The sequence below is a fragment of the Galeopterus variegatus genome, unplaced genomic scaffold (assembly GCF_000696425.1).
Source record: "Galeopterus variegatus unplaced genomic scaffold, G_variegatus-3.0.2 Scaffold4699, whole genome shotgun sequence".
Lineage (NCBI taxonomy): Eukaryota > Metazoa > Chordata > Mammalia > Dermoptera > Cynocephalidae > Galeopterus > Galeopterus variegatus.
The window spans coordinates 127,114-180,031 of record NW_007730810.1 but is presented as its reverse complement, the minus strand read 5'-3'; the positions used below and the strand labels follow the sequence as shown (position 1 = coordinate 180,031).

General features: G+C 39.3%; 1 protein-coding gene across 1 annotated transcript; it reads right to left on the bottom strand.

Moving 5' to 3' along the window:
- Positions 1-14,067: 14,067 nt before the first annotated feature.
- Positions 14,068-19,393, bottom strand: SERPINA7 (serpin peptidase inhibitor, clade A (alpha-1 antiproteinase, antitrypsin), member 7). The gene is made up of 5 exons (XM_008588167.1): positions 19,370-19,393; positions 17,262-17,909; positions 15,931-16,204; positions 15,073-15,220; positions 14,068-14,544 (listed from the first exon to the last, which is right to left on the bottom strand). The coding sequence occupies exons 1-5, from the start codon at positions 19,374-19,376 to the stop codon at positions 14,341-14,343; spliced, it is 1,281 nt and encodes a 426-aa protein (XP_008586389.1). The 5' UTR covers positions 19,377-19,393; the 3' UTR covers positions 14,068-14,340.
- Between the last annotated feature and the right edge of the window lie 33,525 nt (positions 19,394-52,918).

Sequence of the window (52,918 nt, the reverse complement as noted above, 5' to 3'; positions counted from 1 at the left end):
GGCCATAATAATCATATACATTGTATATTGACAAAATAAAAATTTAATGAAAAAAAAAACTGTGATAAAATAAATTTCTGTTGTTTAAGCCACCCAGTGTATGGTATTCTATTATGGCAGCCTGAGCAGACTAGGAAAACAACCAATTTCTGGACAAAATTGCTTTCTATCTTTAATATCAAACTAGGCAATTCTTGCCTGTGTACACCCCTTTCTTGATACACCTTGATAAATGCAGCAAATAACAACCAATGCACACTACCAACATTCTGTTATCCAATCCCTCCTCCTAGAAATGTACGCTTAGTAGGTCTTTGATCTGACTTCCAAGTTATCATTGATGATAAATTCACCCAATATTTGCTACAGAACAACTGTACTATCCATATCTCCAGTTTCCAATGTCAGCTTCTTCACTTCATACCAATTGACCGCTAAGGCAAAGCCACACAGTGCAGGTTTTTATTATGGGTGAATTTCACTTAAAAGCAATTTCTATATTTCTTAGTGCAGTGTTAGCTGCTGTTACAAATACATTTCAACATTTCTGTGATTTAAAACAAAACAAAGCAAAGAGTTAGTTTTTTAATCACGGAGTTATTCCCAGATAAAGATAACTTTCCTCCATATGGTGACTCAGAGAAAACAAAATCCCTTTGTTGTGTAAGTTTTTTGGATCTGAGAGACCTCTATTAAGGAAGAGAAAGTGGAAAAGTGCACTGCTCTGTAATCTGTGTTGTTCAGAAGTGACATACAGCACTAACTTATCCATCAGGCACAGTAGCCACAGGGCATAGGGCTCATGATATTTTTAAGGGCCCATAAAAAAAGCTCTTAGTTTTAATTTATTTTAAAAACAAAAGAAAAATGAACATAACAATAATGAACTTACAATAGTGAATTAAGCCTGGATTATATTCATCTTCATACCAATGCAGTGATAAAATATATTTTCATGGAGGAAGGGAAAGATGAAATCAAAATACCTAGGGCCCTTGCAAATTGCAGTGTGGTCCTAGTGATATTTCTGACAAGATTTTTTTGGTGGAAACTGTATTAGTTTCCTATGGCTTCTGTAACAAATTACCACAAATTTAGTGCCTTGAAACAATAGAAATTTATTTTTCTACAGTTCTGAAGAACAAACATCCAAAGTAAATGTATTAGGATGAAACTCAGATGTCAGCAGGGCTGTGCTCTATTTGGAGGCTCTAGGGGAAGATCTATTTCCTTCCCGTTTCCAGCTTCTAGTGCTACATGTCTTGTATTCCTTGGCTTATAGCCCCTTTCTTCATTTTCAAAGCTAGCAACATAGCATCCTCAAATGTCTTTTTGCTTCCATCATCATGTCACCTTCTCCTATGGTCAAATCTTCTTCTGCCTCTCTCTTAAAGGGACACTTGTGATTGCATTAAGACCCACTTGAATAATCCAGGATAATCTCACCATCTCATTATCTTTATCTTTCTTCATCTGAAGGGTCCTTTTTGCCATGGATTCCATAGATTAGGATGTGAGTGAATTTGGGGGCCATTATTTAGTCTATCACAGAAACTAATCCCATTACTCCATTTAACTGCACAGGGTGGATGGAAAATGTAGCCCTTCATTGGGCAGCCACTTCCTAGAAATAACCCCTCACTGCAGAAGACAGCTAGCTGACTCTGTCACACTCCTCCATAGGGTTGTCATAAAAATTAATTGAGATCAAATATGCAAAATGCTTAGCATAGTGACTAGCACATACTAAACTCTTCATATAGCATAAAATCTATTACTATGATCACTTTTTTATTTTTTTATTATTAGATTCATCATTGCAAGTCGTAATCTTTCCCCATGCTCTCTACCCAACCTATCACTCCCCAGACCCCCTCTCTCCTCCCCCCCGTCACTAGTATCCTCAGGTTTGATCTCTCCTTCTGAAAGTACTATGATCACTCTTGTCATTCATTTTCACTACTCCTTTCTCATTACCTCTTATTTGCTTTCTCCTTTAATGCTTTGCTCTTGATTTTGCAGGGTAAGGGTTTATATTGGGAAATATTTTCCAAAACAAACTTATTTCACCCAAATTGGGGGTTCTTGCCTCCTCGTGGTAGAAAGCTTTCTCAGACAGCTAAATTAATCCTGCATGTCAAGAAATTTGAAATCATTTTCTGAGGACCAGAACAAGATTCAAAAGCTTTGTGAGGAGACCATACAAAGTCAAGTCAAGTTGACTCCCCAGAATGGGGATCATTTACCCTATTTATTACTTAATGTGAGTTTTCTGCATGCCAAGAGGCCTTAACCCAGAACAAGGAAAACCTTTGTGTTCTTTCTTTGAGGGACTTAGTCCTCATGACCCAAGACCTGATCATCAGTTCCAAAGTCACCTTCAACATATTGCCCCAAGAAGCCTTGGATACCTTACACAAATACCCTCTTGGTGGCTGCTCTGATAGCTCAGTGTCCCTGTAGCACGGGTATACAGTAGTACTGGCCATGACCTACAATGCATGCCTCATCAAGGCAGGCCTATTTTCTTTGAAAAGCCTTTGTCCTTGTCTAAGAACCCTCTCCTTGGCTGAGCCCCTGGTATAAAGGACAAAAGAAACTCCAGATAAATTTAGGGACATCATCCTGGAAATCTGGAACCTGTGTGGATAAGCCACACATCCCACACTGTATTTCAGAAGAGTAGCCACGGCTGAGAGAAGTGTTGATGTACATGTGCATAAGGACAGCCTCATAGAGATCCTGGCATCCTGGCAGCCCTGTGTTGTGTGGGGAGAGCAGCTCTTAGTTTTTATGCCCCAAGGGTGGTGCCTAAAATGTTGAAGGAGAGCCAGAGGATTAAAATGGAACTTGAGATTGGCATCAGGACAATGCAATAAGGGGGCCCCAATGAATTGAAGGTAATGGCAGGTTAAGAAGCAACTGAGCCAATGCCAGTAGGGATGAGTAGCAGCCAGTTTGGAAAGGAAATATCAACAGAAGTCAATGTGGGCAGATACTATCCACCTTGGACAAGATGCCTCTCCCCTGATATCAAGGTAATGCATAAGCAAGTTTCTTACTTCTTTTTATTTTTTATTTTTTTGTGCTCGCCCTCTTATCCTCCTTCTTTAGTACTCAGAGTAACATTTGTTGGTTTGTTTCTTTCTTTAAAAATTATTTATTAATGTTATTATATTTTTACATTCTAAGATGTTACAGAGCAGTTAGAGGGAGGAGGAGAGGGGAGAGGGAGGGAAATAGGGTGGGAGGAGGAAGGAGGTGGGACATAGTTGAGGCCCATGGCACTCCCCTCATTCTGGCAGGGGAGGCCAGGGGGCTTTGAGCAGAAGCTCAGTTATTGCTGGGCTGGATGCAGATATCAGAGGGGTGTGGCTGAAGATGTCAGCCCCCCCCCCCCCGGCTTGGGAGCCCAGGGTGTTTCTGGTGGGGGATCAGTGGTTGTCACTGGGCTGGTTGCAATTTCGGGGCTGTGTGGCTGAAGCCCTCAGCCCCAAATGCCCCAGCTCAGGAACCCAGGGTGCTTCCTGTGGTGATTAGGTGGTCATCGTTGGGCTGGTTGCAGATGTTGGGGGGATGTGGCAGAGGCCCTTGGACCCCCATCACCTCTGCTCAGGAGCCTGGAGGGTTTCCTGCAGTGTCTTGGTGGTCATTGCTGGGCTTGTTGCAGATGTCAGGAGGGCATGGATGATGCCCTCTGGCCCCCACTTCCCTGGTTCAGGAGCCAGGGGGACTTCTGGCAGCAGCCTGGTGGTTGTCACTAGGCTGGATGTGGTCATCGTGGGGCATGGCTGAGGCCCATGGCCATCCTCCCTCCCTGGCTTGGGAGCATGGGGGGCTTCTGGTCCTTCTAGGTTTTATAGATGTTCTTTGGTGGTGTTAGACCTCTACTAGTTAATAACAAAATTTGTCTCTGATCTGTGGGTATTTTGTATTTTCTTTTAGTTCTGTGTTGGATTATTTGCTGTTCCCACCACTTAAACTCTGCACTGGAACTAATTTACTGTCTTTTGCTTACTTCTATAATGGGGGAACTTCCTGTGAGGACCAGCAGTTGAGCCTTGTGGTTGAGCTAAATTGGAGATTTGCTGCTGATTCCCAGGGGAAGGCTTTCTGTGCAGCTCAGGTTTTAATGGTTGACTTTGTATATACTTCTGGGTCTTGTGAGGTCTGGTACACCTGAGTTGAATGAAAACTCTGGTTTGGGCTTGAGACTTTTCAGCAAACTGCACCCCCTTCAGTTCTATATTCCTAACCAGTTTTCACTGAGCAGTCCTGTGCTGACTGGAGGGCAGATCAGCTGTCCATGCTGCACTCCAATGTTCCCACAATGGCCACGTCTCCCCCACCTCCCATACTCCAAACACTTCCTATGGAATGGGCCATGCGCTGGTTCCTTGTGATGACTCACCAGCCTCTAAGTGATTCCTTTTTTCAGTTGTCTGTGGCCCCTCACTCCTATGTGGGTCCATGGGAACACAGTAAGTTATCTTGCTGGCCTGCGGGCCACCAAGGCCCTCTTCTCCCCTGCCACCTCCAAGCAACTTCATATGAAGGACACAGCTGTGGTTTTTGCCAGCTCTTGCTCCATGTGCTCACCATGGCCAGGCTTGAAGCAGCCAGGGCTCAAAATGGTGGGAGTGATCCTTTCTCTCTCACATTGCAGCTTCTCCGGATTTCATGAACTCCATAGGTCTTTCCTTCTTTCCCCATGAGCTCTAGCAGCCACAGCTTGGCTGTCATTGCTTTTTAATAGTTGTAAATTGGTTGATTTGTGGGAGACACTGACGCTGCGGACCAACTATTCCACCATCTTGAAGTTTCCTCCTTCTTTGTTAGATAAATCATTGTGAGGATTGGAAAGTAGGAAACATGTGGGAGAATGGTTTGAATTGAATTTGACCATGTATTCACCCAAAAGAGAGAGGGAAAGTTTGTACGTGACTGAACTTGCCTTGAAGTGACTAAATTGGTGTGCTATTAAAAAGGTTAGATGGTCAAGAGTAAAGTTCAGTGCACTTATAGGAAAATAAAACAATTTGTTTTTTTTTTTTTACTTCTATAAGCTACTTCAGGGAAATGTCCCCAAACTCATTGTATTAGCCAGAGAAGTCCAGAGAAACATTTATATATATAATGAGATTTATATTTACACATATATATAAAATGAGAGAGAGAGACATAAGACAGGAGAAAGAATTTCAAAGAATTATTTGTGAAGAGTATTTAGCCCTAGAAAATATCCCCATGTTTGTTTCGTATGATATAGACCATCACTTTCTCTAAGGTGTATATTATGTGCAAAGCAGTCAGTGATCAGGGAACTTCTCCCTTTATGGAACCAAACCAGACCTTTCAAAGATTGGAAAGAAGAGGAAATCTGTGACTTACATTACTTTCCAGAGGAGCCTGCTGCTGTCACCAGGTCTGTAGTTGCTAATGACTTACTTTTGCTTCTTAATAGTCTTATGAAATGGATGAACACAAGTTAATATTAACAGGAATAGTGCAGGTGATGTTCCAAAATGACACAAGACAACCAACTAGCTTTTTGCCATTCCTTGTGCAAGGTGTTAAACACAAAAGTTGACAGGAGAGACTCGGTGTCTGCTCTTCAGGAATACCTGCTCTCAGGGAGCACAAAGTGAAGGTAATGGTTCTTACTTCTGGCTGCACCTTAGAATTACCTGGGGTGCTTAAAAATATTCATGCCTAGATCCCACCTCCTTACTCTGATTTAGTTAAACTCTTTAATTACTTACCAGCGTGTACGTTGGTTCTTTGTGTATTTTCTCATATAGAGGTAGCAACATTTGAGCAAATATAGGATTAAAATAGGTTGAGATTAGTACTACAACAGTAGATGTCAGAGAGAAGAACCCATGGATATAGGGAGAAGAGATCTACTAAGTCTGTTTGAGGGAGTTAGGGACTGCTTCATCAGAAAGGCTATATTTGAACTGTTTTTGCTTTTTGGTTTTTTAAGGCTTAAAAGTTTCAAGCCTACAGAGAAGTCCTGAGAATAATATTAACAGCACCCTGTTAATGCCAATCACAATGATAAAAAATGTTTATATATTTTCTTTTATTCCTTGAGAAATAAATAAAAGTGCAATAAATAATTGTAGATATGATTAAATTCCTCTTTATTCCCTTACTCAATCTTATCACCACCTTTCCTCCCCCAAAAGTAAGCATTAGCCTGAATTTGATGTATATATTTCCAGTTCAGATCTTTATACTTTTACTTCGTATGTCTGTCCATGCATTGTTTAGGTATTGTTTTTTGAAGGTTTTTATTGAGGTATAATTGACAAATAAAAAGTGTATATATTTATGGTGTACAATGTGATGTTTTGATATATGTATACATTGTAAAATAATTAGCATAATCAAACTAATTAACACATTCACATAGTTATATTTTTATGTGATGCGAACATATTTAATATCTATTCTCTTAGCAATTCTCAAGTATACTATATATAATTCTTAATGATACTGACCATGCTGTACAGTAGATCTCCAGAACTGTTTAGAAATTGATTTGTGTGGTTTTTAAAAGTGATGTAAATAGTGCCATACTTTGTTTGGTTCTTCAACTTGGTTTTTATCAGGTGACATTTTTTGAGATTTTTGAGATATATTCATGTATAGACATGTAACCATAATTCATTAATTTTGTCCCTAAAACAGTATTCCATCCTATGAACATACCAAAATTTAGTCATCCACTCTCATATTGATGGATGTTTTGGTTATCTGCAGATTTTCCTTATGACATGGTTGCTGTGAACTTCCCATCATATGTCTCTAAGCACAAACAGGCAAGTGTTTCTCTAGGACAGTGGTTTTCATCCTGGTTTACACATTCAAATAATCTGGGAAACTTTGAAAGAACACATAAACATTTCTTCTTTCATGTATGTGGAGTAGTTCATTGTAGGCCAATGCTCTTATAGAGAACTAGAAAACCTGGATAAATTACTAAAATATAGTTTTAAAGGCATCTGAAAACTGCAGAAGCAATGGGGACTAAAAGAAAAAATAATTCCAGAGACAATAGATCCCTTCCAAGCTGTATTGAGGATCTGCAATTTCTTTTCTTTCTTTTTTTTTTTTTTTTTCTTTTTCATGTGAAAATTTTACTAATTTTGTCTGAGGGCTGCTTCTGGGAAATCAATAAACCAGGTGAGCTTTTGGTGGTCACAAGAAAGTGGAATAACAAATTCGAAGACCCGGGGGGACTCGAACACACAACCAGAACCTCTCTCAAGATATTTGTTGATTTTCAAATCTGCAAAGGGAGAGAGGCTAAAGAGTTAAGTGGAAATCCCTCTGGAAAAGCAGGATGGAATTCTTCACACTCTCTCAAGGCTTAGGAAGCAAAGACTCCCCAGGAAAAGTGACTAGGAACTTAAATGGCAGGATTTGGAAACCCCAAAGGAAATGAAGAATTTGCAACAGCTTTCCCTGGGGAAACTTGCCAATTAGAATGCTCCTAGATGTTGAGAATCAAGGCCTAGACAGAGGAATATCTATGAAAGTTTATTATATGCATACCCTATGACCTGGCAATTCCACCCCTGGATTTATATCTATCAGGAAGGCATGCATCTATTCACCAAAAAAAAACCGGTGTAAGAATGTTCAGAGAGTCATTGTTAAATTTTTTATTTTTAGTTGAATATATATATGGGTACTATGTGATATTTGGATACATGTATACAATGTGCAATGATCAAATCAAAGTAATTAGCATATCCATCACCTTAAAAATTTGACATTTCTTTGAGGTGGGAATGTTCAACATCCTCTCTTCTACCTATTTGAAATGATACAGTAAATTGTTAACTATAGTCACTCTATAGCTAAAGAACACTAAAATTTCTTCCGACTTTCTACCTGTATTTTTGTATCCATTGACTAACCACTTCCCCTCTTCCCTACCCTTCCCAGCCAGAGAGGTAGTATTTATATGAGTAATGGCCTGAAAACAGGAAACTACCTAAATGTCCATCAACATTAGAATGTATAGACAAAATGTGGCATTTTCATAGAAAAAAATACCATACAACAACGAGAGTGAAAAATCTGTAACTATAAGCAATCAGCTAGTGCAGAGTGGTAAACTGAAAACAAAACAAAACAAAACAGACACCAAAGAGTATTAGCTGTATGATTCCATGTATACAAATATTTTTAAAAAACAGCTAAAAGTAATTAGTGGTGTTAGGAGTCAGAATAGTTGTTACACTTGGGAGTTTAGTAAGTGTAACGTGGCATAAAGGGAACATCTGAGGTACAGATAATATTCTCTTTTTTGATCTGGGTGTGGGTTGCATGGATATGTTTACTTTGTTAAAATGTATCGAGCCCAATACTTATAACTTTTGTATTCTTTTGTATGTGTGTTATATACTGAAAAAACGATAAAACATTAAGATAAAGCAAAGCAAAAAAAAAAAAAAAAAAAAAAAAAAAAAAAAAAAAAAAAAAAAAAAAAAAAAAAAAAAAAAAAAAAAAAAAAAAAACATAAATAAACCCAAGTGCACAGGCCTCACCTCCAAGAATCTGTTTTCACTTAGTCTGTGGTAGGTCTAGTAATGAGCACTTTTCATAGGTTTATTGCACAACCCTTTTTTTTTTTTTCTCTCTCAGCACTGGATTTCGAAGCTTTGTCTATTTTTTCTCTTGGATTGAGTATCATTTTCTTATTGCCTTTTTAGGCATGTCCTATCTTATTCTTGTCTAGGAATATATTTCCACTTTGTTTAAGATGTATTTTGTCAATCAGAAGGTTTTATTCTTGAGGTCAAATTTTTCCTTATTTTTCTGTATGTGTTTTACTTTTTGTTATTATTTCAAAAATCCTTCTCCATTTACCACTTTATAAGATATGCTATACTTTTAATATTTTTAAAGTTTTCTTTTTACATTTATGTCTCTAGTCCATCTGGAATTTATTCTATTATACAGCAAAAGGTAGTGTTCTAGCAATTTTTTTCCATATGGTGAGTCCATTGTCCCACTGCCAGTATAGATCTTATAATCATTTCCCCACAGATTTTTTATTCCATACTCTATCACCAAATTCCTGTTTATGCTTTGTCTGTTTTGAGATGTCTATTCTCTTTCACTGACATATACTTAAATTAATATATTGCTCTTCTAATTCCTATAACTTTATCATAATTTCCTCCAATCTTATTTTTTTCCCAAATTTTCATGGGTATTCATGGATTTTTATTCATTCTATATGCATTTTGGAGTTAATTTTACTAGTCTACAAAAATTACTATTAACTGAAATTGTATGGAGTTTATAGATTGATTTAGAGAGAAATTACACTTTTATAATAAACTTTTAGCCACAAAGTTCAGTATATTTCTCCGCTTATTTTAGTCTTTTAAAAATTATGTCATTTATAAGTTTTCCCCATAAATATGTTCTCATCTGTTTTTTGGTACTTTGTATTTTTGCTACCATATTGTAAGTAATATTTTTTTAAAATTTTGCTTGCTAATATGTTATGTGTGGTATAAGAACACTATTAATTTCTGTATGTTTGTTTTAGATGTAGCAATTTTACTGGTATGGGTTAAATGTATCCCCTTAAAGTTCATGTATTGGAAACTTAATCTCCAATGTAACAGTGTTAAGAGGGTGGAAAATCCTATTATGGTAGTTGAAAGATGAGTCCGGGCCGGCCTGGTGGCGCACTGGAGAGTGCGCCGCTTGGAAGCACAGCGGCGCTCCCGCTGAGGGTTCGGATCCCATGTGGAGACCGGTTCCCGCTCACTGGCTGAGCGCGGTGCAGGTGCAACGCCGAGGGTTGCGATCCTGTTGCCAGTCAGTAAAAAAGACAAAAAGGAAAAAAAAAAAGAAAGACGAGTCCTTTAAGAGGTGACTAGATCATGAGGACTGTACCCTTGTGAATGGACTGATCCATTCATTAAGTAAAGGGTGTAGTTCTGATGGCTTTAAAAGGAGAGCAGGTGAGGAGGTTGGCACTCTCATTCAGCCAATTTTTGCTGTGTGATACCCTGTGTCACTGTAGAGAGATCACCAAGAAGGTCCTCACTATTAGGTTGCATGAGACAGAGAAGAGAGAGAGACCCAAGCCAGGAGCCATTTTACCCCAAAAGCTTTATTCCACTAATGTGGAGGGGAGACTGAGCCAGATCAGTTCCCCCAAATGAAGGAAAGCAGGAGGTTTATAAGACTTTGAGGGTTCTGGCAGAGTAATGGGCAATTTCAAAATCAGTGGTATGCAAGGTGACACAGTCCTTGTGGTCCAATAACATTGGGTTGATTAAGGCATAGGCTCCCAATTAGCTACTACCTCAATACAAAACATTCCAGCCCAAAGCTTGCTAAACACAGCCCACAAGACCTTCCTTTGATGATAATGGTAATGCTTACCCCTTCCCAGGTGAGGAATCTCAGTTTCTGGAGCAGAAAAGGGAGAGGAGAGGGGAAAAAGGGGGAAAGTTGCTTAACCTGGCTGTGCTGATTTTAAGCTAGCCATGAGGCCTCACACTTACCAGATGTATTCCCTAGACTTTGAACGTAAACTGTGAGAAGTAAATTTTATTTCTTTATAAATTTCCAAGTTTCAGGTATACTGTGATAAGCAACAAAAATGGACTAATACATTTACCAAATTCATTTTAGTTTTATTAATGTGGATTTGGTGGATTTTCACTGTAGTCAATCATGCTGACTATAAATGATAAATTTTTCTCTTCCTTGCCAATCTTTACACTTTTTACTTCTCTTTTCTTGTCTTATTGAATTGACTATGACCTTTTATATAACACTGAAGAGTATAATGTTGTGTGGAAAGATAACTGACAAGAGGTTATAGTATATGCAGACTTATACACAGTGGTGAATGGCCTATTAGTCTGGTCAAGAACCTGTTAAAAGAAAGATTAGAAAAATAGGGACAAGTAGGCGTGTTGTAGAAGCAAGTTGGCATACATATGAGAGTAGGCACAAAATGCGAAAATATTTGTACCACATGGGCTATGGTTTGAATGACGGTGTCCTTCCAGTATTTAATTCCCACTGCAACAGCATTAAGTGTGGCCTTTTGGAGATGATTAAGTCATGAGGGCTTTGTGATCATAAATGGGATTAGCATCCTTATAAAAGAGATTAAGGTTGAAGGAAGTGCTCTCTTACCCATTCATCCCATCTGCCATGTGAGGACACCTAGACAACACCATCTGTGAGGAACAGGACTTTACCAGACACCAAACCTGCTGGAGACTTGATTTTGGACTCCCCAGCTTCCAGAGTAGTGAGAAATAAATTTATGTTGTTTGCGCAGTCTCAAATATTTTGTTACAGCAGCACAAACTAAGACAGAAACTTGTACAAAGAAGTGGGGATGTGGTTATAACAAATACCTGAAAATGTGAAAGTGGCTTTAAAACTAGGTAATGGGTTGAGGCTGGAACAGTTATGAAGTGAATGCTGGAAAAATCCTGTATTGCCATGAACACAGCATTAAAAGCTGAAGAAGAGGAGGCCTGTAGAGAAATCCTCAGTATTAGAGATTATCTAAGTGCTTCTGAACAGAATGTTGGTAGAAATATGTACAGTCAAGGCCATTCTGATGAGGTATTAAATGGAAATGAAGAATATCTTATTAAAAACTGGAGGAAGAGCCATCCTTTTTACAAAGTACCCAAGAACTTGGCTGAATTATGTCCCTTTCCTAATGCTCTGTGGAAGGCAGGATTTAAGAGTAATAAATTAGGATATTTGGTGAAAGAAACCTCTAAGCAAAGTGTTCAGGGTACTGCATGGTTTCTCTTGACTGCTTATAGTAAAAGCCAAGAACTAAGAAATGAGTTAAAGATGGAATTTACAATCCAAAGGGAAGCAGAATGTAAAGTTTTAAAAAATTTTCAGCCTAGCCATGTACAAAATAATAAAAAAAAGTACTTTTAGGACAGAAAATCAAGAGTGTGGTCAAGCAGCTGTTTGATAAGGAGATTAGTATGAATAGAAGGATGCCAGATCATATTCATCAAGATAATGGAAGAATGACCCTGAAGGCATTTCGGAGATCTTTGTGGCTTCCATGCCTATCACAGGCCCAGAATGCCAGGGTCTGGCAGAATGGTTTCAAGGAAGGAGTTTGGTGTGCCTGTGATACCGTCGGGCTCACTGCCCAGCACCACCTCAAATCTCTTCTCACCTCATTCTGGTGAAGTACTCCCTGGCTACACTAGCTGTGACTCAAGAAGGAAAAGATGTGGCTCAGGCTGTTCCTCCAGAGGTCACAAGCCCTGAGAATTGGCAAGGATTACATAGTGCTAACTTTGCAGGTACTAACTGTGGTGCTAACTGTGGAGCATGGCTTCCTTCACTTAGACTTCAAAGAATCCGTTAGAGAGTCTTGGGGCCCAAGAAGAGACCTGCCACAGGTGCAGGGCCAGTGCAGAGAGTTCCCACTATGGCAATGCCCAGCATAACTGTGGGCTCAAGGACACCACAGAAAGCCTCCACTAGAGCAATATTTAGTGGATCCATGGGAGCATGTTCACCCCCAAGACCCCAGAACTATAAAGCCAACAGAATGCAATGCCGGCCTAAAAGAGCCTCATGCACCTGACTCCAACCCGCAAGAGCTTCAGAGTAGGCTGTGCCCAGCAAAGCCATGGGGGCAGGGTACCCTGGAGCCTTAGGAACCCAACCCTCACCCTGATATTTCTGGAAGATGGGACATGGAGTCAAAGATGTTTATTCTCAATCCAATGTCTGATGTTGAGCAACATGATTGAAAAAACTAATATTAACAGTGTTTTTTTATCAGGTCTCAGGCTCTGTGATAAGCATATTACATGCTTTGCAATGTTTAATGTTCACATAATCCTGATGATGTTATAATAATTAGTGTTTCCATTTTACAGATGAGAAAAATAAACAGCAGGGGTTTAGTACCTTGCCTAAGATCACAAAACAGTGCAAATAACAGAGCCAAGACTGGAATGTCACTTCAGTGAAACTGAACTCCATGTTAACAATGAAATTTTTGTACCACAAGTCACTATCCCTGTCTGGGCTTCCAATTTCTTATCTGTAAAACCAAAGTGTGTACTATACCAGGAATAAGCAAACCTTGATGCAAATGGTCCTAATAAGAAAAAAAATAGAATGTTCATGGTACATGTACTTTTCTAAACACACATATTTATTTCAACCTGGAAACACAACATCCGTATCAGCAGTTACGCATTTGTTACTATTTTCCTATCATTGAAAGATTTCACCTTAGAGCTAGAATTTCAGATGCTGCATCATTAACACTCTTGGTGCTACTTATATGTGCTGAATTCTAGGGGCTTTGAATACATACAAGGGTACTTGTGGAAAAATTTGATTAAAAGATAACACCAATCTTTCCATGAACTTTTTGAAGATCACTTGTATTGTCTGAGGTGAAATCTAGTTTGGTGAATGGAGGTGAGTTGGAATGCACATGCTGAGGGAAGTTGTTGAAGGATCTGGTGATATAAAAAGTACCAAACTTCAGTGAGGGTAAAGACAAAAAGATTAACCAGGAGATTCCTTACTTGAACAAATGGGACAGGGGTGCAATATTTGGAAAGGAGTCTGGTTAGGCTACAGAAAAAGAGGGGCTATGAGATATAATGTGGATGAATAACTTTTCTTCTCCACATTCAGCTTAAAAATTAGCAAGATGGGAAATTTTGGAGGGAGGAGGTGGACTTGTACCAGGGAGTTCACTTCTCTCTTGCTCTATTGCCACATGCTTATTAGGTCACAAAAGCTAGATCCCTAGTAGTAAGCTCTCAGTCCATGTCTCAGCCCTGTAGTGAGAACACCTTTATTCAATCTACCAATTGAAGTTCTGTCAACACAGAGAAGCATTCTAATGAGGTGGAGGGATGGGTGTTCAGAAATTCACATATAATTCACTACATTTGCATTGTTTTGTGTTCATTGATCTTATTGTTGGAATACTGATACATGAGTACCTGACCTGCATTCCAACTATTCCCCAGAGGGAAGAGGAGGGGGTATTTGTCAGCCCAGTCAAATTTCTTGGAGCTAACTAATTGGAGGGAATTCTAACATAGAGCCTTTCTGTGCTTTGGATAATAATGAGCCACTCATTGACTATTTGAATGTTTGGTCACAGAATTGGCCTCTTCCACAGTCAATACAGTTCTTCCAGGGTCCAATTTCTACTCCTGCACAGAGGAAGGCATATCCAAGGCCACATTAATCATATCAGGATATACTATTTATTTCCCGTTGCAATATGCACATGCAGTTAGCCATTGGCCTCTTTCCCAACTACACTCCCACTGGGTTCACAACTTTCCCTAAAAAGAGAATGCTTCTGGTACTTTTCTCCAAAATCAACAGCATGAAGGATCTATCAAATTGGATAATAGGCTGAAGGAGAGTTATTTCAGGCTGATCCAGGAATCTGACTTCAGGGACAGCTACACCTTCGGTTCCCTTTTCACCAATGTGCAGTACAGCATTGTGGGCAACCTGTGGGGGGACAACAAACACTGATGGTCCCCTGAAGAAATAGGAACAGTCTTTGAGAGGGTTTGGAAGTAAGAAAGGAAAAAGATGGATGGGGCCACTGCTTTGCCACACTGTGTTGATGGAACTTGAATACAAAGGATACTTGACTAAGTGTAGCTAATGAATCTCTGGTGATTTTATGGCTAGCTTTTAGGAAACAATCGCATTTTCCAACGCCCTCTTCTTCCAGGAGTCACCTCTTAAGCACTCCCACTGCCTCCTCCAGAACTATATATCACCATAGTCATTTCTGATCATTAAGTTCTTCTATCAGAGTCATTTTAGGACATAAAAGTCAGAGATGGAAGGAACTGCTACAATTCTTTATTTGGAGTAGTGAAATAACTCTGGAGTGATTCTGGCCTAGGAGGAGTCACACTGAGTCTCTAGACATCAGAGTCCTCATTGGTAAAATGAGATAATTTAATTAGTTGACTCTCAATGGCCCTTCCAGCTCATACATTCAAGAACTCTAAACTACCAACTTACATTGGAAAGTTTTAGACCATTGTCCTTTGTGAGTCCAGGAAAATCAGCATTTTCAGCAAAGGCATCCTGGATGCCCATCTTCAGGAGTATGGCTCCAAGGTCATATGTAGCAGAAATGGAAAACTTTGGAACAAACAAGTCAACCCACCTGTGGAGAAAGAAGACGAGGACACATGGCTATCACCACTCCATGGTCATGACTCCCTTCTTTTTCTCATCATGGTATTATACTGGATTCTGCTACTCCTGTGAGTATTGAAAATCATTGCTACGTAGGTCAACAAGTGGCACCAAAACCACAGACATTATTCTGGAAGGAATGCACTCTGGTCCAGCCAATGTGGGTCTATAAAAATGGGTGTATGGAAATGTAACTCCCTTATAATCAAAAGGAAACATTTCCGGGATATTGGCCAAGGTTGGAGAGCCAGTGATACCAGGAACTTCATGGGTTTTCCATCTTGAATTCCCAGCCTGGAATGGCTGCCTACCCACCTCTTAACATTTAATTCAACCTGTCCCCCAAGCTCTAGTTGGTTTCAAGAAAGGCATCAATTTATTAGCAGGTTAACTTTGGAGAGCTCATTTCTTCTTTCTAGACCTGCCTTCAAAATTTGAAAAATGCCAATGATATTACCTCCTCTGCAGGTTTGTTGTGTGCTTAAATGAAATGAAGTGTGTAAAGTGCCTGGCAAAGAGCCTGGAACATCATATGTTTTCTGCATACTCTAGTGATCATCACCCAGCTGTTAGTGGGTGGTTCAGGGTGAGTCTCCTGCCTCTGGGTTTCTGATGAACTCAGTCTTATCTGCACCATTATGCGCACCCTACACCTCTCACATCCTCTAAGATGTTTACCCTTTTTGCAGTAAGCGGTTCCATTTCTTCAGTGTTTTAGATGACATGGCTGCTTCCACCCACTCCATCTGTCCGTCTTTGGGAAGGACAAAGAGTGCCAGAGCATTCCTGCTGTAGTCCATTTGCAGCACTGTGCAGTTCAGTTCCATATCCACCAGGTGATAGTATTGTTGTATCTGGTGCATCATGGGCACTTGCACTCTGGTACCCTTGTCCACTAAGAAGCTGGAACTGTCTTCTGTCTTAGATGGATCAAAAGGATTTGCCCACTGGGCTTAAAATGCCGAGAGAAAAAAAGCAGTGTTTGTTTTAAATCAGTATTAGTGCCAATGAAAACATTTTCGTTCATCATCTCACCTAGTAATTAAGACCACCACAGAGGTAGGTTCCGGATTTAGTTTTATACGTAAGTAATGGAGAATAAGGGAGAGAAAGTCACTTGACATGGTTTCCCAGTTAGCAGGCGGCAGAGCTAGGAGTCATACTCAGGGATGTTGGACCCCATGGTCTGTGTTCAAAACCACTTTACTTACACTAAACCAATCAGAGTCACAGTTTCCTCTTCTGTAAAAATGTATAAGGACATCCAACACACAGGGTGAAATGAGACAACAGATCTGCTCTGCCATTTTAGACATTTATATGTGTATGATCTGTGGTCAACAACTTCTCACTCCTCCACTAAATATGGCTGACAGGTGCTGTAGAACCAGGAGAAATCATTTGGGTACAACATTTTCAGAAAAGAATCACATGATTCTTGTTGTTACAAGCACCAGCTTTAGAGTCAGACAGAACTGGTTGGGAATACCAGCTATGAAGCTTATTAACTATGTGAACCTAGGCACTTCTGAGGACTAGATAAGACAATGTGTGCAAACCACACATTACATGTAGCACAGTTCTTGATATATAGTGAGTGCACAATATATGATAAAAGTATTTATGTAGCATGCCTAAGTGTGCGCAGCAAGTGAGGGTCATAGTAGGGTTTAAATACAAATCCTTCCACCTGCCAAGTACAGACTTGTCCCACCTCATCAAATCTTTGGGAAACTATGATATTTTAGCTAAATATGAGCAAGCTGTTCATACCGTTGTCACCCACCTCTTTGAAAGTGCTCTCTCCCTAGAAATTTCCTTTGCTCATTCACAGAGCTGTGTGCCCTTCCTTGAAGATCCAATACTATGCATAGCTATGTCCAGTGGAGCAGATCACTGCAGCATGAGGGACACCTACTGATGCCAGTAATATGAGACCATGAACTCATCCCAGTGATCCACCAAAGTCTCTGAACACAAGACTTGAAAATGGCATCTTAGAGCCTTACCTTTAAAGTGAATATAGTTCACCAGGACCATGATGGTGTTCGGTTGGAGGTCTTGGATAAAGCCCACAACTTTCCCTTTGGTTTGCTTCTCCACATGACTGTTGATCTCCTGCTGGGCTGCATAAACATCGGAGAAGTCAGTAGAAAAGACTTCAGTCTCATAGAGAGTCTTGACATCATTCAAGAATTTTGCAAGTGGTTTCAGGTGCTTCCCAATGAAGAGGGCACTTTCCATCTGCAATTCCAATTCCTTCTTTGGAAAATTCAATGAACAGATCAGATGCTGGAAGCCCTGCTGGATCTCTGCTATTGCAGTGTCTGTGAGATTGAACCCCAAGACCTCCAGGATCTGAGTTTGGGTACTGCAGCAGGCCACAAAGGAAAGCATGTCCAAAGCTGCAGAAATGCTCACAGGGGAAAAGAAGATGTTCTGATCTGGAGTCTCCATAGTCAACCTCCGGTACAGATTAAATGCAAAGTCAGCATTGATGGATGACAGCTTATAGAGAGTGGCATTTTGGTGGGTCAAATGGCAGGTGGTTACTTTGCCTTCAGAACTGTTAGGTGTCACACAATACATTGGAGCATGAAGCACAAGTACCAAGAGAACCAGATGGAGGAACAGTGACATTTTGGAAGGAAGGTAACCTATAAGAGATGAGGTAAGATAACAATTAGGAGAGCTTAGCTGGATGAAACACTCTCTGAGCCGGAGACGCATAATAATCGCCCATGTTGGTTAATAAAACAATATCAAAAATTTGATGATATGCTCAGAAGGGGCTGGGTGGAGGTCTCTCTTACCTGAAAAACTGATGACATATCTATTGGGAGCCAGGAGTATGAGAAGTGGCTTGGCAGGGTCACAGAAATAATGCCATTGAACCATTTAGATGTAATAGAAACATTAAGAAATGCTGTGAGTAAAGTAAATTTATGAAAATTGAATCACTTTTTAGGTGAATTAGAAGCAGCCTTTTGAAGAGGGAAGAATGCTTAGGTAAAACTAGCACTCCCTCTGCATACGTTATTCCTCATAGATTCAAGGTTTAGATTTTTTTTTAATTTGGTATTTTCTTAAGATAAAATCTATGAGGTGAAATGAGAGAACACCTTACTTTCTTTGGCTAAAAGAAAAAATGAGAATAATTTGTATAAGATATGATGAGTTGAAATGAAAGGGTGGTGATATATAGAGCCATGTACAAGGTCATAAGCTAAAATTGATGAATTTGTGCAATGCATGGAAACCACAGGAGTATTTTCAAATGGTAAAATAAAAGTATAACTTTCTACATTTTAGATCTCTGTCACCATCAGTATCATCTAAAGAGTCATTTCTAAGTTGTAAGACATCTTAACACTATTGTTCTTATACCCATGCATGTTACTTTGTAATTATTAGGGAGAAAGCCAGAAAGGTATAGTAACACTCTCTGAGCCTGAAAGAGTACAAGCAAACAGAGTAAGGGGGTCAGCTTACTCTGAAAACTTTATATGTTTAGTGCAGATTCATCTCCTGAGCTCCTCGCTATTTATCCAGCTCCCTATTAGATATATCCACCAGAATGGTCCACTCATACCTTGATTTTAAAGTTTCCAAAAGCAAACTAATCATATCCTCAAGGCTGCTCCTTCTCCTTCATTCCACATCTCAGTCTATCACATCACTGTGTACTGAGATGCCCAGGCCGGAACCCTGGGAGTCGTCCTAGGAGCTTCTTCATTCTCATTCCCCACATCTAATAAGTCATGATGACCTACGAACACTACGTTCTAAATACCTCTCAAAATGTCTCACTTTTCTCTGTCCCTACTGCCACTGCTTCAGCTCATGGCCTGAACTACAGCATCACCTCCTAGCAGGTCACACTGCCTTCTACCTTCTCCATCCCAACCTAGCCTCTTCCACCACTGTATTCAATTTCCATATTGTCACCAGAGTCCTCTCTTTTTAGAAGTCACTGAGGCTCGTAGAAGGTCAATTATCAGATGAGCACACTTAGACCTTGGCCCCTGGAGCCAGGAATTTGGAGCTCACAATTATTTGGGACTCTGACTTGCTGATAAAAATGTCCAAAGTTCCCAAAGAGAAAAAAAGTACTTACAGCACATGCCCAAGAAGCCACTTGCATCTCTCAGAAAGCAACACCTTTCCAACTTTATAACATGTCCTGTATTGCAAAACTAGAGCACTGTTAGTTACAAATTAACCCCAGCATTAACTCTGGGATGATATTTTCAAAGCTGGTGCACAAAACCAAGGCCAAGAGGAACAAAGGAAAAAAATGATAAGGTTTGAACTTTGGGTGATAGATTTGGCTGACAGATTGTTCGTCTATAACAAAAGAGAGAGGGGACTGTCAGAGCTTGTGGAAAACTGTCTTTTCAGCAGGCAGCATGAGGGCCATGGGCAAAAATGCCAAGAGACAGCAGGAGAAAGACAGTTCTCACCATCAGGGCCAAGTTGTGCTTGGACTGACAGCCTTTTGAGGAAAAGGTGCACACAGGCAGAGGCTGGTTGACTCTCTGTAATGGGTACTGTAGAAATTATTTATGCATTGGTGAAGGGAATGATGACAAAAGTAGCTTCCAATCCTGGATTTGTGATGCTGCACACGTATATGTATGCTCAGGAAAAAAACCAGTCCTGTCCTTTGGTCACTAAAATATCCTGTACCATCCCCGGGCCACAGGACTCCAAAAGAGAATGCAGAAGGAGTCAGGGAAGGTGGAATCAAAGATTTCACTACTCAGTATTAACTGTGTACTGACGCTGTGCAGGGAAGCAGTGGGTGCAAAGAGCACTGGACTCAGAGGACCTGAGTTCAACCTTGCCTCTGCCAGTTTCTAGTTCTAGTAGGAGCAGTAGTAGTAATAGTAGTAACAGGAACTTCTGCTAATCGACCATGTGCAGCACATGATGTGAAGCATCTGATTCCAGACACTGCCAGCTTCAGAACTACATTAGGATGTGTGTGTTAAGAGTGTGAGGAGTGGGGAAATGGGGGCCAATTTGAGCTAACCCTACACGCAGTCTACAGTGGGACTTGGGAGCCAGAATGGATAGTGCAGACTTTACCCTGAGGGCATTGGGGAACTACTGGGGGACTTTAACAAAGTAGTGACTAGATAGAGAGTGATTCTGTGTGCCATTGTTTCTTCTCAACCAAAGATAAACCGAGCTCCTACTATGTGGAAAGCACCACACCCAGCAATGAAGTTTCAGAGATGATTGCTAAATATCAGTCCTTAGCCTGATGGATCTTTCTAACTACCTGGCACCCACTGCCCAAACTGAGTAAGAGAGGGCACACCTCACATATGGGATGGTCACTGGTGCATGTGTCCCACAGAGGGCAGCGGCAAGCTCAGGTCTCTCAACTGAAAGATCAGTCCATGCTCAATCCTGGTAATATAACACATTTTCTACTCTCAGCTATAGCACGTCCTTGCAGAAGAAACAGGAAATAAACGTCTAAAAAGAAAACTTCCAAACTTGTGCCCTCTGGTGGCATAGACAGACAATGGCACAGGTTGTTTTCTACTGCATCTGATTCAGCTGAGCTTTACTAACAGTAACTGCCGGACTTGCATCTGACATATGAGAAAGGCACTCTTCCTTCTGCAGGCTCCCCTGTCCTGTGCTCTGGAGGCACTAGGCCTGTGCTCTTGTTGTGTATCTGCTATGTAATTTGTATAATTTATGTAAACAATGTAATTTGGGACAAGTTACTCAATATCCCTGAACATCAGTCTCCTCACCTCTAAAGTGGAAATGAGAATGACTACATCATGTGGTTATTTGGAGTATCAAATGAAATTTAGAGGTGGTGTCCAGAAACTCCATCGTGATGCCTGTCACATAGTGGGGATCTGTCAACTCTTAATTCTCCTCCCATTCATCTGCTAGCTTGTTTATTTATTTATTTACTTATTTCGGTGTCTGGCAAGTGTGGGGTTCTGAAGCCTTGACCTTGGTGTTACAACACCACCTGTCCGTTATCTTGCTTCTCTTCTCTCACCTCAAGTCTCTATAGTCCCTGGATTTCAGTCCCAACCCCCACTGCTATTCAATTCTGCTTTCTTCAAATATACTGTCTTTATAATGAAATTGATAACATACAAGATCTTCTTGCAAACTTATATTTAGCACAAAATTTTCAGTCTTGTATGAAGCTGCTAGAGCTAGCCCATTGAATATAGAATCTTTAAGAAATGTTACTGTATCAATAAATTCAATCAGATTTAAAATTATGTATCTCTTTTATTGGATGAACACCATCATAATCCATTTCCACACAAATTCCTCGGAATTTTATCTTAAAAATGTTGAAAATCCCACAGGATTTTTAGTGTGTAAATGCTTTTTTCCTTGCTGTGACTTGCTATTTGATCCTCCATCCCAGCCTGGGAGGAAATAATGGGATCTTACTCTACTTATAGGTCTGGAGACAATGATGGCTGTGGGATGGTAGCATCAGGAAAATTGACTTCTTGCAATTTAAGTCTCACAGGCAAGGAAATGACTGGGTCTTTAAGCAAAGGAGAAACACTCTCATTGGACAAAGACAAGGACTGCTTCAGCTGGCAAGGGAGGTTCAGTGGGCATTTTGGGTTGAGGTTCTTTTAATTCTCTCAATATTCTTATTCTTAAGTCCTCATTGTGTTTATTTCAATGACTAATTTTGACAAAAGTGACCTATCAATGATAGGAAGTCAACAAATTCTATAATTTGGTAATACACAGGATCAAATGCTGACTATAGGATTTGGCTAACTTAGCCTTCCAGCTGCATTTCAAGAAATTTTATTTGCACATGCCTGGCTTCAGTATATTTATTACATGATCACTTGAGCCAAGAATCTAGGGTTTTGAGCATGTCATTCTCTTTTTTTTTTAAAGCTTTTTAGTGCCATCAGAAGCTTCCGTTTCATCCCACATGATCTTTGAACTCCTTACATCCTTCAGACTTTTACAAGTATACGATAGCAATTAAGTCTTCTAAGGCCATGCCTTCCAAAGGCTGTACGTTTTGGAGAATCACTTAATTAACTGCTTTGTCATTTTATTCTATGGGCTGCCACATTCCCTGTCTAGAACATAAATAGGATTCTCAGGTTTTCAAATTCCTTTAGCCCTGCTAAGCTAGAAAATCAACCTTGAAGTTCCACAATTTCCTTAATTTTTGCTGCCTGAAACCTAATTTCTTTTTTTTTTTTTTCCCTTTTTGTCTTTTTTCATGTCTGGCAACGGACCGCAACCCTCAGTGTCGCGCCCGTACCGGGACCGGCAACGGGATTGCAACCCTCGGTGCTGCGCCCGCCCCTCGCTCAGCCAGTGAGCGGGAACTGGTCTGTATGTGGGATCCGAACCCTCAGCGGGAGCGGCGCCACGCTCCCAAGCGGCGCACTGTAGCAGTGCGCCACCGGGCCGGCCCCTGAAACCTAATTTCTGATATCAATGTCTTTATGTGTTACAGTACTTGGTTCCAAACAACAACAGGTATGAATCTAATGTGACTAGAGGACATTGGTTAATGGTTTGGCTGGATGTCCCTTGGAAGAAACGTGATTGTAAAACAGGAGATAAAGAGGTGTGGGGAGCAGGAATTTGTGTAGACCTCTGCAAATCAGCACAGAGTGTGAAGGCATTTGTGTCCCATGTGAATGCTCAACGAGCAACCTCAGAAGAGTAAGAGTTTGATAATCAGGTAGGCACAAAGACCCTGAGGAGCTGAGGGCAGCCCCAGCCCACCAACAGATGGCAGGAGTGTGGGGTGCCATCACATGGATGGCCTGCTGTTGTCACAGAAACCACTGAAGTGTGGGTGGTCTGCCACAGCCACTGCCACAGCCACTACTCCCATGCAGGCAGCCCACTGACCACTCAACTATATTGATACAAGGAGGGTCACCAGTGGAGCCCAGAGAAACAAGTGAGTGAGCACAGACCTGTGACCCAGTAGCCCAACCCACAGGGGAAATTATGCTGTCCTCACAGTAGCACACCTGGGGGTGGGAGGTATGTGCACAGCCCATGTGACTGCCTTGATCCAAGGAAAGACACACACAGAACCCCCAGAGATTGCATAAACCCAAGGATAGCCAAATAGAGTAAGGGAAAAAAATTCCCAACCACCACCAACCCATCCCCCAAACAGAGAAGCAATGACCCATGAGGAGCCTCTGCCTGTAGGAAAGAGGAAAGAGAAACTCGGCCCAAGTTCACCCATTCAAACTGAGAAGCTCCAGTATACTCCAGTGCACCCATCAGGGTCATGGAATGCTAGTCAGGGTGCCAGCAAGCCTGCCCTGGGTCACCCACCCCAGCCAAAGAGCAACAGGCAACCCAGGAAATTCTCCCAAGAATTTGAGAGCTCTCCCACATCCTCAACGACCCAACACAGTGCCACTAACCTCACCAAGGAATTACTAATTGCCCCAGTGCTGAAGCCATGGAAACACTCACACACAAATCTGGCAGTGAATATGGCTGAAGTATATACAAGGAAACTATACTACTGTGTCTGCGTGGAACAAATAATGAAATACTCTACTCAATGGTTAATAAACAAAACACATCTATAGGAGGAAGTCTCTCCTCAAAGCCCACTTCAGAGTAATAAAAGCAGCAACCGCTATGCAAATGACCAGATATAAATGTACAGATATGAGAAATACAAATAAACAAGAAAATAGGACACCACCAAAGCTATACAATAATTCTCAAGTACCATGCCCCATAGAATAGGAAATCCTAGGAATGACTAAAAAAATTCTGAGCAACAATCTTAAGGAAATTCGATGAGATGCAAGAAGACTAAATTAGACTACACAATGAAATGAGAATAACTACCAAGGATACAAAGGAGGAAATTTACAAAAAGATAAATGTCATAAAAAAGAATTCTGCAAAACTCCTGGAACTGCAAGATTCATTCAACAAAATTAAAAAGAAAAAAAAAAATCATACACACACAACTGAGAATTTAAGCAGCAGGCTAGAAGAAGCAAAAGAAAGAATTTGTGATCTTTAAATAATCCAGTGGACCAAAAAAAGAAAGAAAATAAAAGAAAAAAGAATTTTAAAAAATAAAGAAAATCTAAGAAAGCTAACACACAAACTTAAGTGCACAAACATATGTTTCATGTGTGTTCCAGAAAGGGAGGACAAATGAAAAGGCACTGAAAATATGTTAAACAAAATAATAGCAGAAAACTTCCCAGGTATGGGGAGTGACATGGACCTTCAGATCCAGGAGGCTCAAAGATCCCCAAACAGATTCAATTCAAAAAGGACCTTTCTGAGACACATTAAAGTCAAAATGGCAAAAGTCAAAGAGAAAGAGAATCCTACAAACAGCAAGAGAAAAGCATCAAGTCATCTATAAGGGAGTCCCCATCAGACTAACAACAGACTTTTCAGTAGAAACTCTAAAGGCCAGAAGAGAGTGGGATGATATATTCAAACTACTAAAAGAAAAAACTGCCAACCAAGAATACTATACCTAGCAAGGCTATCCTTCAGAAATGAAGAAGAAATAGTATATTTCCCAGACAAACAAAAACTGCAGAAGTTTACCACCACACGACCAACTGTACAAGAAATCCTCAAGGAAGTCCTGCATCTGGAATCCAAAAATGATAATCACTGCCATGAATACAAAAGAAAGAACAAAATCAATTGGTGGAACAAAAATGGAAATGAGAAAGAGAAAGAAACAAAAATCTTACTACCTCAAAAAAACCAACAAACACCAAAGAAAAACAATAAAAGGGAAAGAAAGGGGAAAAAAAGATATTTAAAACTTCCAACCAAAAATCTATAAAATTCCAGGAGTAAGACAATACATTTAAATAACTCCAAATTTAAATGGGTGAATTCCCTACTGAAAAGACACAGACCGACTAATTGGATTAAAAAGCCAGATCTAACTATATGCTGTCTACGAGAAATTCACCTGACATATAAAGACATATACAGACTAACAGTGAATGGATGGAAAAAAGATATATCATGCAAAGGAAACCAAAAACAAGCAGGAGTAGCTATTCTTATATTAGATAAAATAGACTTTAAACCAAGAAAATAAAAAGAAACAAAGAAGGCCTATATATAATGATACTGGGAAATATCAAGCAAGAAGACATAACAATCATAAATATATATGCACCAAACACCAGACTTCCAGATATATAAAGCAAAAACTATCAGACCTATATAAAAAGAGAGACCCCAATACAATAATACTTGGGAACCGGAACACCCCTCTCTCCAAACTGGACAGATCATCTAGACAACAAATCAACAGAGAAACACGGGATTTTTTTTTCAAAAACAAATCATTTATTTTTATTTTTTTGACAGTTTTTTGGTTGAAAGATAATTGATTATATATATTTATGGGGTACAGAAATGAATATGTGTAGAATATGTGATGATCCTGTCAAGATAATTAGTATACTCATGTTTACAAAATGTAATCAATCTTCGTGACCCTTAACTAGTTTCTGGCAAACTTCCCTCCCCTTCCCCCTTTCCCACCTCTAATAATCACAGTTCTGTTCTCTCTTTTTTTGAATGTTTAATGTAATACTGATTCATTCTTTCTCTTTCTTTCTTCCTTCCTTCCCTTTCCTTTCCTTTCCTTTCCTTTCTTTTCCTTTCCTTTCCTTTCATTCTTTATTTTGGCACCCACATATAAGTGAGGATATGTGTTATTTCTCTTTCTGTGCCTGGCTTATTTCACTTAACATAATTTTATCCAAGTTCATCCATGTTGCTGTGAAAGGCAGAGTTTCATTATCTTTTATGGCATAGTAGTATTCCATTCAGTATATATACCCCATTTTCCTTATCCAGTCATCTGTAAATAGATATTTAGGTGGATTCCAACTCTTGGCTATTGTAAATAGGGCTGCAGTAAATATGGAAGTGCAGGTATCCCTTCAACATGATGATTTCCATTCATTTGGGTATATATGATGAGACTGCTGGGTCATATTGCAGTTCTATCTGTAGTTGTTTGAGGAAACTCCATACTGTTTTCCATAATGGCTAACTAATTTACATTCCCACCAACAGTGTAGGAGGGTTCCCCTTTCTCCACATCCTCACCAGAATTTGCTAATCTCTGTCTTTCTGATAACAACCAGTCTAACAGGGGTGAGATGATATCTCAGTGTGGTTTTGATTTGCATTTCCCTTATGCTGAGTGATGTTGAGCATTTTTTCATGTGTCTGTGGGCCATTTGTATATCTTCATATGAGAAATGTCTATTCAGGTCCTTTGCTCAGTTTTTAATTGGGTTTCTTGTTTTCTTACTGTTGAGCTGTTTGAGTTTTTTGCATATTCTGGATATTAATGTACTGTTAGATGCATAGTTTGCAAATATTTTCTCCCATTCTGCAGGTTGTCTTTTCACTATGTTAATTGTATCTTTTCCTGGGAAGAAGATTTTTAGTTTGATATAATCTATTTGTTTATTTATTTTTTTCTTTTGTTGCCTGTACTTTTTAAATATATTTTTAAAATTTATTTTATTTATTGAATCAAAATTGATTATACATATTTTGGGGGTTCAACATTGAGATGTGTTGATCAAATCAATATTACTAGCATATATATTGTTACAAATCATAACTATTCTTTATGCCCCCTGTCCAATCTCTCCCCATCCCCCTTTCCATCCACCATCCCCCCTCTAATTATCCTAGATTTCTTCTTTCCTTCTGAAAAGATAATGGTTACTCTATTGATTTGTTGCCTTGAGGATCTGTCCAATGCTGAGAGGTGTGATAAGGTCCCCCAGTATTATCATAGAGCAGATCCTTCTGTCACTCTGAAAAGGGCTTTGTGGAGAGAGAAATCCTTTTCTCTACTTTATCTCTGCTGGTGACTCTCCTTGTGTCAATGCACTCCAGTGGTTGTCACACCATCTGAGTGGTGGTTGTGGCATCTAACCACTTTTGCAGCAGCTGTGGTTATTGTGGTGGCTGTGGTGAGCCACTCACAAGGAGGTGATGTTTTTGGCATGCTCCTTGGCATTGGGGGTGTGCCTGGTTGTGGGGGGGTCCAGTCACCTTCTCAATGCCTCAGGTCTCTGGGTGTGCCCTGAGGTGCTGGTGCAGTGTGCCTGGATGTGGAAGTGGAGTCCAGTCTCTGGCTCCAAGCCTCCAGTTGCCAGACAGGCCCTAAGGCACTGGGGGTGCCTGGGCTTTAACTAATTTGTTGTCCTTTTCATACTTCTAAAATGGGGGAACTTCCTGTAGGAACCAGTACTTGAGCTGTGTGTTTGAACTAAATTTCTACTTTGTTGTTGTTTCCCTAGGAAAGGCTTTTTGTGCAGCTCAGGGTTTAATGGTGGACCTTATAAGTACTTCCAGCTCTCCAGAGAGCCAGTGGATCAGGGTTGTGTAGAAACTCTGATATGGGCCTGAGTTTTTTCATCAAACTGCACCCCACGCAATTCTGCATTCCTGACCAGGTTCCTCTGAGTGTTCCTGTGCTGATTGGCGGGCAGGTCAGCTGTCTTTGCTATGTCCCAGTGTTCACCCCGTGGGCCCATCTCCCCCACTGCCCATGCTCCAAACACTTCCCATGGGACAGGCCCTGTGCTGGTCCCTTGAGATGACTCACCAGCCTCTGAATGGCTCCCTTTTTTCAGTTGTTCTGGCTCCTTATTCCTGCATGGGTCCATGAGAACCCTATTAGTGTTCTTGCTGTCCTGGGAGCCACCATAGTCCTCTTCTCCCCTGCCACCTCCAAGTAACTCCATCTGAAGGGCACAGCTGCAGCTTCTGCTGGCTCTTGCTCCATGTCTTCTGCAGTTCCAGCATTAAATCAACCACAGCCTGAAACACTCAGAACAGCATTTTTTTTTTCTCTCATCGTAGTTTCTCCTGCCTTCATGAACTCCATAGGTTTCTCCTCCTCTTCCCCTGAGCTCCAGCAGCCCCAGTTTGGCTGCTGTTACATTTTTAAAGTTGTAAATTGGTTGATTTGTGGGCGAGAGTAATGCTGGGAACCATCTATTCCACCATTTTGACTGGAACCTCATTGCCTGTACTTTTAAGGTCTTATCCATAATGTGTTTGCACAGTCCAATATCCTGAAGTGTTTCCCCTATGTTTTATTTTAGTAAATTTATAGTTTCATGTCTTATATTTAAGGCTTTAAACCACTTTGAGTTGATTTTGGTATATGGTGAGAGGTATGGCTTTAGTTTCATTTTTCTACACATGGAATTTCTGCTTTCCTAGCACTATTTATTGAAGAGGCAGTCTTTTCCCCAATGTATGTTTTTGTTGCCTTTGTCAAAGATCAGTTTGGCTGTAATTATGTGGGTTGTCTTCTAGGTTCTCTATTCCAATCCATTGGTCTGTGAGTTTGTTTTTATTCCAGTACCATGCTGTTTTGGTTAATATAGCATAAAGTATACTTTGTAGTACAGTTTGAAGTCAGGGAGTATTACACCTCCGGCTGTATTTGTTTTGCTCAGGATTGCTTTGGCTATTCAGGGTCTTTTGTTGTTCCAAATGATTGCTAGGATTGTGTTTTTCTATTTCTGTGAATAATGTCATGGATATTTTCATGGGGATTTCATTGAACTTGTAGACCACTTTGGGTAGTATGGTCATTTTCACAATATTAATTCTTCCAATCCAAGACAATGGAATGTCTTTCCATCTTTTTGTGTTGTCATTTGTAGCTCTCATTATAGAGATCTTTCATCCTTTGATAAACTGATTCTTAGGTATTTCACTTTTTTAATGACCATTTTAAGTGGGCTTGCTTTCTAGATTATTTTTCTGCTACTTCATAATTGGAGTATAAAAATGCAACTGATTTTCATGTGTTGATTTCATACCCTCAACTTTAACGAAATCATTTACCAGCTCTAAGTATTTTTTCATGGAGTCTAGGATTTTCTATATATAGGATCAAGCCATCTGCAAAAAAGGACAGTCTGACTTTGTCTTTTCCAATCTGGATGCCCCTTATTTCTCTCTCTTGCCTGATTGCTCTGGCTAGTACTTCCAATACTATGTTAAATAGGGGTGGTGATAGCCGGCATCCTTATCCTGTTACTGTCCTTAAGGTAAAAGAAATTCAGGATGATATTGGCAGTGGATTTGCCATATATGGATTTTAATGTGTTGAGATATTTCACTTCTACACCAAATTTGCTGAGAGTCTTTATCCCAAAAAGATGTTGAATTTTGTTGAACATTTTTTTGAAGTCTATTGAGATAATTGTATGATTTTTGTCCTTGATTTGGTTGATGTGGTGTATCACTTTATTCACTTGCACTTGTTGACCAATCCTTGCATCTCTGAGATGAATCCCACTTGATCATGGTGTATATTTTTTTTATGTTTTGCTGTATTTTCATTGATAATATTTTGTTGAGGATTTTTGCATCTATGTGCTGATGAGAATGTATATTCTGTACTTGTTGGATGAAGTGTTCTGTAGTTATCTGCCAAGTCCAATTGGTTTAAAGTATTTTAAATCCTGTTTTTCTTGTTGATTTGTTACCTAGGTGATCTGTCCAATGCTGAGAGAACTGTGATCAGATCCCCAACTATTACTGGGGTCTAACTATTCCTTTTTTTATTGGATATAAATATTCTTGAGATAACAAGCTGATTGTCATCCTTCGTGCACAAGATGTGAAGGCTAGATCCACACTGGCAGCATGACATTACCACAAATTGCGATTATGCCCCATATCCTCTACCCAATTATCCCCAACCTCCCTATCCCTCCCCCTTTCACCTACTCCACATTGTATCCCTAGGTATGTTCTCTCCCTCTGCAAGTCCCACAAACCACTGTGGTCCTTTGTTCCTTCTTTTTTCTCTCTTAGCTCCCACCTATGAGTGAGCAATGCAGTATTTAACGCTTGTGCTTTGCTTATTTCACTCAACATAGGTTTCTCCAAGCTCATCATGTTGTTGCAAATAGGAGAATTTTGTTCTTTTTTCTGGCAGAGTAGTATTCCATGGTTTATATATACCACAGTTTCCTTATCCAATCATCCATCGATGGACATGTAGGTTGATTCCATGTCCTGGCTGTTGTAAACAGAGCTGTGATGAACATGGGAGTGCACATATTCCTTTGACATGATGATTTCCATTCCTTTGGGTATATACACAGAAGTAGGATTGCAGGATCATATGGAAGATGAATTTTTAGTTGTTGGAGAAACCTCCATACTGTTTTCCTTAGTGGTTTTACTAATATACAGTCCCACCAACTGTGCAGGAGTGTACCTTTCTTTCCATATCATTGCCAGCATTTGTTATTCTGTCCTTTTGATTATACCCGATCTAACTGGGGTGAGATGATATCTCAATGTGGTTTTAAATTGCATTTCCCTGATGACCGTAATGTTGAGCATTTTATCATGTACCTGTTGGCCATTTGTATGCCTTCTTTTGAAAAATGTCTATTTGGCTCCTTTGCCCATTTTTTAATTGGGTTATTCATTTTTTTAAGTGTAATTGCTTGAGTTCCTTGTATATTATGAATATTATTCCATTGTCAGATACATAGCTAGCAAAATTTTTCTCCCACTCTGTAGGATATTGTTTCATTCTGTTCATTGCTTCCTTTGCTGAGCAGAAGCTTTTTAGTTTGATATAGTTCCATTTGTTTATTTTTTCTTTTGTTCCTTGTGCTTTTGGGCTCATGTTCATAAAGTCTGTGCCCAGACCTAGTTCCTGAAGTGTTTCACCTATATTTTCCCTTAGTAATTTTACAGTTTCAGGCCTTATGTTTAAGTCTTTAATCCATTTTGAGTTGATTTTAGTATATGGTGAGAGGTGCATATCTAGTTTTGTATTTCTGCATATGGATATCCAATTTTCCCAGAAACAATTTTTGAATGGGCAGTCTTTGTGTCAATGTAGATTTTTGTTTTCTTTGTCCAATATCAGATGGCTGTAAGCGTAAGGGTTGATTTCTGGGTTCTCTATTCTGCTCCACGTGTCAGGGTGTCTATTTTTGTGCCAGTACCATGAAGTTTTAGTTACTGTGTCTTTGTAGTATAATTTGAAGTCAGGTAGTGTTATGCCTCTGCCTTTATTTTATTTCTTTATTTATTTTTGCTCAGGATTGCTTTGGCTATTCGGGGTCTTTTGTTGTCACATATGAATGTTAAGATTGTTTTTCTCCATTTCTATGAAGAATGTCACTTGTATTTTGATGGGAATTGCATTGAATCTGTAGATTGCTTTGTTTAGTATAGGCATTTCACAATGTTAATTCTTCCAATCAAAGAGCATGGAATAACTTTCCATGTTTTTGTGTCTTCTTTAATTTCTTTCAGTAGTGGTTTGTAGTTCTCATTGTAGAGATCTTTCACCTCCTTGGTTAAATTGATTCCTAGGTATTTTATTTTGTTCTTGACTGTTGTAAATGGTCTTTCTTTCCTGATTTCTCTTTCTGTTGGTTCATTATTTGAGTATATAAATGCAACTGATTTGGGGGCATTAGGTTATATCCTGCAAGGTTACTGAAATTATTTACCAGCTGTAGGATTTTTTTGATAGAGTCTTTGGGTTTTTCTATATATAGTATCATGTCATCTGCAAATAGGGACAGGTTGAATTCATCGTTTCCAATCAGGATGCCCTTTATTTCTTTCTCTTGCCTGACTGATCTGCCTATTACCTCCAGTACAATGTTAAATAGAAGTGAGAGTGGGCATTCTTGTCTTGCTCCTGTTCATAAGAGAAAAGCCCTCAGTTTTTCCCCATTCAAAATGATACTGGTGGTGGGCTTTTCATTGATAGCTTTTAATGTGTTGAGTTACTGTCCTTCTATAACTAATTTGTTGAGATTCTGTAAAATGAAGGGATATTGAATTTTGTCAAATGCTTTTTCAGCATGTATTGAGATAATCATATGGTTTTTGTCCTGGAGTTTGCTGATGTGATGTATCACATTTTTGACTTTTGTATGTTGATTCATCCTTGCATCCCTAGGAAGAATCTCATTTGATCATGGTGTATAATTTTTTTAATGTGTTGCTGTATTCTGATGACTAATATTTTGTTGAAGATTTTTGCATCTATGTTCATCAAGGAAATTGGCTTGTAATTTTCTTTTTTCTTGTGTCTTTATCAGGTATTGATATGAGAGTTATATTGGTGTCCTAGAATGAGTTTGGGAGGGTAGCTTCTGTTTCAATTTTTTGGAATAGTATATTGTCGCTTTGCGTTGCTTTGCCCCCCATGGATTTTTCACCCCACTTCCCCTGGGTGATAGAGATGCAAAGGATTACTCAAAGCCCATCTCTACTGAGCAGTGAGAGGCCCCGAAGTGGTTAATCTCCCTATGGGATGCTCAAGCGAGAGCCATCCCTTCCTTGGGAAATTAACACCGAATTGGGGTTCTCTTCCTGCATTTATTTTCCAGACCACGAAGTTACAGGAAGAGAACAAAGGTGGGGTTATAGTTTAACAATATAGGCTGGTACTTTCAGTGAAACAAGCCAGATGACATTCCAGTAGACAATTAAGTGGTCTTATCAACAACAGTTTGATCTTAGCAAACATTCCTTCCTGTAGCAATCTCTCAGTATCTTTACATAACAATCAGTAACTAGTCTGTCTTTGAGCCAGCAACCTGCTGTGCCACAATTCTTATCTTGCAACAGAGACTTATAGCCTGAGGGAAATTTCTTGTCCTTGCAAAGTCAATATTTGAAACTGCAAGGCTTTGGAAAACCAGGCCCTGTGAAGTACATATGCTTTTTAGCATATTCCACAGTATCTTTAGTTGTTCAGTGAAATGTTCTGTATATATCTGTCAGGTCCATTTGGTCTAAAGTGGAGATTAAATCCTGCATCTCTTTGTTGATTTGTTGCCTGGGTGATCTGTCCCATAGTGAGAGAGGGGTGTTCAGGTCACCCACTATTATTGTATTAGGGCCTATTTCTTTTTTAGGTCTAAGAGTGTTTGCTTTATATATCTGGTTGCTCCAGTATTGGGGGCATATCTATTTATGATTGTTATGTATTCTAGCTGGATAGACCCTTTTATCATTATATAGTGGCCTTCTTTGTCTCTTTTTATGGTTTTTGGTTTAAAGTCTATTTTTTCTGACATAAGAATAGCTACTCTTGCTCGTTTTTGGTTCCCATTGCATGGTATATCTTTTTCTATCCCCTCACTTTTAGTATGTGTGTGTCTCTACAGGTGAGGTGAGTCTCTTGAAGATAGCATATACTTGGGTCTAGCTTTTTAATCCAGTCAGTCAGTCTGTTTCTTTTGAGTGGGGAGCTTAATCCATTCACATTTAGGGTAGTTATTCACAGTTTAATTCTTGTTATTTAATTCCTTTTTGTTTAGATGATTTAAATATCTTTAGATCATTACTTCCCCTTTTATTTCTCTTCTTTTATGTTAGTTGAAAATTTAATGTGGCATGATTTAGTTTCTTTCTCTTTCTTGCTGGCATTTTTGTTTTAATGGTGGGTTTTGCTCTTTCTTGTGTATTTGTGATAATGGTCATCATTATTCAGATTATTTAATGTGGCATGATTTAGTTTCTTTCTCTTTCTTGCTGGCATTTTTGTTTTAATGGTGGGTTTTGCTCTTTCTTGTGTATTTGTGATAATGGTCATCATTATTCAGATTCCACATGAAGGACTCCTTTGAGAATTTCTCACAATGCTGGTCATGTGGTGGTGAACTCCCACAACTTCTCTTTGTCTGGGAAATACACTATTTCTCCCTAATTTCTGAAGGAGAGCCTTGCTGGGTAAAGAATCCTTAGCTGGCAATTTTTTTCTTTTAGTGTTTTGAATATATCATTATACTTTTTTTCTGGCTTGTAGGATTTCAGTTGAGAAGTCTGCTATTAGTCCGATGGGGACTCCTTTATAAGTAACTTGATGCTTTTCTCTTGCTGTTGTTAGGATTCTCTGTCTTTGACTTCTGACAGTTTGACTACAATATGTCTCTGAAAAGACCTTTTTGGATTGAATCTATTTGAGGACCTTTGAGACTTTTGGATCTGGAAGTCCATATCTCTACCAATACCTGTGAATTTTTCTACTATTAGTCCATTGAATACATTTTCAATGCCTTTTCCTTTCTCCTCCCCCTCCAGAACACCCATGGTTCAAATGTTTGTGTGCTTAAGGTGGTCTACTACCTCTCTTAGATTCTCTTCATTTTTAAAAATTCTTTTTTCTTTTTCTTTTCTTTTTTTTTTTTTTTTGTCCACTTGTGTTTTTTTTAAAAAGACTGTCCTCGAGATCAGAAATTCTTTCTTCTGCTAGCCTGCTCCCTTCACTCTCATTCTTGTTTTTATTTCATTGAATTAGTCTTTAAGGTCCAGGAGTTCTGCTACATTCTTCTTTGTGGAATTTTTCTTTTTGTAAATTCATCCTTCAAGCCCTGAATTGTTTTTCTTGTTTCATTGTGTTGTTTAACTCAGTCTGTATCTCGCTGAGTTTGTCTAAGATTGTTATTCAAAATTCCTTTTCAGACATTTCAAAGTTTTCCTGCTTTATGGGGTCTGGTACTTGAGAATTACTATATTCCTTTGGTTCTGTCATATTTCCTTGTTTGTTTTTTTTTTTCATATTTCTAGTCTCTCTACATTGATTTCTATTCATCCAGCTGAGCAGTTGCTTCTTCTATTACTGTGAAGTGGGTTTTGAGGAGACAGATTTCCTCCTGTAGATGTGTTTTATATTAATTGTTCATTAGGCTATATTAGTATTGAGTCTCAGTAGACTCTATGTAATCTCCATGTGGGTACTTCTGCTGTTCAGTGTCAGAGTTGTGTGTGAGTACCTCTGTGGTGTAGTCACTGGGGCACTTAGTGATTTCTTGTTAAGGTTAGTTGGGACATTGAGGATGTAGGTTAGCTCTCGAGATCTTGGGCTAAGTTCCTGGGTTCCTTGTCACACTTTGGGGTGAATGACCCTAGGATGGACATGTTGGCTCCCTGACTAGTGTCCCATGACCCTGGTGGGTGCATTGGTGTTTACAGGCTCTCCTCTGCTTCAATGAGTGTTCCTGGGCAAGGTTACTCTTTCCTTGTTCCTATAGGCCAAGGCTTCTCCTGGGTTCTTTCTTCCCTTGGTTGTGGGCTGGGTTGGTGGTGGCTGGGAATTTTCTTCTGTACACTATTTGGCCATCCTGGGATTCTATATTCTCCAGGTCCTCTATCTGTGACTCTCCCTGGGTAAAGGCAGTCGTGCTCACTGCAAACAGGGTGAGATTCCCCCTGTGAATTGTGACACTGGGATGTGGGTCTGCACTAGCTTACCTCTTTCTGGTGTCTCCGTTTCTGACCCTTCTTTTGTCAATGCTTGGTGGCACTGGTGGGTCCTGCCCTTGGCTAATCAGACTGGTACAACAGTGGTGGTAGTGGTGTGTTTGGTTGACAGCAGTGGCATTGGCAGAAGCAGTGGTACAGGCAATAGCAGCCAAGGTCCTGTACCCAGCTAGGCTGGCTAGTGTTTCAGTATTTACTGGGTGTTTCACCCACTGCCAGTCTGGGTGATGCAGTGGCGTGGGTGGGGGTTCTGCACCTAGTCGATCTGGCAGGTTCAATGGCTATGGTAACATCAACCACACTACATTTGACTATGGAGGGGGTCCCACATGCAGCAGGGTCACTTGGTGAGGTGTTTTCAGCAAGTGACCCATGTGCAGCTGGTCTGGCTCATGAGGTGGCATGGTTGTCCCTTGGCAGTGGCTGCCACACTGCAGAAGGGTGTTGCAGGGGTCCCACACATAGCCGGGCTGGCTAGTGAGGCAACTTGAGCAGGAGTCCTTGCTGAAGCTGGTCTGGCTGGTGTGACAGTGTGGAAGGTCCCTTTTGATGGATGCCTCACTGCAGGTGGTTGCAGCAGTGGCTCCCACCATCAGACGTGGTGGTTACTGCTTCAGTGTAAGCAGCGGGTCCCACACCCAGCCAGTCCCGCTGGTGTGATGGCTATGGTGGTGGCAGGTGCACTGCATGCAACTGCAGCAGGGGGATCCACAAGCAACTGAGCTGGCTGCTGAAGCTGCTTGGGCAGGGTTCCCGTACATGGCTGGTCTGGCTGGTACAACAGTGTAGACAGCCACTAGCAAAGGTCACTGCACTGCAGGTGGCTGTAGCGTGGGTCCTGCGCACAGCCAGGCTGACTGCTGGAACAGTGTGCATGGGGATCCTGTGCATGGCTGGCCTCGTTGGTCCTGTAGCGCCAGTTTGGATGGCTACTAACAACAGCAGTGCCTGGAGCTGCATTGTAGGTGGCAGCAGCATGGGATGGGGTAAAATTCACAGTGGGAAGGTGGGCAACAGTCTTGGCTCCTGGCAATGTCACTGGCAAGTGCAGTGCTGGTGGCAGTGGGCTTATTCTGGTTTTCTCCTGTGGGAGAAATACGTCGTAGGTTTGTCTAGTCTGCCATCTTCCCACAATTCCTCAGAAACACAGGATTTAAACCACACTTTAGACCAATTGGACTTGGCACTTATCTACAGAGCTTTTCATCTAACAGCTACAAAATATAAATTTTTCTCATCAGCACATGAAACATTCTCCAGGATAGACCATACGTTTGGTCATAAAAAAAAAAGTCTCAACAAATTTTTAAAAATTGAAATCATTTGAAGTATCTTTTCAGACTACAATGGATTAAAACTAGAAGTCAAAAACAAGCAAAAGTCTGCAATGTATACAAACACGTGGAAATTAAACAACATGCTCCTCAATGACCTGAGGATACAAGAAGAAAATATGCAGAAAATAAAAAAAAAACATTCTTGGAACTACTGAAAATAAGGACACATCATATCAGAACCTGTGGGATGCTGCAAAAGCAGTTCTAAGAGGGAAGTTTATTGGAAGAAACACTTACATAAAAAGAATAGAAAGATTTCAAATAAGCAATTCATGCTACACCTCAAAGAACTAGAAAAACAAGGACAATCCAGTCCCAAAATTAATACATGGAAATAAATAATTAAGATCAAGGCAGATCTAAATGGAAGACAAACACGAAAATTGATACAAAAGTTAAATGAAACAAAAGTTGTTTTGGGGGAAGATAAACAAAATAGACATACTATTAGCAAGGCTGATTTTAAAAAAGATGAGAGAAGATCCAAGTAACGAAAACTAGAAAGGAAAAAGGAGACATTACAACTGATACTGCAGAAATACAAAGAATCATTAGAGACTATTATAAACTCTATGACAACAAATTTGAAATCCTAGAAAAATAGATACATTTCTGGACACATACAAACTACCAAGACTGAACCAAGAGGAAATTAAAAGCCTGAACAGACCATTAAAGAGGGATTAATACCAATTCTCTTCAAGCTATCACCCAAAATTGAAACAGAGGTTATTCTCCCAAACTCATTCTATGAGGCCAGCATCACCCTGATAACAAAAACCAAAGCTATAACCGACAAATACAAGTACGGGCCAATATGTTTGATAAACATACATGCCAAAAGACCTCAATAAAATATTAGCAAATAAAATACAGCAACTCATCAAAAAAATTACACGCCAAAGTCAAGTGGGACTCATCCTATGGATGCAAGGATGTTTTAATGTACATGAGACAATAAATGTGATATATTACATAGACAACATGAAGGACAAAAGCCATATGATTATCTCTACAGATGCAGAAAAAGCATTTGACAAAATTCAACATCCTTTCTTGATAAAGACTATGAGCAAATTCAGTATAGAAGGAAAGTATTACAACACATTAAAAGCCATATATGACAAACCCACTGCCTATTTCATTCTTTAAGAACAGGAACAAGACAAGGATGCCCACTCTCACTACTCATATTTAAAACAGTATTGGAAGTACTAGCCAGAGGGAATCAGGCAAGAGAAAGAAATAAAGGCATCCTAACTGGAAAAGACAAAGTCAAACTTTCCCTATTTGCATGTAACGTGATCCTACATGTAGAAAAACCTTAAGACTCTACCAAATAACTCTTAGCTGATAAATGAATTCTGTAAATTTGCAGTATACAAAATCAATATACAAAAATCAGTAGCATTTTAATACTCTAACAATGAACTAAAAGTAAAAGAAATCAAGAAAGCAATCTTATTTACAATAGCTACCAAAAAAATAATAAACTATCTAGGAATAAATTTAATCAAGGAGGAAAAAGATCTCTACAAAGAAAATTATAAAACACCGATTAAATAAAAGATGACACCAAAAAATAGAAAGACATCCCATGCTCATGGATTGGAAGAATCAACATTGCCAAAACGATCTTACTACCCAAAGAGGTTTTCAGATTCAATACAATCCACATCAAACTACCAATGAGACACTTCACATAAATAGAAATAACAATCCTAACATTCATAAGGAACACCAAAAGACCACAAATAACAAAAGCAATCCTGAGCAAAAAGAAAATAAAGCTGGAGGTAGTATACTTACTGACTTCAAATTATACTATGAAGCTAAAGTAACCAAAACAGCATGGTACAGGCATAAAAACAGACACACAGACCAATGGAACAGCATAGAGAACCCAGAAATCATTCCACATACTTACAGCCAACTGACCTTTGACAAAGGCACCAAGAACATACATTGTGGAAAAGACTGCCTCTTCAATAAATGCTGCTATGAAAACTGAACATCCATATGTAGAAGAATCAAACTAGACACATACCTCTCACCATATACCCAAATGAAATCAAAATGGATTAAAGACTAAAATAAAAGACCTGAAACTATAAAAATCCTAGAAGAAAACACTGAATGTTATAGGTCTAGGCAAAGCCTTTATGGATAAGACCTTAAAAGCACAGGCAACAAAAGAAAAAATAAGCAAATGGGATTATGTGAAACTAAAACAAACTATTTTTAAATGAATGTTTCCAAACACAAATTATCATAGTTATAAAAGAACAAGAATGCTTGAGAGAAACCCCAATATGTTATTTTTAATTTTATCTGCATCATTTTATTTTAGCTTCACAACGAATTCTGTTTCAATATACATCCCATTATCAGAACTCGTATTTCTGCCTCCAGGTCTAAATATCTTCATTTATCTTCCCAATTCCTATTATACTTACAGGGTGAAAATTTCAAAATCTCTATAACTGTAATTAATTACTAATTGGGTCTTGGCTTACATAACCAATGGCCATTTCATCTTTTACCAAAGTTATGACGTCCATTATGACTTCCAGGTCAGTGAGGTAGGTGTGTCTCATCACCTATTGAGAGACCTCACTGGTGGTCAAACACATACCATATGTAGATGTTTATAAGGTTTTTTACTGCATTATTTTCTGTAATAACAAGAAAATATCCCTTCACATAATAAAGTTGTGCATCAATGTGTGAAAGAATAAAGGATTTATGGTCTACCAAAGCAAAAATTTATACATCAATTAGAAAGAATAATGCTGTTGTAAATATAACAAGTCACAAGATAAATCAAGTAAAAATGAGATGGCAAACCAATAAGTACTAAATTTTGTCCTTTGTTTAAAACTCACAGATACATATATGGAAATATATATATATACATATATTTTTGCAGAATGCAATGACATGTTAATGCATGTAATACAGGTCTTGAATTATATCCCATTATCTGGTAACAAAATATCATACAAATTCAGGAAGAATGAGGGTGGTAATAGGTGGTGAAACAGGATTTTATTATTCCTATAATATTTAAAATTTTTACAAGGAGAATGCATGTGTGATTGAAATATACAACTATATATTACTTTTAAAAATGTACATTTAAAAGCATCTAAAGAGAAGAAAAATAGAGAGAGAATACACATGAATAATAACTGAGAAAATATAACAAAGTCTAAACAAGAAAGAGTATAATTTATGACAAATAGATTTCAAAGGCAGATAGAGGGATATTTCATTCTGATTAAAATAACTAATTATTATAAACATTCAAGTCTGTGACAACAAAATTTTTGAATCAATAAAACAAAGCAGGCTAGGAGTAAATGTAAAATAAATCAAAATGGAAATTCTACAATTAAAAGGAACATTTACAGAAATTAAGAAATGGGTTAGTGAAGCACTTCTGGAATGGCAGTGTAAGGATTTCCAAAAACCAATGAGGACACTGAAAAACTGTCAAAGTAACTTTTTACAATGCTGGAAATTAACCAAAGGGTTTCTTTTTTTTTTTTCCTTTTTGTCTTTTTTCATGACCGGCAACGGATTGCAACCCTCAGTGTCGCACCCGTACCGGACTGGGACCGGCAGCGGGATCGCAACCCTCGGTGTTGCGCCTGCACCTCGCTCAGCCGGTGAGCGGCTGGTCTGTGCAACGGATCGCAACCCTCAGTGTCGCGCCTGTACCGGACCGGGACCGGCAACGGGATCGCAACCCTCGGTGTTGCGCCTGCACCTCGCTCAGCCGGTGAGCGGCTGGTCTGTATGTGGGATCCAAACCCTCAGCGGGAGCGCCACCGTACTTCCCAAGCGGCGCACTGTAGCAGTGCGCCACCGGGCCGGCCCGACCAAAGGGTTTCAATTATCCAAGGAGCATTTATTCAAGAGAAATGGGCATATCTTATTAATAACAATGAGATTTGTGTCATTTTAATTTTAGCTATCCTGGTCCCCTCATCTCCAGATCAGTGGTAGTGTTGAAAACTAATAGCTTTGCAATTTTTTTACCTGAGCAACCTGCATCCTGGGAAATGGTGCAGGGGCAAAAAAGGCTTAAGTTCCCCAACGATCCCATTCTCAGAGAATTATCTCACTTAGAGTCAATTTTGTGTGAACTGGCCTATCCCCAGAGCATTTGGAAAAAACATTCAGCAGCAATTGCTTAACATAGCAGATTCCAGAGGTGGAGATATTAGGGCGAACAAGTAGCTGTCCAAAAACTTAAAATGAAAAACTGGGAAAGAAAGAATGCTTTAGAAATTCCAACATAACTTAGATCTGGAAGACCTTAGGTATGTGTGAAACTGTGCATAGTCAGGAAATACCTGAGAAGGCACAATGCTTTCATCTGCAGCTGACATTGAGGCCTTGCATAAGCAAAAACCGAAGGCATAAGCACAGTTGTAAACTGCCCAAGTGTTGAAGACATCCCCAAATTTACACACAAAGCACCTAAGTAAAAACTGGAAGATATATTGGTTCAAACCATTTAATGAAATCTTTGATCGTTAGAGGACCACCATCAGAGAACAGAATTCAGTGGTCACAGATGACAGCATATTCAGGCATTAAGAAATTATTTAAACAAAGTCACTATATAAGAAAACAACAAGAAGAATAAGAACAAACAACAATGAATTTGGGGAGAGAGGCATAATCTTATTTCTAGAGTTGCCACATTGTATTATTTAAAAAGTCCAACTAAAACAACAAAACTACAAAATATACAAAGAAGCAAGAAAGTATGGCTCATGAGAAAAGAAAAAAAAAAACAGTCAATAGAAACTGTTTCTGATGAATCCCAGATATTGGAATTACCAACAAAGATTTTAAACCAACAATTATAAACATATTCAAATAACTAAAGGAAAGCATGTTAAGTCTGAGAACAATATCTCACCAAATACAGAATATCAAGAAACATTATTATTTTAAAAGAAAAAAACAAGCAAACAAAAAAAGCAAAACAGAAATTCTGAAGTTGAAAGGTACAGTAATCAAAATGAAAAGCTCATAGCAGATTTGAACTAGCAAAAGAAAGTGTCATTGAATTTTAGGGTAGGTCAATTGAGATTTTTCAGACTGAAGATGAGAAAGAAAAAAATGAAGAAAATTAAAGAAAGTGAGACTTATGGGACAATAATCAATCATATCCATATACGCATAATGGCAGTCTTAGAAGGAGAGAAGAAAGAGGAAGGGGCAAAAAGAATATATGAAGAAATAATGGCCAAAACTTCTTAAATTATTTGAAAACATTAACCTATGCACTCAAAAATTCAATGGCATAGTAGGAGGATAAACTCAGAGGATAAACAACTAGGTACAATGAAATTAACATTTCCAAGCTTAAGACAAAGATATCTTGAAAGCAGCAAGAAAAAAAGAACTTAACACATACAAAAGATCCTCAATAAAATCAATAGCTGACTTTTTGTCAACCGCCATGGAGTCCCAAAGGCACTGGGATGATATATTCCAGGTGTGGGAGAAAAAAGACTGTCAGCAAACAGCAATTCTATATCTAGAAAAACCATTCCTCAAAATTGAAGAAAAGTTAAGACTTTTACAGATCAAAACCGAGAAAGTCTGTCACGAGTAGACCTATCCTTCCAAGCAGTGTTAAGGAGAATCTTTCAGGCTGAAAGGCAATGACAGTAGACACTACTCTAATCTACATGAAGAGATAAAAAGCACCAGCAAATGTAAGGGGATAGGCAAATACAGAGACTGTATGTGAATATTTACTTATTTGCCATTCTTTTTTTATCTGATTTAAAAGACAACTATAGAAAGCAACAGTTCCAAAATTGCATTGAAATGATTACAAGATGTAAGGATGTAATTTTTAAGACAATAGTAGCCCAAAGAAAGGAGGAAATGCTAATAGTTACAAAGCTTTTGTTTTCTGTAAAGTTAAGTTGGTATTAACCCATCCTTAATTTTAACCTAAAATGTAAATTGCAATCCTTAGGGCAACCAATAAGAAATAACTCAAAAATATAGGAAATCTGACAACAAGGCAATTACAATGGTACAATAGAAATATGTGTGAAACATAAGAGAAAGAATTAATAAAGGAATAGGGCAACAGAAGAGACATAAAACAGAACAGAGAGCTGGCGAAAGATGACTGACTAGAGGTGCCCGGCATGTATCCCTGTCACAGAAAAAGACCAGAGCAATTAACAGACAGTTAAATATTGATGGGAGTATCTGTGGGAGACTTCAAGAATACAGTAGGAGACTGATGAGGCCAGGATAGCCCCATAAAGAGAAGTGAGAGGCACACAGCTCCTGCTGTTAAGTCTCCACCATTGGGATTGGTGCAGGAAGAACTTTCCCATGTAAGGGAAAGGTAGGAAAAGGGCCTATGCCAACCCCCATCCTCACCACAGAGACCTGCAGTTACTACTGCAGGATGAATTCCACAGCCCTTTCAAACCTGGAGCCAAGTGTAAGGAGCAAGCTAGAATATACACACTGCATTGCTCTAGAACAGAACCACATATGGTGCACTCCCCAACTCCCACCCTTGTGACCTCAGCTGATACAGTATGGAGCCAGTAGACACTGTGCTCCCTCACAGGAGGGGCTACAATGCCTTGATCCCAGTGGCTTGAAGCCTGGACCCTGGAGCAGCTGTGACCCCAGACCTATACATCTGGGTAGGCAATCCCAGGCCTGCTGAACTGATGCATTTCAATGTCCCTGGCCAGAGATCAGACAGGTAGACCCCCCTGCACACACCAGTGGGCTGAGTTCTGTGCTCTCAAGCTCCAAAAACAGAAAAACAGCTCCTGGGTCCATAACTTAATGAACTCCAGGATGGTGGAGCTAAAGCATATCCATGCCCTTCAAGAGAAGTGGCCAGGTACTCTTGTCCTCAACAGTCCCTCTTAGTCGCCTCACCCACTGCCCAAGAAGTGGCTGGCAGAGCTCATTCTTGTCAGTCCTGCTTCACGGCCTCACGCACTTCCTGAGAAGCAGCTAGCAGGGACCCTTCTCTGCAGCCCCTTCTAGTGGACTCACCCACTGCCCAAAAAGCAGCTGGCTAGGCCACCTGTCAGCAGGCCTGCTTTGCAGCCTCGACCACTGCCCAAGAAGTGATTGGCAGGATCACATTCCAGCAGGCTTGATTCCTGACCTTGCCCACCAACCAAGAAGGGGCTGACTGGGAACCATATCTGCAGGCCTTCCTAGCAGCCTCACCCACTGCCTGACAAGTGGCTCAGCAGCCCTACTGTGTGCAGACCTGCTCCCAAACCACCAAGGGAAGCACAACCTCACAGCTGGCCCCATGAAGTGGCACAGTAAACTGGCTCCTGGCAGACTGGCACCTAGATAGTTAAGCCAAAACATGCCCACACTACTGACTCAGAGAAACAGCACAGCTGTCATGCCCCTGGTAGACCCACCCCTTTGTCCTTGAGCTATTACACACACATACATCTGAGTAAGAAACAACCTGGCTGACATGTACCTGGTGGGCCCATACTCAGTCAGACAATCAGCACGGTGACTCTGCCAACGATAAACCAATACTGGAATCCTTGACATGCCACATGCCATACCTCAAGACTGAAAATCAATCCAGCAACCCAATACTCCATGTGCCAGCACTAGAGATGACTGATCCACGATGAGCACACACACCCACCCCCCCAGCCTGAGAACAAACACAGCAAGACCACCCCCAGCAAAGCCATGCCACTGATGACACAAACCTCCCAAGCATATGTTGCTCAGGCACACACAGACACAGTGAAGGTGAATTACAGATGAAGACAGTACAGTCTACAATACTGCACCCATCCAGCAAAGGCACTGTATTGTACCCAACTGACATCCAAAGACACACTTAAAGGTGAAAGTCTTTTCCCATGTAAGCCACTCTACAAAACTAAAAAAGATGACTGCTCAACCAGATACACACATATCAATGCAGAGAAACAAGAAACATGAAAAAACAAAGTAACAGGACAACACCAAAAAAAAAAAAAAAATCCTACAGTAACTGATCCCAAAGACTTGGAAGTTGCTGACTTGCTATTAAAGGAATTCAAATTAATTATGCTAAGGAAACTCACTGAGATATGAGAGAATACAGACAAATAGTTGAACAAAATAAGAAAAACAATTCACAATGTAAATGCGAAATTCTACAAAAGGATAGATATCATTAAAACCAATCAGGCAGAAATCTTGGAATTGAAGAATTCATTTAATGAAATTAAAAAAAAAATCTAAGACTCTCAAAAACAGACTACATCAAGCAGAAGAAAGAATTTCTTATCTTGAAAATAGCAGTTTTGAAACAGCACAGGAAGACAAAAAATAAATTTAAAAGATTTAAAAAGAATGAAGAAAGCTTACAAGATCTATAGGATACAAGCAAGTAAACAAATATTCAAATTATGGCCATTCCAGATGGAGAAGAAAACAAAAAAGATATTGAAAACCTATTTAAAGAAATAATAGCTGAAAACTTCCCTACTCTTGGGAAAGATGCCAACACCCAAATCCAAGAAGCTCAAAGGTTGCCAATTAGATTCAACCCAAATAGTCATCACCTAGACATGTAGTTAAACTGTCCAAAGTTAAAGACAAAGAGATAATTCCAAAACAGCAAGAGCAAAAATTCAAGTAAATTATGAGGAAATCCTCATTAGAATAACAGCAGACCTCTCAGTAGAAACCCTAAAGTCTAGGAGAGAATTGCATGATATATTCAAAGTATTGAAAGAAAAAAAATGCCAGCCCAGAATATTATGTCCAGCATAGCTATCTTTCAGAAATGAAATAGAAATAAATCTTTCTGAGATGAGCAAAATGTAAGGGTATTCATCACCACCAGGCCAGACTTACAAGAAATGCTTAGGGGAGTCTTACATATAGAAGAGAAAGAACAAAAACAACAATCATAAAAATACCTGAAAACATAAAACTTACTGGAAAAGTCGATACACACTTAGATAGAGAAAAGAATCAAATGTTATCAATACAGAGAACCACTAAACTAAAAGGATTGATATTAACAGAGGAAAAGAAGAAGAAAAGATACACAAAACAATCAGAAAACAACCAACAAAAATGAGAGCAGTAAGGCCTCAAATATCAATAATAACCTTTAATATAAATGGGTTAATTGCTGCAATTAAAAGACCTAGAAGAGAAAAGACCCAAATAACAAAAATCAGAAATGAAGAGGGAGACATTAGAACTGATACCACAGAAATACAAAGAACCATTAGAGACTATTATAAACAACCGTATGACAAAAAAATGAAAACCTGGAAGATACAGATAAGTTTCCAGACACATACAAACTACTGAGACTGAATCAAGAAGAGACAGAAAATCTAAACAGACCATCAACAAGCAAGAAGACTGAAGTGGTTATCAGCAATCTTCCAACAAAGGAAAGATCAGGTATGAGTGGCTTTATAACTGAATTCTAACAAACGTTTAAAGAGGAATTAATAGCAATTCTCCTCAAACTATTCCAAAAAATTGAAACAGAAGCCAATTCTTCCAAACTCATTCTATGAGGCCAACCTAACTCTGATACCAAAACCTGATAAAGACACAACAACAAAGGAAATTACGGGCCAGTATCTTTGAAGAACATAGAAGCAAAAATCCTCAGCAAAATATTAGCAATCAAAATACAGCAACACATTAAAAAATTTATACACCATTATCAAGTGGGATTCATCCCAGGGATGCAAGGATGGTTCAACATATGAAAGTCAATAAATGTGATACATCACATCAGCAAACTCAAGGACAAAAACCATATGATTATCTCAATAGATGGTGAAAAAGCATTTGGCAAAATTCAACATCCCTTCATGATAAAGACTCTCAACTAATTAGGTATAGAAGGAAAGTATCTCAACACAAGAAAAGCCATCTATGACAAGCCCACCACCAGTACAATTCTGAATGGGGAAAAACTGAAGGCTTTTCACTTAAGAACAGGAAAACACAAGGATGCCCACTATCTCCACTTCTATTTAACACAGGACTGAAGGTACTAGCCAGAGCAATCAGGCAAGAGGAAGAAATAAAGGGCATCCAGATTGGAAAAAATGAAGTCAAAATGTCCGTATTTGCAGATGACATAGTACTATATGTAGAAAAACCTAAAGACTCTATCAAAAAACCACTAGAGCTAGTTAATAATTTCAGTAACATGCAGGGTACAAAATAAATGCCCTCAACTCAGTGGCATTTATGTTCTCCAATAATGAGCTAACAGAAAGAGAAACCAAGAAAGTAAGCCCATTTACAACAGTCAAGAAAAAAATAAAATACCTAGGAATCAATTTAGCCAAGGAGGTGAAAGATTTCTACAATGAGAACTACAAACCACTACTGAAAGACACAAAAATATGGTAAGACATTCCATGCTCTTGGACTGGGAGAATTAACATTGTGAAAATGTCTATACTACAAAAATCAATCTACAGACTCAATGTAATCCTCATCAAAATAGCAATGACATTTTCACAGAAATGGAAAAAACAATCTTATCATTCATATGGAATAAGAAATGACCCCGAATAGCCAAAGCAACCTGAGCAAAAAGACTAAAGTGGGAGGCATTACACTACCTGAATTCCAAATTATACTACAAAGCTATAGTAACCAAAACAGCATGGTACTAGCATAAAAATAGACACTTGGACCAGTGGAGCAGCATAGAGAACCCACAAATAACTCCTCAGGCTTACAGCCATCTGATATGGGACAAAGGCAACAAAAACGTACATTGGGGAAAAGACTGCCCCTTCAGTAAGTGGTGCTGGGAAAATTGGATATCCATACATAGAAGAATGAAACTAGATATGCATCTCTCACTAAATACTAAAATCAACTCAAAACGGATTAAAGACTTAAGTATAAGACCCCAAACCATAAAATTACTAAGGGAAAATATCGGTGAAACACTTCAGGAACTAGGTCTGAACACAGACTCTATGAACATGAGCCTGATTGCACAGGCAACAAAAGAAAATATAAACAAATGGGACTATATCAAACTAAAAAGCTTCTGCACAGCAAAGGAAACAATCAGCAGAGTGAAATGACATCCTGCAGAGTGGGAGAAAATTTTTGCTTACTTTGCATCTGAAAAAGGATTAATATCCATAATATACAAGGAACTCAAGCAATTACACAGTTAAAGAAACAAATAACCCAATTAAAAAATGGGCAAAGGAGCTGAATAGACATTTTTCAAAGGAAGCTATAAAAATGGCCAACAGGTATGTGAAAAAAAAGCTCAACACCACTAGTCATCAGGGAAATGCAAATTAAAACTACACTGAGATATCACCTCACCCCAGTAAGATGAGCTATAATCAAAAAGATGGGGAATAACAAATGCTGGCAAAGTTTTGGAGAGAAGGAAACACTCTTACATTGTTAGCGGTACTGTAAATCAGTACAACCTCTATGGAAAACAGTATACAGCATCCAAATTGGAAAAGAGGAAGTCAAGTTTTCTCTCTTTGCAGATGATATGATTTTACACAGAGAGAAATCTAAAGACTCTACCAAAAAGCTCCTAGACCTCATAGACAAATTTGATAAAGTTGCAGGATACAAAATCAACATACAAAAATCAGTAGCATTTATATACACTAACAATGAACTAGCAGAAAAAGAAATCAAGAAAACTATCCCATTTAAAATAGCAAAATCAACAACAAAAAAAAGTAGGAGTAAATTTAACCAAGGAGGTGAAATATTTCTACAAGGAAAACTATAAAACATTGATTAAAGAAATTAAAGAAGACACACACAAAAAAATGGAAAAACATCTGATGCTCATGGATTGGAAGGATTAACATTGTCAAAATGACCATAACATCCAGAGCGATCTACAGATTCAATGCACTCCCCATCAAACTACCGAAGAAATACTTCACAGAAATAGAAATAACAATTCAAAAACTTCTATAGAACAATGAGAGACCCCAAATAGCTAAAGCAATCCTGAGCAAAAAGAATGAAGTGGGGTGTATCACACCCCCAACCTCAAAATATACCGTAAATTGATACTAAACAAAACAGCATGGTGCTGGCATAAAAAAAGACATTCAGACCAATGCAACAGAATAGAGAACCCAGAAACCAACCCTCCTGCTTACAGGCAACTGACCTTTGACAAAGGAACAAAGAAAACGCACTGGGGAAAGAGCAGTCTCTTGAAGAAATGGTGCTGGAAAATTTGGAGATCTATATACTGAACAATGAAACTAGACCCCTATGTCTCATGTACCCAAATCAACATAAAATAGATTAAAGACTTAAATGTAAGACCAGAAACTATAAAACTACTGTAATAAAACACAGAAGAAACATTTCAGGACATAGGACTGGGTAACTATTTTACAAATAAGCATTCAAAAGCACAAGCAACAAAATCAAAAATTAAAAACTGCGATTATATCAAACTAAAAAGCTTCTACACAGCAAACAAAACAATCAGCATGGTGAAAAGACAACTTGCAGAATGAGAGAAAATATTTGGAAACTATACATTCAACAAGGGATTAATACACAAACAATATAAGGAACTCAAACAACTTGCAACTTAACAGTAAGAAAACAAATAATCCAATTTAAAAATGAGGAAAAGAGCTGAATAGATATTTCTCAAAAGAAGACATACAAATGGCCAACAGGTACATGAAAAAATGCTCAACATCACTAATCCTCAGGGAAATGAAAATCAAAAGCTCACTAACATATTATCTCACCCTGATCAGACTGTTACAAAAAATACAAAGAATAAAAATGCTGGTGAGGATGCAGAGAATAGGGACCCATTCACACTGTTGGTGGGACTCTAAATTAGTACAGTCATTAGGGAAAACAGTATGGAGGTTTCTCAAACAACTACAGATATAACTACCATACAATCAAGCAATCCCGCTACTGGGTATACATGCAAAGGAACAGAAATCAACAAGTCGAAGGAACATCTGCACTCCCATGTTTATCATGGATCTATTCACAATAGCCAAGATTTGGAACCAACTTAAACATTCATCGATGAATAACTGGACAAAGAAAATGTGGTAATATACACAATGAACTACTATTCAGCCATAAAAAAAAAAAAGAATTAAATTCTGCCATTTGCAGCAGCATGGCATGAGCTTGGAGATAATTATGTTAAGTGAAATAGCTGGACATGGAAAGATAAAAACCACATTGTCTCACTCATGTGGCAGGTAAAAAAGTTAATCTCATAGACATTGGCAATACAATAGTAGTTACTAGAGACTAGCACAGTGAAGAGGAATGGGGAGATTGGGAAAGAGTGGTCAATAGATATAAAATTGTAGAGATTGGAAAATAAGATGTAGTATTCTATAGCAAAATTGAGAGACCACAGTTAACAAATTACTGTACATCTTCAAGTAGGGAGTGGATATTGAATGTCCCCAACATAAAGAGATGACAAATGCTTGAGGTGGCAAATATGCTAAATATCCTGATATAATCACTGCACACTGTATAAATGTACCCAAATATCACATCGTACTCTGTAAATATATACAATTATTACGGGTCAATTAATAAAAAATAAATGAAAAGGAAAAAATATTTCAGAGACAGAAGTAGATTAGATTTTACCAGAAATTGGTGGAGGGGGAGGATTAATGAGAAATTTTTGCTTAATGGGTACAGTTTACATTTATAACAATGACAAAGTTTTGGAAATAGAGGTAGTGGTTACACAACATTGTGCATAATTAATTTCACACAATTGTATGTTTAAAAATGTTTAATATGGTAATCCTATGTTATGTATGTTTTACCACAAGCCTTTAGGGGTCTATCTGGTCCTGTCTCAAGGATGGGCAATAGCCAGGTGATATTGCCAAGTGATCAATCTCCAGTCACCAAGCTAGAAATACAGTACACTGAAATCTTTCTCCCCAAAGACTATGGTACATCCCCCAAAAAGCGAGAATCAATCATCACTCAGTTAAGATACTATGTCATCACCATTCCCAGTTGCTGTTGGCAAGACAGCCCCCGTCATCCCCCTGTATGGGCTTATTGACCATCCTTCTGCTTTAGCCTGGTTGCTGGAAGACCCAGACATCACCTGCCAAACACAGGTGGCAACCCAGGGCACCTCATGCCAGGATATACTCAATTAACAATAGTTCTCTCATCAGAGGCTAAAACAACAGTAAAGTGTGGGAAGAGACAGCAGAACCCAACAGAGTCAACAGAATATGGCACAAGAGAAAGCACAAGTCAGCCAGCATTGGTATTTTCTTCCCAGGCTACCTTCATTGTACCAAGAAGCACTAGTTAAAGAAGTAACAGTTAGTAAAAGCTATCCAGTTGTCTCTGTCACAATAGCACTATCCCGTTTGTGATGTCAATTGTTCTGTCCACCTCCCATCCACTCCATTGGTGAAGGAGGGATTTCTACCCTAAATAGTGTGGAATGGCCAAGCAAATGACACTGGACACTGGATAAATGATATTAACAGTTGTTTGTTAGTCACATTTCTTCATTACCCAGGGGGAAAAGAACAGTGCATGCTATACAAAGTCATGTGGGTGATGTTCACTGCAGAAGATTAACCTCAGGGGCTGTTAGAGACAGACTTTGTAAAACCAAGAGGTGGTGAACACCTTAGTTCCCCCAGGAGGATATGACCGACTTATTTGAATAATTGTGTGGGATGGCAGGGAGGTGAAACCCGTTAGGAGGAGGAACAGGTAAGGTGCAGCTACTCTGTCTGCTAGGGGAACCCGTTAGGTGGGGCACACGGAGCTAGAACTGGGGAAATCACAGGACTCTAGGGCTTTATGAAGCTCAAAGGTGTCAAGGCAGCACTTGCTATTTTAGGTGTTATTATACAGACGGGAAACCTGCATAAAGCAGTCTACAGATTAAATGCAGTCCCTTTCCAAACCCCATTTTTTTTTATAGAAATGGGAGAGCAGATCCTAAAATTAATGTGTAATTTCAAGGGGGAAAGCTAAAACAATCTTGGAAAAGAGAGACAAAGTTGGAGGACTCACACTTCAGGAGTCAAAACTTGCCGCAAAGCTACAGTAATGGAAACAGTGTGGTACTTGCATAATGATAGACATGTAGATTGATGGAATAAAACCAGGGAATTAGAAATAATGCATACGCCTGTGGTCAATTGCTTTTCAGCAAGGATGCCATGAGCATTCAACAAGGTAAAGAACAGCTTCCAAAAATGACAGCTACTGATTTTAACTCTTCAACTCTCCATTTTGACTGCATCCATTTCCAATTTCTAGTTATTTTCTAAGTAGCTTTAATAACGTTAAAACATCAAAATTATCTTTTTCTCTTTTTCTCATGAGAGGCTCTTGCCACTGCTGATATTGATCTATAAATTTTCTTTCTTTCCATTTTTTTCAAAATGACCATGTCCCTGCTGGCACGAGCCGTCCCCAGGTGGAAATTGGAAACAAATAACAGTTCGCACGCCTCAGGGCCCGGCCTATCAGCCCACGACTGTTCTACGGGCGATGGTAGGATTAAAAGTACCAGACTTGTGTGAGCTTCGAGGGCAGCCCGGGGCCCTAAGGCCTCAAGGGAAGCTGAGGACCTTGATCACTCACTGGATTCAGGGAAGGTCAATCATCCCTTTTCAGCAAATGAGCTTATATCGTGCAAGGAAGGGGAGCAACCATTTGTTGACCCCGCTACATTCTGCCCCATCACCCGCGTATCTGACCCTTTTCCATCTTGTCCACGGCCATTTCAGGAACAGCCTTGGTGGGTCGCTCCTTGGGCTGACCTCCTGGCCTTGCTGTTGCAGGGCCTCCACGGGCACCGTCACAGACTTTTGTTCCATGTGTGGGCCACCTTCTCTGCCACCCCCACCGCTTCCTTGCAGGCCCCGCTGCCAGAAGCCCGCGACCCCTTTCTCCACATCCCTGCCAGA

Excerpts from the sequence above, each read along its gene's own strand:
- SERPINA7 (XM_008588167.1), bottom strand. Across the intron at positions 16,205-17,261 it reads GAACTATATTCACTTTAAAG|CCCAGTGGGCAAATCCTTTT; the intron begins GTAAGGCTCTAA and ends CGGCATTTTAAG. Across the intron at positions 15,221-15,930 it reads AACCGCTTACTGCAAAAAGG|GTGGGTTGACTTGTTTGTTC; the intron begins GTAAACATCTTA and ends CTTTCTCCACAG.